Source organism: Scyliorhinus torazame, chromosome 2 (assembly GCF_047496885.1).
Source record: "Scyliorhinus torazame isolate Kashiwa2021f chromosome 2, sScyTor2.1, whole genome shotgun sequence".
Lineage (NCBI taxonomy): Eukaryota > Metazoa > Chordata > Chondrichthyes > Carcharhiniformes > Scyliorhinidae > Scyliorhinus > Scyliorhinus torazame.
The window spans coordinates 167,906,624-167,978,712 of NC_092708.1; the positions used below are offsets into that span (position 1 = coordinate 167,906,624).

General features: G+C 44.1%; 1 protein-coding gene across 2 annotated transcripts; it reads right to left on the bottom strand.

Moving 5' to 3' along the window:
- Window positions 1–18,141: 18,141 nt before the first annotated feature.
- LOC140393272 (ETS translocation variant 5-like) lies at window positions 18,142–53,994 on the bottom strand. 2 transcript variants are annotated; one of them, XM_072479568.1, is made up of 13 exons: window positions 53,866–53,994; window positions 53,283–53,450; window positions 52,987–53,074; window positions 52,808–52,855; window positions 52,596–52,649; window positions 42,925–43,051; window positions 39,943–40,218; window positions 37,517–37,767; window positions 31,095–31,163; window positions 28,354–28,422; window positions 25,164–25,333; window positions 20,471–20,572; window positions 18,142–20,009 (listed from the first exon to the last, which is right to left on the bottom strand). In XM_072479568.1, the coding sequence occupies exons 2-13, from the start codon at window positions 53,331–53,333 to the stop codon at window positions 19,788–19,790; spliced, it is 1,527 nt and encodes a 508-aa protein (XP_072335669.1). In that variant the 5' UTR covers window positions 53,334–53,450; window positions 53,866–53,994; the 3' UTR covers window positions 18,142–19,787. The 2 variants fall into 2 exon arrangements, with proteins under 2 accessions (XP_072335669.1, XP_072335676.1); XM_072479575.1 differs by lacking the exon at window positions 53,866–53,994 and adding an exon at window positions 53,622–53,748.
- Window positions 53,995–72,089: the final 18,095 nt, after the last annotated feature.

A 72,089-nucleotide genomic window follows, 5' to 3' on the forward strand; every position in this document is an offset into this window, starting at 1 on the left:
ACCCCACAACCAACCCCAATCCCAGGAATCTGAAACCCTACCCCTCACACCATCTCTTCAGCCTTGTATTCATCTAATATATCCTGCTATTTGCACTCTGACTAGCAGATGGCACTGGTAGTAACCCTCAGCTCACTACCTTTGAGGTCCGACTTCTCAACTTTCTTCCTAACTCCCTATCTTCTGCTTTTAGGATATCATCCCTTTTTTGACTTATGTCATTTGTACCAATATGTACCACGGCTACTGGCCCCTTCTTGATCCTAGCACTGGGGAGGTGACATACCATTCTGGAGTCTCATTTACAGCCATAGAAATTCTTATCCTTTTTCCTTACAAGTGAATCCCATATAACTATTACAATCCCACACTTTTTGCTCCTCTCCTATACAGCAGAGACAACCATGGTGCAACAAATTTGGCTGTTGCTGCTTTCTCCTGAGAGGTCATTCCCCCCAACAATATAAAAAGTGGTGTATATAATGTGCAGGGGAAGGGCCACAGGAGATTCCTGCACTGCTTGCCTAGTCCCTTGCTCTGCCTGGTTGCTACCCATTCCCTTCCTGCAGTGTGACTACCTCTCTATATGTGCTATCCACAATGCTTTCCACCTCGCAGATGCTCCACTGTGTCCCCAACTGCTGTTTCAGCTCCAAAACCCAGGTTTCCACGAGTTGCAGCTGGAGGCACTTCCTGCACCCATGCTTTCCCTGGGCAGTGGAAATGTTTCAGGCTTCCCACATAGAGCAGAAGGAGCACACCAAGGCTTTGCGCTCTCCAGCCATGACTTACTCATTTAAATTAAACATTTTTAGAAGATCCTAAAACCAAATAATATCAAGTACTTTTGGACCCCTCATCCCTGCTCCTCGTTACTAGAGAATGTATCTTTGACAAACCATAGATTACAAAATATAAACTTTACAAACTGTGAGCGACAGAAGTTGTAAATACATACCAGACCGTACTTACCCAATCAGCTGCCTCCACTTGCCCTGAGTCACTTTTGAATCCTGACAACCTCAGGAGCTCCAAACTTCCACTCGGTTCTCAGTTTCGCTCTTTCTCGTGTTCCTTTATCCTCCCAGCTCTGTTCTCCAACTCGCCCTTTCTTGCGCTCTTTTTTCTCCCCTGCTCTGCTCTCTAAGCTTATCTTACTTTGTTTACTAAATTACCTTATTTAACTTTGACTTTCATTTAATTTCCCTATTGCTTGTCTTCCTTACTGATATTCAAGGAGCTACTTCTTAATAATATAATCTATTTCTAATGTTTGAGCCTATTTTAATGGATGAGATCATTTATTGTTCTCTAGTGCAGTGTCCAACACAATATTCCAACCATGACATAACCATTGTCTTGCATAAATTGAAGGACAACAATATTGTTCAGAGGTTTGCAGGGTGAACACCATGTATTAGAATGATGAGGCCTTAGGCTCCTTGGTTAATAAGTAGGTCTCATCACTCATTGCGATAGATTACAATGCAACAATCGTGTTCGGCCGTTGTGAGGACCAGGGATCATGATCATGCTGTTGGGGGGGTGCTAGGAGTTATGGAGGCAGAGTGTGGCTGATCAGGTGGTGAGGGTCAGAACGGCAACTGGGTATCAGGCCAGCAATGTGGGCAATTGGTAGTTCGGAGCCATCACGGCTCTCCACTTTAAGAAAATTAGCGAACGACTTAGATGTATAACATGGAAAATATACAGGAGAACATGGGACACAGTTGATTGTTTTGTAGGTCATTCATCTTTGGACTTCATAATTTCTCTTCAGACCAGTTTAGATTGCACATTTTATCCAGAATGCTCTTTGATCACAACAATGTACACACAATTGTTTTTCATCACCTGGGTAATTAGTGTGGATGACGAGAGTGATTCAGCGCATTGAAAATATATGGTCCCGCTCCTCTCCCCCCCACCCACCCCCAGCTCCTCTCCCCCCCACCCCCTCAGAAAGAAAATATATGGTCCCGCTCCTCCCCCTGCCCCAGAAACCCCAGGGAAAAAAAAGAAAATATATGGTCCCCAGAAAATAATTGTAAAGTAAAACTATATTTAATTCTTAAAGATAATTGATTTTAAAATAAAACAATACAACATAGCGCTGAAGAAATGTTTAGGTGTGCTCTGACACAATTTAAATCTATGTCAGTCTTACAGTGTAATCCAGGTCTATCATAGTAGATACACTATTGGTGGTATCTGTGAGCCAGAGTGATTGATATCAGGAAGCGTAGCATGGCACCCCCCCTCCCCCCGTCTGCATCAATGGCTCCAAAGTGGAGATGGTCGATAGCTTTAAGTTCCTGGGGGCCACCATCACCAACAGTTCGTCCTGGTCCACTCACGTTGATGCAACAGTCAAGAAAGCCCAACAATGTCTCTACTTCCTACGGAAGCTAAAGAAATTCGGCATGTCTGCATTGACTCTCACAAACTTCTACAGACGTGCCATACAGAGCATCCTATCCGACTGCATCACAGCTTGGTATGACATCTGCTCGGCCCAAGATCGCAATAAACTGCGGAGTGTGGTGAACTCAGCCCAACGCATCACACAAACTTGCCACCTCCCATTGATTCTCCATACACCTCCCACTGCCTCAGAAAGGCAGACAGCATTGTCAGAGACCCCTCACAGCCAGGCTTTGCCTCCTTCCAGACCCTTCCATCAGGCAGAAGATACTGAAGTCTGAAGACCCGCACATCCAGACATAGGAACAGCTTCTTTCCCACAGCTACTAGACTCCTCAACGAATCTCCCTCGGACTGATCTATTCCCTGTAAGAACACTATTCACAACACCCTATGCTGCTCTTGTTTGGCCTTGTCCGCGCTGTAACCAATTACTATTTGTTGATGAACCACTGTCAATGTACTCTGTCAATTATTCTTTTGTCCACTATATACGTACTGTCTCGGTTCCCTTGGCCGCAGAAAAATACTTTTCACTGTACTTCGGTACATGTGACAATAAATATCAATCAATCAATCAATGTTGTGGTTGGGAGACTGCAAGCACGGGCAAACATATACTGTGTGCAATGTTATGTCTTAGACATCTGCTTTGCGCTGGTGTCATGTGCCTGAAAGTGAGTATAATCATATCTTAACTATAATGCAAAAATGATCTTTGGACTTTACCAAGTGTTTTATTATTGTTGAAGATAGTTTACAGGTCATCCATAGAGAGGTCCTGAACCAAAAGATGTTAGCAAGACAAATCTGGCTCATAGGTCACCTGGGTTCTTTGAAATGCTCACTGTTCTAGATGGTTCAATGTACACCTAGCACAGTCTATTCCTGTCACTTGCTGTTAATAGGCAACAGGTTTAATCCTTTTTAAATCACATTTGGTTAGCATGGTCCTGCTTGACTTTAGAACAAATGAATCAAGGTTACAAGTAGAAGCCTGTTTTGAATTTAGTTAAAACCAGAGAAGTTTGCATCTGTAACAAAATGGAACAGGAGAGATATTCAGTGGAGATACCCATTAATAACTGCTCTGTTGATAAATCCATTTATGGACTCTGTATCCAGCCAGTACATCACTTGTAGCTTATTATGGCACCTGCATTACTGCAGCTAGGGAATGAAACAGATAGAAGCTTCTGACCTCCAAACATAAAGACAGGTGCACATCTTCAAATCTTCAAAACTTTATGACCTTATCCACTTTAATGAGTCATTGCTTCATTTTTTTAAATAATAAATTTAGAGGACCCAATTCTTTTTTTTCCAATTAAGGGGCAATTTAGTGTGACCAATCCACCTAACCTGCACATCTTTGGGTTGTGGGGGTGAAACCCACCCAGACATGGGGAAAATGTGCAATCTCCACACAGGCAGTGGCCCGGCACCAGGATTGAACCCGGGTCTTCAGCACCGTAGGCAGCAGTGCTAATCACTGCGCCACCATGCCGCCCCGAGTCATTGCTTCATTAGTGAATATTTTTGTTTTCCATGTTCATTGTCAGAATTCATGTAAATATGCAAATTGTTTTATGCTACTGGAGATAAATGGGAAGCGGTGGTGTAGTGATATTGTTGCTGGACTCATAATCCAGTGAGCCATGCTCTGGCTGAGCAGGAAGACAGTGCGACTTATCTGCCAGATCATGGCACAACTGACACCGCGGGAGTATGGGGGAGGACACCCGGTCACCGTCAATGTGAGGGGTTAGCTCCACATGCACCCCCATCCCATAGAGTAGCCCGGGGGCCATCGGGCAACCCCAGGGAGGAGGAGGTGATGCGGCCCATACCAGCGACTCCCGTAGGGAAGGTGCCGGAACACCACAGCACCTCGGATTCTCTCCCTCCTGTCGTTGGTGCATCTGGTGGGCAGTGGGCAGAACAGGGTGGCACCACCCCACCTGAGACACCGGAGCAGCAGGTCACCCCAGAAGACGGCTGCCGATGGGGACTCAGGTCCCAGGTCAGGAATCACAGCAGGCCTCCTTAACTCCTGCTGTAGGGTCTTACGTAGACATAGTGTTAGGGCACATAAGGCTAGAAACGTAGACACCAGTTCAGTTGGCACAGGTGCAGGGTGCAATTTAGTTATAAGGTCTAGGGCACATATCTGTATTTTTGTTCACATTAAAGACCTATTCACACTGTTATAACCTGTCTCGGTGCTCTGCCAGATGGGTGTGAAGGGTGGGCTGGCAAGGGAGGGGGTGCGGTGGGGAGGGGGGCGGTGGGGAGGGGGGGGGGGGATGGGCGGATTTTGTGGGTGGGCTGGGCTCCCCACCCTCTCCCCCCTCCATCTTCCGCAGGGATTCAATGGGACTGTGTGATGGAATGGCCAGCTCGCATGCAGGGATCACCCAGGTAGACGGTGGAAAGTGCTACCATGGGCAGGAGTCAGACATTGTCAAATGATGCGGAGCATCAGAGATCATTGCAGAGCGGGTTACCATCATCCTCCATCCCAGGGACCAGACCCAGTGCTACTGCCAACCCAGGGCCCACACCCCGTAGTGGACAGGTATGTATCACAGAGGGGTTTGCAGGCAAGGTTGGGGAGGTGGGGTGCAGTGCCCCTGGCTTGTCCCCCACCCCCCAGTCGGTGAACCTGGAGGCAGTCAGAACGCCCCGTGCGTGTTGGCCCAGGTGCACATGGCGTGCTGCCTCCGGAGCCTGCCTGGGCACCATGTCCTGCCCATCCTCGCCCTCCCCCACATCCTCCTCATCGAATGAGGCCTGGCAGTCCTCCTCCTCCTCCAACACATCGCCCCTCTGCTGCACGATGTTGTGGCGGACACAGCAGGCCTCCGCAATGTGGGCGCCCGCTCAGCCTCATTTTGGAGGGCCCCTCCAGAGCGGTCTTGGCACCTGAACTGCATCTTCAAGAGGCTGAAGTACCGCTCGATCACGCCCCTGATCTCTGCATTGACATTGTTGTAGCGGGTCTCCTTGTCGGTCTGTGGCCTTCGGATAGGTGTCAATAGCCATGACCGCAGTGGATAAAACCAGTCTCCCAAGAGCCAGCCCCCCAGCCGGGGGGCGGGAGTCTCAAACCTGTCAGAAATTGTCGAGTGTGCCAGGATGAAGGCATCGTGCACACTGCCCGGGTATCGGGTGTAGACGTGTATGACGCACAGCTGATGTTCACATATCAGCTGCATGTTCATCGAGGAAACTCTTTCTGTTTGGGGAGAGCGGCCTGTCATCTCCAGATGCTCATAGGGGGACATGCATCCCGTCGATCACCCCCTGGACTTGGGGCATGTCGGCAATGGCTGCGAAATCCACAGCCCGGGGTTCCTGGTGGGCCTCGTCCACATTGAAATTAATGTATTGTGCTGACTGGGCATATAGGGCCTCCGTGATGGCATGGATTCACCTGTGCACCAAGCTCTGTGAGATCCCGGACAGGTCCCCACTCAGAAGGAAGGACCCCATGGCATAAATGTTCAGGGCGGCCGTCATCTTGATGGTCACCGGGAGAGGATGCCCTCCCCCATTCTCCCACGGTGCCAGGTGCGCCATGATCCAGCAGATGTGCCGCAATGTCCCCCTGCTCAGCCGGAGTCTTCAACGGCATGCTCGGCCCAGCAGGTCCTCGAATGACAAGCACGGTCGGTACACACGAGGCTTCATGTAGCACCTCCTTTGCATCTCCTCCTCGGCCTTTTGGACGGCTGGGTCTCCATCCTCACTGGCTGCCTCCTGTCCCTCTGCGGCACACTCGACTCCTGCTCGCTCTACCGCTGCAGTTTCCTCCTCCTCGACCGCTCCAGCTCGTACAGCTGCAGGGCACCCCCAGGGCTGCGGTGACTGGGAGGAAGGCCACCATTGCTGGTTGTATTCCAAATCCATTGTCTGCAGGGGGTGAATGGCCAACATGTTAGCATGGTGCATACTCCCATACCCAACATGTTCTAAAGGGCTACGTAGTGCTCCCAGTTGGCACTGCTAGCTCTGCCCCCCATTTGTCCCCTCCCCCCTTTTCTCCGCACCCCTGGTTCCATCAGTGGCCGGAACCGTGGGGGCCTCTGGCCCTGGCTCCCGTCTCTACTGCCAGAGGTACCATCGGCGAGCACTGACCTTGCCAGGGGTACACTCCACAGCCCACATCTAGTGCCCCAACCCCTTACGGGCTACAGTGGGCTTTTCCCTGGGTGGGCTGCCTGATGCCCTGTCGGAGGGATTCCAGGCAGCTGGAATCAAGTGGATCCTTTGAAACGCAGAGCGGAGAATCGGTGCCATTGGCGCCGGCGTGGTTGGCATGGCGCCGGTCGCGGGCCACTCTACATGGCCGGCACACCGATTCGGATGGGCTGAGCAGCCGTAAGAAAAGAGCCGAGTCCCGCCGGCGCCGTTCTAACCTGTTCTGGGCCGGCGGGACCTCGGCGTGTAAGGGTCGGGTGGCGATCTTTGGCGGGGGGGGGAGGTCTGATCCTTGGGGGACCTACGATGTGGCCTGGCTCGCGATCGGGGCCCACCGACGGCGGGCCAGCCTCTTGGCTGGGGCCTCCTTTCCTTGGCGCCGGCCCCAGTAGTCCTGCGCCATGTTGCGTCGGGGCCGGCGCGTTGAAGGAGGCCACTGCACATGCGCGCGTTGGCGCCGGTGCCACTGCGCATGTCCTTGTTGGCGCTGGCGCAACTGCGCATGCGCGGATCTTGCAGCGCACAGTTCACGCCGGGATCTGCAGCTGGAGCGGCACGAACTGCTCCAGCGCCGTGCTGGCCCCCTGGAGGGGCCAGAATTAGTCGTGGGAGCGGCCCGACGGCGTGGACACTCTGCCGTGGGATTGGAGAATCCCGCCTCTTGTCTCACGAATTTGATTGAGTTTTTTGAAGGGGTAACCAAGAAGGTAATGAGGGCAGTGCAGTCGACGTTGTCTACATGGACTTTAGCAAGGCCTTTGACAAGGTACCGCATGGTAAGTTGTTGCATTAGGTTAAATCTCACGGGATCCAAGTTGAGGTAGCCAACTGGATACAAAATTGGCTGGACGACAGAAGACAAAGGGTGTTTGTAGAGGGTTGTTTTTCAAATTGGAGGCTTGTGACCAGTGGTGTGACTCAGGTATCAATGCTGGGTCCTCCATTATTTGTTCTTTATATTAATGATTTGGATGAGAATTTAGGAAGCATGTTTAGTATGTTTTCAGATGACACCAAGATTGGTGGCATAATGAACAGGGAAGGTTATCTAGGATTGCAACAAGATCTTGATCAATTTAGCCAGTGGGCCGATGAATGGCAGATGGAGTTTAATTTAGATAAATGTGAGGTGATGCATTTTGGAAGATAGAATCGGGCAGGACCTACTCAGTAAATGGCAGGGTGTTGGAGAGAGTTATAGAACAAAGAGATCTAGGAGTACAGGTTCATAGCGCCTTGAACGTGGAGTCACAGGTGGACATGATGGTGAAGAAGGCACTCGGCATGCTTGGTTTCATTGGTCAGAACATGGAATACAGGAGGCGGGATGTCTTGCTGAAGTTGTACAAGTTGTAAGGCCACACTTGGAATACTGTGTACATTTCTGGTCACCCTATTATAAAAGGATATTATTAAACTAGAAAGAGTGCAGAAAATATTTACTAGGATGCTACCGGGACTTGATGGTTTGAGTTATAAGGGGAGGCTGGATAGACTGGGACTTTTTCCCTGGAGCGTAGGAGGCTTGGGGGTGATCTTATTGAAGTCTATAAAATAATGAGGGGCATAGAGAAGGTAGATAGTCAACATCTTCTCCCAAATGTTGGGGAGTCTAAAACTAGAGGGCATAGGTTTACGGTAAGAGGGGAGAGACACAAAAGGGTCCCGAGGGGCAGTTTTGTCATACATAGAGTGGTGAGTATCTGGAATGAGCTGCCAGAGGTTGTGGTATATGGGTAAGATGGGTATAGAGGGATATGCGCCAAATGCGAGCAATTGGGACTAGCTTAGTGGTAAAAACTGGGCAGCATGGACAAGTTGGGCCGAAGGGCCTGTTTCCATGTTGTAATCCTCGATGACTCACACCAATTCTTTTCACTGTTTCCAAAGACTACCCCCCTACTAACTCAGGTTTGTTTAATTCATCACTGCTTTTAAGCAACTTAGACAATCACCTTCCTTTGCTTCAGGAGGCTTCACTCGACAGAACATTCTGAAGACTTATTGTGAACCATTGTAATCAAGACAGATTATTCCCAGTCAATTTGAGGAGACACCTTGAATCTGCCAGTAAAAAACACAGGAGCTTGAGGGTGAGGTAACAGGCGGCATGATAGCACAGCGGTTAGCATTGTCGCTTAACAGTGCCAGGATCCCAGGCTCGATTCCCGGCTTGGGTCACTGTCTGTGCAGAGTCTGCACGTTCTCCCCGTGTCTGTGTGGGTTTTTTCCGGGTGCTCCGGTTTCCTCGCACAAATCCCAAAAGACGTGGTTTTTTTCCCTAAATTTTAGAGTAGCCGATTTTTTTTTCCAATTAAGGGTCAATTTGGCGTAGCCAATCCACCTAGCCTGCACATCTTTGGGTTCTAGGGGTGAAACCCATGCAAACACGTGGAGAATGTGCAAACTCCACACAGACAGTGGCCCAGAGCTGGGATCGAACCTGGGACCTCAGCGCCATGAGGCAGCAGTGCTACCCACTGCGCCACCGTGCTGTCCCCTGAAAGACATGTTTGTTATATAACTTGGACATGCTGAATTCTCCCATGTGTACACAAACAGGTGCTCGAATGTGGCGACTCGAGGCTTTTCACAGTAACTTCATTGCAGTGTTAATGTACACGCACGTCTGACACTAATAAAAATTAGTATTATGGTAGCACAGTGGTTAGCACAGTTGCTTCACAGCTCCAGTGTCCCAGGTTCGATTCCCGGCTTGGCTTATTGTCTGTGCGGAGTCTGCACGTTCTCCTCGTGTCTCTGTGGGTTTCCTCTGGGTGCTCCGGTTTCCTCCCACAGTTCAAAGATGTGCAGGTTAGGTGGATTGGCCATGATAAATTATCCTCAGCGTCGAAAAAGGTTAGGTGGGGTTACTAGGTTACGGGGATGGGGTGGGCCTAAGTGGGCTGCTCTTTCCGAGGCCGGTGCAGACTCGATGGCTGAATGGCCTCCTTCTGCATTATAAATTCTATGATTCTATGATTATTAAGAGGATGAAGCTGGTCAAAAAGACAGTTTGACACTTACTTTAAAAGGTTCGAAGTATTGAGCAGTGCCCAAACTGCACATTCATCTTCAACAACAACATGTACTAAAGTCTTTTGGTGACTTGTCTGGTGACTTCAACCTGCTGATTTGCAGAGACAATACATCTCCTGAAAATCTTGAACAAGATGTCGACTCGGAAATGGGAATGGAACTACTACAAGGTACTGTTCAAGCTCATTGTTCTGCTGCTGCTGAAGTGAGGGAAAAATTTGAGGAAAGTTGTCGTCGCATTGGAGGCAGTTCAGAGGAGGTTCACTGGATTGATTCCAGAGATGAGGTGTTCGACTTCTGAAGTCAGGTTGAGCACTTTAGGCCTATACTCTCTAGAGTTTAGAAGAATGAAGGGAGATCAAATTGGGGTATATTGGATGATAAAAGGTATGGATAAAGCAGATGTGGAGTGGATGCTTCCTGTTGTGGGGCATTCTTGAATGAGAGGTCATAATCTCAGGATAAGAGGTGGCAAATTTAAAACAGAGATGAGGGGAAACTACTTCTCCCAAAGGGTCATGGATCTGTGCAATTCGCTACTCCAGAATATGGTGGATGCTGGGACATTGAGTAAATTGGAGTTAGACAGATTTTTAATGAGTAATGGGTTGAAGGATTACGAAGAACAGACAGGATGTTGGAGATGAGGTCATGATGAGATTAGCCATGATCGTATTGAAGGGTGGAGCAGGCTCGAGAGGCTAAATTGCTTACTCCTGCTCCTGGTTCTTATGTTCTAAGAAAGAACTATTCTCCTAATTCCACCTTCCAGCTCTTGATCTGTAGCCCTGTAGGTAACAGCACCTAAAGCAAAAATCTGGTTTCTTGATTAATAACGAGATTTGTTGATTAATATGGAGATCAGGGGTTATGGGGAGAAGGCAGGAGAATGGGAATGGGCTGAATGGCCTAATTCTGCTCCTATGTCTTATGGTCTTAATTGAATTTTATCAGGAGGGCATAGACATAAATCCTTTTGAAGATGAAGTGAAACAATTCATTCATTTCATCAACAATGAGCTCTGTGCTTCAAGATCACCAGCTAATTTGTACATGATAGTTTGCAAACAGCCTTTCCAAATGCAGAAGCCATTCTGAAAATCTTTTTAACAAGATCTATCACAAATGTTTCCAGTGAATGTTCTTTCTCTGTATTGAAAAGAGTGAATAATTATCTGTGAGTCAGGAACATTTGACAAGTTCAGCAATACTGACAATTACCTATGATATGGGCGGCACGGGAGCACAGTGATTAGCACTGATTCTTCAAAGCTCCAGGATCCCAGGTTCAATTCCCGGCTTGGGCCACTGCCTGTGTGGAGTCTGCACGTGCTCTCTGTGTCTGCGGGGTTTCCTCCGGGTGCTCCAGTTTCCTCCCACAAGTCCCGAAAGACTTGCTGTTAGGTAATTTGGACATTCTGAATTCTCCTTCTGTGTCCCTGATCAGACGCTGGAATGTGGCGTCTAGGGGCTTTTCACAGTAACTTCATTGGAGTGTTAATGTAAGCCTACTTGTGACAATAAAGATTATTCTTATTATTATGATATGATTGATGGTTTTGTGAACTTAAGAAAAAGTGCAGAAGAAAAGCCATCTAAGTTGCCATTGATCACAAACAACTGATGAAGCAAGAAAATCTAAAAAAATCTGTCCCTCAACCATGTTCTCCAGTCTAAATTCTGTTCTTCAAGCGAGAACATATGCTGGTCTGATATAACGGCTGGTGGCCACAAGCAGACAGTTATAACCGGTGAATAACCGCCAATCCCAGTCGTTCTTTACTGCTTTCAGAAAGTCTCTTCTTACTCTTCTGGACTTAAAGAATGATAGTTGCCAGCAAAGCCAATGATATTCGACTTTGACTAGACTCTCCAATTCATTGGAGTATTTGCTCCTGCACTGGCTCATTTTGTCATGCAGTAGTCTGCTGTGCTGCAGTCATACCATTGGCTGATTTCTCCCTCCCATTGCTCATCAGCCAGTTCATGTTTGCTCGCCTCAAGACAAGAGATCGCAATATTGACCATTTCCATCGTCATGCTGACAACAGGTAGGTTTGGATTTCGATTTATCAATTAGCACAGGCTTGTTGTTGACATAAGTTAAAGAGCACCGGAGCAGTCTTCAAGCAGTGATTTGGGGTTTCTGTGCCTTGCATTGTGTGAGCTGAGGGTGGGTGAGGTCAGGAGGGCATTCAAGGCAGGGCTCGACATAGAAACATAGAAGATAGGAGCAGGAGGAGGCCATTCGGCCCTTCGACATTGCTCCACCATTCATCACGATCATGGCTGATTGTCCAACTCAATAGCCTAATCCTGCTTTCTCCCCATAACCCTTGATCCCATTCGCCTCAAATGCCATATCTAGCCACCTCTTGAATGTATTCAATGTTTTAGCCTAAACTACTTCCTGTGGTAAATAGGCTCACAACGCTTTGGATGAAGAAATGTCTCCTCATCTCTGTCTGAAATGGTCTACCCCAAATCCTCAGACTGTGACCCCTGGTTCTGGACACACCCATCAATGGGAACATCCTCCCTGCATCCACCCTATCTAGTCCTGATAGAATTTCATACGTCTCTATGAGATCCCCCCCCCTCATTCTTCTGAACTCCAACGAGAACAATCCTAACCTGGACAATCTCTCCTCATACGTTAGTCCCGCCATCCCCGGAATCAGCCTGGTAAACCTGCGCTGCACTTCCTCGAGAGCAAGAACATCCTTCCTCAGAAAAGGAGACCAAAACTGCACACAATACTCCAGGTGTGTCCTCACCAAGGCACTGTACAATTGCAGCAACACATCCCTGCTTCTATACTCAAAACCTCTCGCAATGAAAGCCAACATACCATATATCATTGGGGTTAGACCACCACGTCACCAGGGGATGGAGTGTGATGTTGGGCCCCCGCAAAGAGGGAAAATGTGGGGGCTCCAAAAGTGTAAGCCTGCCTCTGGGTCTAGTCAAAGGATTTATTCAATTACATTAGAACATGTGATATAACCAGAGTCAAAAGACAGCAGTGAGTTGTCAGTCTGATCCCTGGGTTGGCTAGAATTGCTTACATATTGGAAGGTAAAAGTTGGTTCACAGCGAGTCATGGCCTGTTCATGTGGGTGATCTGAGCCCACGGAAAAAAAAAATAGAGCATATTTGGGGTTAAAACCCAAACATATAATATTATTACTCACTAAAAACATATCATCAGTGATACGATCATATTGGCTCCAGATAACCCCTGATGTCACTCATACAAAGCATGAAGATGATAAATGGACTGATATTTTTTCATCCCCTTTCCATGTTTTGAGCTGAGCCACTCAGGAATTTGAACATAAGAATAGAAGTCATAGGAGTAGAAGTAGAACATACGGCCCACTGAACCTGTTCGGTCATTCAGTATGATCATGACTGACCTTTGGCTTCAGCTCCACTTTCCCACTGATGCCCATATCCCTCGATTCCCTGAATGACCAAAAGTCTGACTATCTCAGCCTTCAATGTATTCTTTGATGAAACATCCACTACCACCTGGGGAAGAGAATTCCAAAGATTCACAACCCTTTGAGAAAATAAATTTCTCATCTCAGTCTTAAATGACTGGTTCCGAATCCTGAGACTGTGCTCTGTGATCGAGATTCCACAATCAGGGAAAACAATCTTTCAATATCTGCCCTGCCAAGCCCTTCAGAATTTGGAATGCTTCAATGTGAGCTCTTCTCATTAGACAACCACATGAGGAAAGTGAGAATCTTAATGATGATGCCATTGCGCCTGACCCTCCAACTCCAATGGCCTTGTGACATTTGCCATTATAAGCTAATCTAATGGTTGACTTGATTAAAACAATTAGCTAGTAAGGGTGGCACGTGGTGCAGTGGTGAGCACTGGGACTACGGCACTGAGGACCAGGTTCGATCCCAGCCCCGGGTCACTGTGTGTGTGGAGTTTGCACATTCTCCCCATGTCTGCGTGGGTTTCACCCCCACAACTCAAAGATGTGCAGGTTCGGTGGATCATCCATACTAAATTGCCCCTTAATTGGAAAAAAAATAATTGGGTACTCTAAATTTATTAACAAAAAACAATTAGCTAGTCCAGCAAAAAGTAAAAGAAGCAATCTCATGTGAGTATGTTTTAAAGACAAAACAGTTCAAAATAATTGTTTTTGTTTAAAAATCACTTGACAGCACTAATGGGCGGTATGCACCCCCAAAAAAACAGCGGCACGGTAGCACAGCACCAGGGTCCCAGGTTTGATTCCCGGCTTGGTCACGGTCTGTGCGGAGTCTGCATGTTCTCCCCTTGTCTGCGTGGGTTTCCTCAGGGTGCTCCAGTTTCCTCCCAGAAGTTCCGAAAGACATGCTTGTTAGGTGATTTGGACATTCTGAATTCTCCCTCGGTGTACCCGAACAGGCGCATTCACATTGAATGTGGCGACTAGGGACTTTTCACATTAACTTCATTGCAGTGTTAATGTAAGCCGACTTGTGACAATAATAAAGATTATATATTATGTCAGGTTCAGTTAGAAAACTGGCATGTTTCACCCCTGGTAAAGACAGGTTTCATGACAAGGTCCTCCCACGTTTCTCCATTTTTTGAAGGGGGTGGGGCATGTTTCGCACCAATATTGTGAGGGCCGGGGGCCTAAACACGTCCAGGTACAGCTTAAGAAAGATCGGGGTACCTTTTTTAAAGGGTGGTCCAATCTCAAAAAGAAGTTAAAGACCACCCTCCCACAAGGACCACCTGCACCAATCCCCTCGTAAAGGATTGCCAGTATCAACCTCCTCTCGAGACCCCCCAGTGTGGTCATCACGTCTGCTCTCGGTTTGTGTAGACTGCAGTGATATCATGTTTGTGTTGTAATTCACCGACTGACCACTAGGTCTTGTATCAGGCCATCCAACAAGAACATTACAGAGGTCATAAGAACATAAGAACTAGGAGCAGGAGTAGGCCATCTGGCCCCTCGAGCCTGCTCCGCCATTCAATGAAATCATGGCTGATCTTTTGTGGACTCAGCTCCACTTTCCGGCCCAAACACCATAACCCATAAGAACATAAGAACTAGGAGCAGGAGTAGGTCAGTAGGGATTCCACTGGCGCCATGACACACTAGTGGATGGGGGCATTGCATGTACCCAGAAGACTTGGCGTTGAGCTAATTTTTAATATGTAAAGCTATTTTAATAAATGATAATCAGATTCATGCCCTCTCTAGGCACGAACCTGACTACATCTGCAGGGAGGGCCTTGGAACATTGAAAACTGTTTTGACACCTGGAGCAAATCCCGTTTCAGACCTCTCCTGGAAATCTCCTGACATAGCGGAATTTGCAACGGGTACAACACGGCCAGAAAACCACCCCCAATATCTTCTTAATGCTTGAAATTTTCAATGTATTTGTGCTTACTACTTTATAACATGTAAAATGTTTGATGCTGCCCAGGTAGCACATATCTAAGATGTGTGATTCCAGAGTTCTGGATGGGGTAACACATTTATCAATTTGAGTCATTAAGACTGAACAAAACTATGCTATTGCTTCTGGTCAACAGCAGATTAAACACACCTAATTTGCTGTTTTCATTTAGCATTTTAATAATCTTTACATCAGGAAGATAGTTACAACAAAGTGACATCCATTTATAGCGGCTTTAGCTCTATAAAATCAATCAGATACATTGTGCATCAGTTATTAGTAAAAATTGGAAGGCAAATCTTAATGTTTCTGTTAGTGGGTTTAAGATATGTCCAGGGTCAAAGGTTAATCAATATTACTTCTAGTTCATTGAGACGTCTGCCAAAGGGATGTTGATAAATAAATGGAACAGGCACAGTGACTGGAGAGATTCTTCCAATCTTCCATTTTATCGCACGTTTGACTGGTGTCTCTCATTGCCATAGATAGCAGATTAATAATAAAAATCAGAAACTTTTCAATTAATTTTATTTGCAAAGGTGAGAGGACCGCTCCACAGGCGTGCGTTGATACCTGACCCATATAGTTATACATTTCGTAAGCTTTAGAGAGTGAATGAAAAGTCGGTTATTTTTTTTTGGGGGGGGGGGGGAAGGTGCTCAAAGCTGATCTCACCAAGATATCACACATTCTATTCTTCAAGGACATATTGGATAGCATACTTGGCTTAATTTTTCCCTTTCTAAGGCCAAGGACACGGAGGCCAATTATAATATCTCACTCACACCCAGAGTTGAATTCAGCTGATTTAGCAGATTGAATTTGCCATTTTTTAAATACCATTTTCTGCTCATCATCAATTGGAGAACCCACATGGAAATTTAAGACACTATTTACAGCTTACGCGATGTTATAAATAGGAACACTCAGGTGAATCATTTAATCCAGTCATTAGGAACAAGGAGAAAATCTTATGTTTATCAGTTGTTGAAGATTAAATAGTAGGAACCAACTAGAAGTGCCTGCAGGGATTTATTTTTGTCCTCCAGGTGACTGACACATGCAGTAAACCCATCAGACTTAACATCCTCCAAATCAAATGATACAGAAATCCATATTTTCATCTACTTACCAAGAAAAAGTAGATTCATTTCTGTATGAACACACCCTAGCTATCCAAGCCTGGTGTACAGGTTGTTGAGAGCCTAAGTTTGGGGATTGTTAATTTGCACAGGAGTACCACTGGGTTTTCGTGGCAAACCCCAGACTAGGTCAGTTGTTAGTACTCGGACTCAAAAGGTTGTACATTCTACTTGCCCAGCTAAATGTAAAAAAAACACAATCAAAGAGCAGCAAGTGTCCTAGCTAACATTTCTTTCTCAACTAACATCACAAAGTAGATCATATAGCGATTTCTTTGTGGGTTTTGGTTACTGCTTTTGCTTACTGCATTTCACAAGTTGGTTTCAAAATGCTTTAGAAGGGACTGTTTTGCATCAGTGTAGTTTCCCTCTTAGAATCATAGAATTCCTACAGTGCAGAACCATTGAGCCCATAGGGTCTGCACCGACCATCTGAAAGAGCACTTTACCTAGGCCCATCCCCCATATCCCCACCTAACTTCCATCTTATCATCTTTGGACACTAAGGGGCACGTTAGCATGGCCAATCCACATAACCAATCTTTGGGCTTCTCAGTGTACACTTCATGAGTATAGATCACAGGTGGGTCTTCTCATCCTCATGTTCAAATCCACACGACTGCCCAGGATCCTCTCTAATCTTCTCCAAATCTACATTCCTCCGAGAACTCTATTTCTGCAATCCTGGCTTCTTCAGTGACCCAAAGTCGCTTTGCCTCACCATTGGTGATAGTGCCTTCAGCTGTCAAGATCCTACACTCTAATTCCCTCACTAGATATCTCTATCTCCCATTCCTTCATTCAACAAGAATACAAACTACTGAACCCATGTCTGTCTGCAGCTGTGTGGTGCAGGACCCTTGAAGTCAGGACCAAGTCATTCTGCAACTGCTGCATGACCCCTGTAGAATTCAGAAACTTCAAATAATACAAATTGCCACATGCTTGTACATACTTGGGAAAAGCCATTTGAAAATAAATCAACTCATTTGAAAGTAGACAATGATCCTGTTAAATAGCACAGGTGGGAGGTCTTTCCATCTGGTGAATTCATATTCAACTTAAGTTTAAGAGTGAATTTGCAGAGCATGGAGTTCAAATATGGCAACCCTGGTATCAAAACATTACTGACTAATTGACAGTAATCAAAATCATGGTCTGCCTAATCTGCATATTTTCTGCACATGCTCCCTCCACCCAGGCTAACACGCCACCTAAGATGGTGGCCAGTACAACCCTCAGCAGAAGTGTGTATGCTGTGGGTGTCAATTTGAAATCAAAATGGGGCTCAGTGGCAACAAAAAAAAAAAAAGGCACAATACAACTGTATTTTACAGTTGTTACCCATCCTCCCCTTTGAGCCAGGTCTCAGATGCTACCAGTATATAATGCAAATGGCAATTTGTGGCAGGCAGCTTATCAACGTTATTTGGCATTTATGCAAAACCAATCCAAACCCATCTTATCTGTCGTGCATTCCTAAAATGGTTTCCTTGAAAATTTGCAGCACCGCTGCATGTACCCAAGGACTTGTGGGTAAACCTATACTGGGTGGAGTTGAGGGGAACTCCAGCATACTACTGTGACACTGGTTAACACATGTCTCTAGAAAGCACTGATCAAAAATCAACCTTCTTCCTCCTTAAATTTAGTGGTTAGCACTGCTGCCTCACGGCTCCGAGGACCCGGGTTCAGCCCCGGGTCACTGTCCGTGTGGAGTTTGCACATTCTCCTCGTGTCTGTGTGGGTTTCACCCCCACAACCCAAAGAGGTGCAGGGTAGGTGGATTGGCCACATTAAATTGCCCCTTAATTGGGGAAAAAAAATAATCTGAAACAGAACGTAAACACCACCCCCTCATCCCAACATTTGACAAAGTACAATCGAGTGCGAGGCAAAAAGAACAAAAAAAAAAACTTTATTGTACACATTAGAGATGAAACATTTATTTGGTGTACAGGTATCCCTTAAATGCACAACACGTTTTGAAAAGTAAAGTTGTGAATTCTCAATGAATGCGTCTAATAGTCATTAAAATGGACTTTTGCAGCACTTGATTTAAAAGTAGAAGCAAAAACAAAATTGAATTGCTAAAATAAAATACAATTGAGATCTGGTGTAAAAATAATTTTGTTTCCAATAATATAAACCCTGGGGACTTCATACATAAAATATAAAGAACTGAAAAGAGTGTGAATATGTTGTAATTATACAATTGCAATGTGTCATTGCAAGATACAATGTGCAGAAACAGTCATACCTATATTTAGTTTTCCAAACATTAAATTGTAAAAGGTGTTCGGTGCAAAGCTTGAAGCAGGCATGTAAAACCTGCAGCAGAATTAACTGTGTTACACAGTAAAGGCCCTAACCCCCTGATTAAAGCTGTAACATTACCACCAAAATATTGGAACTTTATACTCTCGAGTGCAGTGCCATTAACAAAAGGATTTTGCCTTAAATATAAAGACAAAAAAACCAGTACAAATTTAATACACTTTATTGAAATTATTTTGAAAAATACCTGTCGACTGCTTCCCTTTCCTGAACTCCCATCCTCCCCTTCCAAAGATAGTGTTACAAGTATTACCTCATTAGAGCTACTTATGGGAACGACTATACAAATGGTACTGAATAGAACTACCTTCCCTAAAGCGAGATTGAGTTATCAAAGAATTGATTCCAGCCTTTTCTTTTGTAGAAAGATTAAGTAACAAAATAGGAAGGGTGGGGCGGAAGAGAAGGGGAAAAAGTAACTGAATGGCAGTGGTAAACCTGAATAAAGCTCTTCATCCATTTAAGAAAGAATGGAAATAAAATATTTTAAAACTGCTACATATACAAGTGTTGTTTAGAAAAGGAGTCAGGAAAAATAATGGTGCCAGATGTCAAAGAACTTCAGTTTAAAGGGTTAAAACAGTTAAGCTTTTTTAAAAAAAACCACACAAAATAAACAACAAGCTGCACTGTATTGAAGTCTCGGGTAGATAGGATTTTTATCTTTAGCTACTTTAATACAGCACCAGTTTGTATCCAATCCAGGGGGCTGATCTACATGCTATAGTGCATACTGTTTTCTTTTTGAGTCTGATCCATTATACAACTGTGGGATTGTGCAAGTTGAAGCCCTTTAACATCAGAAAGGCAGCTGAAATAACTGTGTTCAATGCAAAGCAGATTGTCATTACAAACGCTACAGTCACACGGTCTATCCAAGCTCTGTGAATGCCACACTGAACAATCACAAATGCCACACCTGAACGCATTTCTGATAATAACACAGCCTAGTAGTTGGGCTTTCCCCCCTACCCCACAACTATCAAAGTGGAGGACTTAGCCATATTAAGTCACACTTGTTAGTGCATCGTCAGTGAGGCACATGGCAGCTTCTTCAGTAGTGTGACACTACTGTACAACTTTTAGGCTCCTGAATGTTCTGAAGAGCAGGATTCTTAACAGCTGAGTGCAACAGTACCACAAAAGATGCTTTTTTTCCCCAGCTGGACAGTGATGCATTCGGTCAGTCACATGGGCTGCTGTGATTAAGTCAATATGCAAAGCCCTCTGGATACTGGAGGTTGTTGCACTGATCCATCTCCAACAAGTAGGCCGCGTTATCATCAAAATGCGTGAGAGGGACAGTGTCCTCCTTGTTAATGTGACAGTCGATTTCAGTTTTCAGGAAGGGGCGTTGATTGTCTGGGAAGGCCATGGAGAAAAGTGCCTCAGGGTCACACACAAACTTGTAGACGTACCTTTCTCCTGCAACCTAGTTAGAGCAGAAAAACCAGTTTACATTTCTCAATCGACTGTAGTATTTCAGACTAAAGAACTGGTTTTAAGTTATAATTATATGTTGAAATAGAAAACAAAATGCAGGGTAAGAGTTAAGACTCAATGCAAGTGTTCAAACGGGTAACCAAAGGGCAGGACACATTAGATGGACATCATTTACATTAACACAACTGCAAATCAATGTGTGAACCCTTGCAATTTCGAAGGATTGACACATCCCAACATTTTATACTTAGAAGACAAAATTCCACTTTAATACATTAAATTATAGTAGGATTAAAATATGTAGAGTTGGATATTTAGGACTGGGCTGCTTGGATAGTAAATGAGCAGATATCACATATGCTACTACTTTAACAAAGGCATTATAGGATGGAAGGTTTTGATACTGTGGGGGTGCTATGAATTTTGAAAAAAATTTGATCTCTTTCTCACCTTTTGCATGATCCCCTTTTCATAGTAATAGCGAAGTGAGCGGCTCAATTTGTCGTAGTTCATCGCAGGCCGGTTTTTCTGGATGCCCCAGCGCCGAGCAACCTGCAGCAGAAGAGGACAAAGAGAGAGAAATGAAATCTGGGTTGATATATTCATAGATATGGAGGCTGCACAAAGGAGCTCTTAAATGGATGCAAAGATAAAATGACCGTAGACTGTGTTTGCATGCTATTGATCTATATCCCATTAGCAGCATTTCAGTATAAATGTAGAATACTGAATTTAGAAATCGATAGAAGGTAATAGAAAGGCCCATAGGTCACCACTGTAACAATATAGTGCATTAGCTGCTTGCTAATGGGGCAGCTGATGTGGCAAACATGATTTTAATGACATTTTTGAATATGTTTCGTCCTTATTGCAAGTGCATCTTTAAAACAAAACACAGCTACCAAGCTTCTCCCAAGGGCTCCAAAAATTTAACACAAAATACTGGAAATTGCAAATATTAATTTGTAGTACTTGGTGGAACAGAGACAAAAGAATATAATGTTCATTCAATGAGAAGTAAATGTTCTCTACATCCAAGGTGGCTGGTGCATGTCTACAAGTCTTCCTAAAATTAGCTTGCTAATGTTGCAACATAGACATCCATCCTTCAAATCCCATGGAGATCTCAAAGTGATCAAATGAACAAGGTACCATACATGAGTCATAAATGAATTGAACGGGCAGCACGGTGGCCCAGTGGGTTAGCCCTGTTGCCTCACGGAGCCAAGGTCCCAGGTTCGATCCCGGCTCTGGGTCGCTGTCAGTGTGGAGTTTGCACATTCTTCCCGTGTTTGCGTGGGTTTCGCCCCCACAACCAAAAAGATGTGCGGGGTAGGTGGATTAGCCATGCTAAATTGCCCCTTAATTGGACAAAATGAATTGGGTACTCTAAATTTAAAAATAAATAAATAAATGAATTGAACAACCAAGGTTACTCCCAATAGGCACCCAACAAAGATCCTTATAATTAAGGCTGGAAAAAATGGTTTGCACTTTGAAAACGCTGTATTGTAATGTTCACCAGTCATTCAAATCAAGAGGAAACTTTTGATTCAAATCAAACTTCATTCAGTTGATCAGTAATTAAAAATCTTCAATTTTATGCATCTGCCACAAGCAGACTTCTCAATTCTGCAAAGCCGCTGCGATTTCAGCTACAATCCATTAAAACATGCAACTCAAATATGCATAACCTCACATCAAACGCACTGCCCAAATTCACTTAATTCTCATAGTTGCCATAGTAGCATAATCCAGTTCTTGAGGTAGAGTATTTCTACCTTGCTATTCCAACCATAACAAAGGCCACTTTTACAGGTCACGTCCTCCTCTTACTTTCCTAAACGTTCTTGCTGATGTAGCAAGTCCCAGTGCACTGACATAACATACTAATGTTGGATTTTGCAGTGTTCATTTTAAAAACATTTAGAGTACCCAATTCTTTTTTCCCCAATTAAGGGGCAATTTCACGTAGCGAATTCACCTACCCTGCACACATTTGGGTTATGGGTGAGACCCATGCAGACACGGGGAGAATGCGGAAGCTCCACACGGACAGTGACCTGGGGCCAGGATCGAACCTGGGTCCTCAGCGCCGTGAGGCAGCAGTGCTAACCACTGCGCCACCGTGCCGCCCCACAGTGTTCATTTTTTCCATAGGGAAATACACTATCTAAAGTGTTAAGCAAAGAAATGGAACGTGGGCATGCAAAGTTTTTAGAGTACCCAATTCATTTTTTACAATTAAGTGCCAATTTAGCGTGGTCAATCCACCTACCCTGCACATCTTTGGGTTGTGGGGGCAAAGCCCACGCAAACATGGGACCTCGGTGCCGTGAGGCAGCAATGCTAACCACTGTGCCGCCCCTTAGGCAATGCAAAGTTAACACAACCAACTTTAAAAAAAAAAAAAATTTAGAGTACCCAATTATATATTTTTTTCCAATTAAGGGGCAATCTAGCATGGCCAATCCATCTAACATGCACATCTTTGGGTTGTGGGAGAGAAACCCACGCAGACATGGGGAGAATGTGCAAACTCCACACGGACAGTGACCCAGGGCCGGGATTCAAACCTGGGTCCTCAGCATCGCAGTCCCAGTACTAACCACTAACACAATCAACTTTGATGAATAGCAAACATTTGTGCAATTTCCATACATCAGTCTTTGTTGGGAAGCAAGGTTTAGATCCCCATGTCTCCATGAATCAGGACAGCCTCAGTTATGACCTGCAAGACTGGAGGGTCTTTCTGCGACTGGCTGAGTAGTAAATTATTCCTCAGAAGCATCAAGATCTGACAGTAGCAACATGGAGATATGCACAGTTAATTGGGAAAACTACATTATTTTTTGCTGAAATCTGTCTCCTACTCATTGGGCACAAAGAAACAGCTTTGACACCGTGGCCCAAATCTTCATCCAATAGCATTCATGTAAAAAGCAGGTTTGGTGCATGACAGTCTGCTGTTGTATTTGGAGTTCCTTTTCCAAACAGATTTGATATGAATCTATGCTCTAGAATAGATTTGTAGCAGTCTATGTTAAACAGGGCGATCCTGCCTACCTCCAAGTTTCACTCCGATCTGGATCTGTTTTCTGGCAGCACCAGCTTTCAGTAATTCCATCCTGTGCACAGCTGTCTATACAAGTCTGAAAAATACTGTGCGGTTTCAACTACAACCTTCCCTGGACCCAGTGGGAGCCTGTATCTGGCTCATCCCTCATCTGCTTTTCAGTTATCTCAGCAAACCCTAGGCAGCCCGTGTATCTGTACCCTTGGGCTGTACAATACTCTTCAGAGCAAATATTTTCTGAATGGGGCAAGATCACACTGGCATTTCTTCTTTATAAATAATTTGTGGAGAACATAATCTTTTTGGACTGAGTAGCTGTGGGATACTAGCAAATTAAGATGCCTTCATCTCATCCCACACACATACACAATTTTAAAACACAGACATTAGCTCCAGGCAAGCAAAAGATGTAAGAGGTTATTGGAGACATAGCTACACATTTTGACTGCTCCTTTTAAATGAAGGCTTGTGACCACACCCTAGCAGTACAGATGAATGGCTGTATTAAAACCCTGGGGCACAGCGGAAATCCTAATACACAAAAACAAGAAAATGGCCCGGTCTCTATGGAAATGGGGCTTCAGTTAATACTTTTCAAACTTGTTTGAACTCCAGGAATAAACTCGGTGTTCCAGACCACCACTGAACCAGAGTCCCAGCTATTATGTACCATTTCTAGGTAAATCCGAAATAAATGTGGGACAATTGCAGTTTATCTTCCTGCAACACCACAATGGTAAGTTAAATCTGATGCAAGGTTATAAAGCACACATTGTTGTTTTTTAAAAAAAGGTTCTGTTCCTTCAATGGTTACTTTGTCTTGTAACATTCAGCAGTACGCTATACCATGATAAAGCCACTAAATTATTAGTAACAGAAAAAAAATTCAGTTCACCTTATTCAAATAACTGCAGAACTGAACAAAGGCAAAGTTCATTAAGTCATTCTAATTTCCATTTAAAAAAATATAGATCTGACTTAGTTCTTTCACCCTTTGCTTTGTCATAATATCTCTTCAATAGGAAATCTAACAACATTCTGTCGGGTGATCGGTTTATGCAGGTTTTCACTGATGGAAGTCGGTTGGGGGGCGGGGGGGGGGGGGGGGAAGACCACAACTACCTGCTTTTGGCCTAGGCAACTGAAGGCATAGCCATGTGGAGGGATGAAAACCAGGGGCGAGATTCTCCGACCCCCTGCCGGGTCGGAGAATCGCCGGGGGCTGGCTTGAATCCCGACCCCGCCGGTTGCCGAAGTCTCCGGCACCGGATATTCGGCGGGGGCGGGAATCGCGGCACGCCGGGCCCCCCCCCCGCTCAATTCTCCGGCCCGGATGGGCCGAAGTCCCGCCGCTAAAATGCCTGTCCCGCCGGCATAGATTAAACCACCTACCTTACCGGCGGGACAAGGCAGCGCGGGCGGGCTCCGGGGTCCTTGGGGGGACGCGGGGCGATCTGGCCCCGGGGGTGCCCCCACGGTGGCCTGGCCCGCGATCAGGGCCCACCGATCCGCGGGCGGGCCTGTGCAGTGGGGGCACTCTTTCCCTTCCGCCACGGGCTCCACCATGGCGGAGGCAGAAGAGACTCCCTCCAATGCGCATGCGCGGGAATGCCGTCAGCGGCCGATGACGCTCCCGCGCATGCGCCGCCCGGAGATGTCATTTCTGCGCCAGCTGGCGGGGCACCAAAGGCCTTTCCCGCCAGCTGGCGGGGCGGAAATTCATCCGGCGCCGACCTAGCCCCTCAAGGTTGGGGCTCGGCCCCCAAAGATGCGGAGGATTCCGCACCTTTGGGGCGGCGCGATGCCCGTCTGCCAGCTGGCGGGGCGGAAATTCATCCGGCGCCGACCTAGCCCCTCAAGGTTGGGGCTCGGCCCCCAAAGATGCGGAGGATTCCGCACCTTTGGGGCGGCGCGATGCCCGTCTGATTTGCGCCATTTTGGGCGCCAGTCGGTGGACATCGTGCCGTTTCCGGAGAATTTCGCCCCAGATGTGCAACAGACCAGACTTGGAAGATCACAAAGATCAATTCAAATAAATATGAAGAAAGGTCCTAATGTAGCACCTACCTCTTCGGGTTCAATCAACTTGAACTCCATGCCTCGGCCTGTCCATGCGATAAAATGGGAATTTGATGGATCATCCAAGAGGGTTACCAGGAATTGCCACAGCTGTAAAGAACCACGACGCTGGTATGGCAGATTTTCCCTGTATACAGGTGATTCCTGCTTGACTTTATCTATTAAAAAAGATTAAGTCAAGAATGAAAAGCTGGCTTCATTTTCCTTACCAACTGCTTTCCATCTCAACAAACACCAATTTTCAGAGAATTAAACCCCACACTACTTAAACCAGAAAAGCATATTGCTGAGTGTTCCTCTGCTCGACAGTGGAGACATGACAAGTTTTGTATGTTTTATATTGACGTGAAGAATTAATGCAGAGGCTCCCCCACCCCCCCAAAATCGCCAGTTCCTTCAGGAACCAACAAAAATTCCATTGATGAGCGGGAGTGACTTGAACAAACATGAGGGGGGAAAAAGGCTTGCATTGGACATTATTGGCTCACGCTCTCACTCAGCAGCTGGCACAGATTAGGCAATAGTGAATACTTCAATTTTATCCCTTTCAAGAAAAACACTCAAGACACACACCAACCTTGTTCCTCAATCACCATAAAGGATCATAATAAAAGGTCCCGATTCTTCAATCAAATATTTTGTTTAAATGGAAAATTAGTGTTTGAATCATTATATATCAATCCTGTTGGCCCGAAAGTGAATCATCAAACCAACTGACTCACCCCATTCTGATGATCTCATCCTTGGAAACAGTTCCAAGTCTTAGCAATGAATATTTTAAAATTCAAAAAGCATCTTCATTATTAACAATAGACTTCTGTTTGGAATAGGTTATTGCCTCAACCCCATCTGAATATTTCCCTTCTAGAAAAATCATGCTTTTATTGGAGTATATGATCCTCACTGATAACAGGCCTTACATAATAGCCATTTTTTCAGGTCTTAAAACTAGGAAAAAAGCCTGCAGTCTGGTGGCGGTTTGGTGAGGCAGGAGTGCTCCCAATCCAATTCTTACGATATAATTACATGTGCACTTTCCAGTAAGGGTCAGTTTGGTGACAAGAAGCATGAAGAGTAAGGTAGACTACGAAAGTAAACTTGCTCAGAACATAAAAGCAGATAGTAAAAGCTTCTACAAATATACAAGACAAAAAAGAGTGGCAAAGGTAAATTTAATAATAGGAGACGGGGAAATGGCTGAGGAGCTGAACAGGTTTTTTGGGTCAGTCTTCACAGTGGAAGACACAAATAACATGCCAGTGACTGATGGAAATAAAGATATGATAGGCGAGGACCTTGAGATGATTGTAATCACTAAGGAGGCAGTATTGGGCAAGCTAATGGGGCTAAAGGTAGACAAGTCTCCTGGCCCTGATGGGATGCATCCCAGAGAGTGTTAAAAGAGATGGCTAAGGAAATTGTAAACGCACTAGTGATAATTTATCAAAATTCACTAGACTCTGGGGTGGTCCCAGAGGATTGGAAAGTAGCAAACGTGACACCACTGTTTAAAAAAGGAGGTCGGCAGAAAGCGGGTAATTATAGGCCGGTAAGCTTAACTTCGGTTGTAGGGAAAATGCTGGAATCTATCATTAAGGAGGAAATAGCGGGGCACCTGGAGGGAAATTGTCCCATTGGGCAGACGCAGCATGGGTTCATAAAGGGTAGGTCGTGTCTGACTAATTTTGTAGAATTGTTTGAGGACGTTACCAGTGCAGTAGATAACGGGGAGCCAATGGATGTGGTATATCTGGATTTCCAGAAAGCTTTTGACAAGGTGCCACACAAAAGGTTGCTGCATAAACTAAAGATGCATGGTATTGAGGGTAAAGTGGTAGCATGGGTAGAGGATTGGTTAACTAACAGAAAGCAGAGAGTGGGGATAAATGGGTGTTTCTCTGGTTGGCAACCTGTAACTAGTGGGGTCCCTCAAGGATCAGTGTTGGGCCCGCAGTCGTTCACAATTTACATAGATGATTTGGAGTTGGGGACCAAGTGCAATGTGGCAAAGTTTGCAGACGACACTAAGATGAGTGGTAAAGCAAAAAGTGCAGAGGATACCGGAAGTCTGCAGAAGGATTTGGATAGGTTAGGTGAATGGGCTAGGGTCTGGCAGATGGAATTCAATGTTGCCAAGTGTGAGGCTATCCATTTTGGGAGGAACAACAGCAGAATGGATTATTATTTAAACGGTAAGATGTTAAAACATGCTGCTGTGCAGAGGGACCTGGGTGTGCTGGTGCACGAGTCGCAAAAAGTTGGTGTGCAGGTGCAACAGGTGATTAAGAAGGCTAATCGAATTTTGTCTTTCATTGCTAGAGGGATGGAGTTCAAGACTAGGGAGGTTATGCTGCAATTGTATAAGGTGTTGGTGAGGCCATATCTGGAGTAGTGTGTTCAGTTTTGGTCTCCTTACCTGAGAAAGGACATATTGGCACTGGAGGGAGTGCAGAGGAGATTCACTAGGTTGATCCCAGAGTTGAGCGGATTAGATTATGACGAGAGGTTGAGTAGACTGGGACTGTACTCATTGGAGTTTAGAAGGATGCGGGGCGGATCTTATTGAAACATATAAAATTATGAAGGGAATAGATAGGATAGATGCGGGCAGGTTGTTTCCACTGGTCGGGGAAAGCAGAACTAGGGGGCATAGCCTCAAAATAAGGGGAAGAAGATTTAGGACCAAGTTTAGGAGGAACTTCTTCACCCAAAGGGTTGTGAATCTCTGGAATTCCTTGCCCAGTGAAGCAGTTGAGGCTCCTTCTTTAAACGTTTTTAAGAAAAAGATAGATACCTTTCTAAAGAATAAAGGGATTCGGGGATATGGTGTACGGGCCGGAGAGTGGAGCTGAGTCCACAAAGATCAGCCATGATCTCATTGAATGGCGGAGCAGACACGAGGGGCCAAATGGCCTACTCCTGTTCCTAGTTCTTATGTTCTTATGACATGGCTGATAACATTTAACCACAAATGGGTGGCATGGTGGCGCAGTGGTTAGCACTGCTGCCTACGGCACTGAAGACCCGGGTTCAATCCCGGCCCTGGGTCACTGTCAGCGTGGCGTTTGCACATTCTCCCCGTGACTGCGTGGATTTCACCCCCACGACCACTGAACCAGAATTCTATTTGGAACCAAAGTTAAACAGCATTACAATAGTAAGCAAGCCCATTACTTACGATCAATCCTATCTGGTACCACACATGTATCATCATAGTACAGTCGTGGATCCTTCTCATAAGGGAAACCTGAGAAAAGGTTAAAAACGGGACATTTTCAATTAGCAACAGACTTCCATTGCCAACATATTTCTCAGTCAGAAGGCACTTTTAAGTAAAATATGAGCTTGCTTTTCAAAACAATTCTCAATGTGACACTGACACAATACAAAGCCAATAATTCTGTGTGTGCTACAGAGATAAGACTTCTTGAATTACAGACAACTATAGGTTATATATCAGCCCTGGAGCATTTGATGAGTTTGCAGAATGGGCAACGGGTGGTAAATGCAGTGCGATGTAGAAGAGTACAAAATGCTAGATTTTGTCAAAGGACTTACAAGTGGCAAGGTGGAGGAACAAAAAAGATCTGGAAGCACAGATATAGAGATTTTTTGTTTCCTATGCTAGTGCTGCAGGTAGAAAAGGCCATTAAAAGGCAACTTTCTTGTGGGTTTTGCGCTTGGGGTAATTTGACTTTCTGCTACTCTGGAACATGAGTGCTAGTAAACTGATCGCCATTTTAAAACTCCGCTGATCCAAGTTCCATTATCTGAGTGAACAACTCGCACCAGCTCCGAGATTACGATCGAACAGGCCTACTGTTGTGCTGCAGCCTTGAATAAATCTTCAATGGTGCTTAGCATTCTAAATTGGAGTCTAAAGATAAATCCTAGCGAAATGGCTACATTTTGTAACCTTCACTTTTGTAACCAAAGGCGATCCCAAACCTCAGTTTCCAAATGGAAGAATTTCATTGATTAGCTATTTGCCTTCTGACAAGATGGGGATGGAAGTTAAAAAAAAAGAAAGCAATCAATCGGGGGGGGGTAGTGATTTCAATTGAAAAATAAAGTAATTTTTAAAAAGTACATTTTCTGATCTTAAAATTTAGAGTGTGCTTATATACGCCAGAAAAGCTGGTTGTTTGTAGTAGGACAACACCGGATTAAGAAAAGACACTTATCAAGTTGCAGCATCTGCATTTTGGGGTTGAGATTTTGAGTAACCTAGTTTTTTCCTAATTACATTACCATGCAATGCTTCTTCTGAAGCTTTGAGGTACAATTTCAGCTGAAGCATTAACCACCAGCGCGTAAGAAACTTATAAAAAGCAACACGAACAAGCAACTAAAATCCACAGCTGCCAGAGACCCCAGTAGGTGAGAATGGTAATGGTTCCGTTAAACCCTCAAAAGAGTTCCAAAATAGATTACACCTGCACTTTTCAATCAGCTATGTAGATATCGTAGAAAATTAAATAGAACATTGTCATGCTTGATAGTGAATGTCTGAATCCATCGTTCACTCATTATTTGACTTCTTTGTTAAAAGATAAATTGCCATAATATTTAAACACCATCGCAGAGGAACATGTCAAATTTAGGGTTGGCAATTGCCTGCGAGCTGCTGTTGCGCTGCTTTGAGAAGTGTGCAAAAATGTCGTGAACAAGGGTTTCCACTGCACACCCAGCAGAGTGGGAATAGTGACACGGAAATGACCGGCTTGTGCACAAATGTGCAATTATCGACTTCAGTTCTGGAGTGCGGAACCTTTTCAAAAAAATAGTTGCTCAAATGTAACAGATCTACAGCACAGAAAAGGCCTTTTAGCCCATTGAGTCTGCATCGGTCAAAATCAACCACCTACTTAATCCCACTTGGCCCATAGCCTTGTATGCCTCGGCATCACGAGTGCATGTCTAAATACTTAAATGTTATGAGGTCTCTGCTTCCATCACCCTCTCAGGCAATGAGTTCCAGTCTCCCACCACTGTCTGCGTGAATAAGTTCTTCCTCAATCCCCTCTAAACCTCCGACCCCTTACCGTAAATTATGCCCCTTGGTCAATGATCCCTCCACCAAGGGGAAACGTTTCTACCCATTTACTCTATCTAGGCTCCTTATAATTTTGTACATCTCGTGTACCCTTCAGTCACTTCTGCTCCAAGGAAAACAACCCCAGTCTATCCAAACGCTCTTCACAGCTAAAACTCTCCAGCCCAGGCAACATCCCGGTAAATCTCCTCTGCATCTTTTCCAGTGCTAGCACATCCTTCCTATAATGTGCATTCCAGAACTGCACACAATACTCTAGCTATGGCATAACCAATGTTTTATACAGTTCCAGCATAGTCCCCCTGCTCTTAAAACTCTAAGCCTCAGCTAATGATGATAAGAATACCATATGCCTTCTTAACCACGGTATCCACCTGCCCAGCTACCTTAAGGGATCGATGTACATGCATATTAAGATCCCTCTGCTCCTTGGTGCTTCCCAGAGTCCTGCCGTTCATCCATTGTCTTGTTTGTCCTGCCCAAGTGCATTACCTCACACTTGCATCTCGTCTCCTCTGAAGGAATCATTGCTTGCTGAAATAGTTCTATAAATGCAGGCAGTCAAGCCAGCCCCTGGTCCAAATGGCCATTCTCCATGCCAAAACCTCAGTGCCTTTCCTCAAGAAGAATATATTATAATCCAATTATCTGCTGGGTTCATGTTGTATCTAAACCAATAGTCTTAATAATCTGCTGCCTGTAGCTGCCTTACGCAAAATACTGACTTTGAAATTCTGCTGCGTACCTTAACATTAAAATCAGACTATTGTAGGACACAGCACTCCAGAGTTATCAGAATAGCTGTGGCTGGATAGGATTCCATGCTCAAAATAAACAATGAAAAACAAAATGGTGTGACTTACCTTCCGAGTTGTTGGGACTCGTGTAATAGCTTCCTCCCGAAATGTAAGAGGATTGGCAATTAGGCACTTCTGTACAAAAAGATTTAGAGAGAGAAAAGAAGGAATTAAACAGGTGGGACTAGAACATTTACTGTAACAGTTTATTTAAGCAAGTGAAAACAATATGGGAATTGCAACCCACTGAAACATCTCAGGAACATCTCTGGGCAACTCAGGAAGCAAAGCAAGACAAACAGGTGTGCATTAATAATTCACACACCAAGACAAGTGAAAATGTAAGCCTTAAAACAAGCTGTCGCCACTTCTAACATGAAAGCATCATCAAGTGCCTGGTGTCTTTACAGGAAGAGAATGCAATTTTAAAATAAAACCCATGGTTAAGCGCTGAAATTGTGCGTGTCTGTCCCTGGTTATTGCCTTGCTTAACTGGAAATAGATGGGAAAATTGGACGCTGCAGTTTCTGATCCACGATCCTAAGGCTATTGTTACTTGCTTCTTCAACAATAAAACCGTCAAATTGTAAGTTTCTGCACCGGGGGCAAAGAATATTGGGGCCTTACTGCAGACAGACACCGACTAAATAAATTTACTAAAAAAATAAGACTCACATTGTGTCTAGAGCACAGAGAGAAGTTATTCAGTAACATCTACATTGATGTTCCACACAAGTCTCCTCCCACCCTTGATTAAAGACTCCATTTGCACCACATAAGAGTTCTTCATTAATATTTAAGTGTTAAAATCTGACCACTAAATAGGGCATTGTTCAATCGAAATAAAATGTATGCAACTTCACTTTGTGCAAAGCTTTTGAGGCAGTTTTACACTCAAAGGTGTTGATGAAACAGGTATGTGGTACTCTGTGCTGTCAACATTCTGCAATAGAAAGAACCGGACCGCCAGAGAACTACATTTTCTCTGGTCTTTGAACTACATCCGCAGAGTTGGGTTTAGGTTGCCAGGTTATTTGGATCAGGGACATCAAACCAACTAGAGTAAATTGGACTGAGGGAGAGCAATCACCGGGTCTTGGACTCTCACCTTCCTCCACCCTCCGAGGCCTAGCAAGAATATAGAAGCCACTCTACTACACTTCTAATCTACTCCCAATACTCTGAATTTGGGATGCACTGAGGTCTTGTTTAAAGTTCTCCAGTGATCAATTCAAAATTACATTTGTCAAGTGTGGGATGCGTAGGTCTTCTGGACACAGTCAAAACCTGACCTAGGACAGTATGGGGAGGAAGGAGGAAGGTAGGAACAGAGAGCAGGAGGGACAGTTGCAAGACCTGAGCATTTTGTTATATTGCCCTCCTGGTGGGGAGAATCCTAGAATTCCTACAGTGCAGAACGAGGCCATTTGACCCATCGAAAGAGCACCCCTACCTAGGCCCACTCCCCCGGTCTATCCCCATAATCTCAGCTAACCGTCGGACCCTAAGGGAAAATTTAGCACGGCCAATCCACCTAACCCGCACATCTTTGGACTGTGGGAGGAAACCAGAGGACCCAGAGGAAACCCACGCAGACACTGGGAGTACATGCAAACTCCAGTCACCCAAGGCTAGAATTGAACCCGGGTCCCTGCCGCTGTGAGGCAGCAGTGGTAACCACTGTGCCAACGTCAATAATAGCTGCTTGTTGTGAATCCACATGTTAATCTGTTCACAGTAAGGATAGGATAAAATTCTTCCTTTACACTTCATTTGAGAAGAACATTGTGATACGCTTGTTGAAACTCAGCGTTGATCTGGAGGCCGTTTGAGCGATCTGAAAGATTCTTCCTCGTGTGTCTATCATATTCAGGTACACCGAGTGGTCACGGAACACAAGAAAAATGGTACTGAAGATTGGGGACAAGGGGAAATTCAACCTTCACAAAGAGGACAGGTTTAATTACAAATGAAGGCTTTGCATTTGGTTGAAAAAGAAAACAAAATAGGACACTAGGATAAAGTCAATGTTTTCCTCAACATGATGGGGCAAGACACATTTGCAATGGATTCTAACTCAACATTGACTGCGAAATCCCAGTATTATGGATTATTCAGAAATAAATGAGTCTCAGGACTCTATTATGACTTGACTAAGAATGAGATTCTGCTGTGTTGCATTTCATGAAGGAAGAAGTTGTCACGTTAGATTGTTGCAGATTGGGGCCGCACAGTGGCTAGCACTGCTGCCTACGGCACGGAGTTCAATCCTGGCCAGAAATCACTGTCCATGTGGAGTGTGCACATTCTCCCCATGTCTGTGTGGGTTTCACCTCCACAACCCAAAGATTTGCAAGTTAGGTGGATTGGCCACACTAAATTGTCCCTTAATTGGAAAAAGAAATTAATTGGGTACTCTAAATTTAAAAAAATAATTGTTGTAATTACATTCTTGAATTAAAGAAAACTCTCTGTTCACTGTGGGTATGGCCCAAATTTAGAAAAGCAACCTTTGAGACATGTTTGTACGAGGCCTAAAGAACAATAAAATCCAGGCCAAGCTTTTGAACAAAGGTAATGAGCTGATGTGGAAAGAGGTCTTCAATGAAGCCACAGCCATGGAATGACAGAAAGAACTAACTCCAAATTGCAAGGGAGGGAGTTCTTATCTGGACCTGGTCAGGCAGATTCACCAGGTTTCAATGGGATCCAGGTCACCGCAGCCAAATTCACAGTCTCCAAGTCAGAAATTTAGATACTACGGTTGCAGTGGTAAGCATTTCCAGTCAAAGATGTTATGCAGGGGGCAGCACGGTGGCGCAGTGGGTTAGCCCTGTTGCCTCATGGCTCCGAGGTCCCAGGTTCGATCCCGGCTCTGGGTCACTGTCCGTGTGGAGTTTGCACATTCTCCCCGTGTTTGCGTGGGTTTAGCCCCCACAACCCAAAGATGTACAGGCTAGGTGGATTGGCCATGCTAAATTGCCTCTTAATTGGAAAAAGTGAATTAGGTATCTAAATTTATTTTTTAAATGATGTTATGCAGAAGTCGAGGAAACAGCTCATGGTCAAGCACCAGGTCAAGATTGTGGTAGGTCTAAAGCTACTTCAGGAACCTTAAAATCCTCAAATATTCTCATGAAGTCGATATTATCAAGCAGGAAGATCGAGAGTTGTACTCGGAGACCATGGAAGGAGAGAGCAATAGGGCTGAAAATATACTTCCAGCACCCACAGTAGAAATGAAAGTTGAGAACACAACTTACTTTCATCTCTCTGATACAACTGCAGCCAAGTTGATTATCTCAGAAGGAGAGTACCAGAAGTCTCCAAGTCACATTCCCTTATACAAAACTGACTAGTTACTCCAATAACAGTATTCCAGTGTTAGGTCAAGCTAATGTTAAAGTGAAATACAATGCTGCAGCCTATTAATTGCCATGGTGGGGTGGGTGGGAAGAGGAGTCTCCCTGATGGGAAGAACTTGGTTTAAGAAGATACGGTTAAACTGGGCGGAGTTATTTACAGTGGTGCGACTTGTTGTGAATCGACATGTTCATCTTTTTTCAGTGCAATACACATCGATATGTTTGACCATTTGAGAAAAGTACCATTCGGGAAAACTAGGCAATTGCTGTAGAATCTGTAACAGCCATTTTAGTGAACTGGCATCATTTTGTACCTTCCTGCATTGTGCTATCTCAAGTGGAATAGGGGATTTCTTTTTGGGATGGGTTCTTTTTTTTTTTTAATAAATTTTTTTTATTCTCCTCCATTTTCACATTTTCTCCCACATTTACATCCATCAACAATAAACAATAATCAGCAAGACATGTCAGTCCCCATAATATCAACAATCCCATCTACCCACCAACCCCCGAACCTCAACCCGCATGTTTACATAAACAAATGACAAAAAGGAATCAGGGATTACCCGTAGTCACCCTTAATCTTACACAGCTTCCCACCCCCCACCCCCGCCCCAGGTCTCCAGCTCCTCCCATCCACTGCCTCTTGTAAAACTCCTCCCGCCAACCTCGGTTCCTTCCCCCCCAACTTTCCACCCCAGCTAGATCACTCGGACCCTGTTCTGCCAGGCTCCGATGGCCGCAGCCCCTCCCCCCACCTCACTCCCATTCACTGGCCAGCACAAACCGGCCAGCGTGGAGGCCCCCGCCCGGGTCCCTTTCCCACTTGCCCGGCCCCAGGAAAGCCCAAAGATCCCCTTTTAGCACACAAACCCCGCATATCCACCTACACCCCAAAGAACTCTCATTTCGAGTGAAAGTCCCATCCCTTCCCTTGTCCAAATATATACCACACTGGCTCCTTTAATCTCTACACCCACGCACAGTGATACAAAAAATACAGTCATGAGGTTACATCGGCACATGGCCATTCCTCAATTTGTCAGTTCTGCCAGTCCTTCTGCTTTCGCAAACTCCTCCGCTGCTTCCGCCGTTCCAAAATAAAAGTCCCTGAGCTTGTAAGTCACCCTCAGCTTCGCTGGATATACAATGCCGCACCGCACCTTGCTAATGTACAGTGCCCTCTTCAACAGTGCCCTCTTCACCCGGTTGAAGGCAGCCCGCCTCCTTGCCAACTCTACACGTATACCAGCTCCAGCCCACTGCACCACCCGCTTCTGCTTGGCCCAGCTCAGGACCTTCTCCTTCACCCTGTACCTACGGAAGCACAGAGTCACTGCCCTTGGCGGCTCACTTGCCTTTGGTACAGGCCTCCACGACTGACGAGCCCGATCCAGTTCATATCGGGAGGGATCCTCCCCCTCTCCCAATAGTTTTGCCAGCATCGCGGCAAAATACTCAGTCGGCTTCGGTCCTTCAACTCCTTCGGGCAGCCCCACAATCCTCAAGTTCTGTTGCCTGGATCTATTTTCCAGGTCTTCCATTTTTCCTCGCAGATCCTTGTTAGTATCCATCACCTACCGCATCTCTTTCCCCATCGAGGCAAGTTGATCACCGTGCTGTAATAACGTCTCCTTCCCTTCCTTCAGCGCCTCCCCTTGCTCTCGCACCTCCGCCACTGCGCTCGCCACCTCCGTCCTCACCGGGGAAACCGCCTCCTCCACCAGCACACTCAAAGCCTCCCTCATCTCCTTCCTCACCGTCGCCATGCATTTCGCAATCTGCGCCAACTGCTTTTCAAATTCCGCAGCCATCACCTTGGTTATTTCTTCAGCCGTAAGCAGTGCGGCCTTCCCTGGTGCTCCAGCCTCCATTTTTCCTGGTGACCTTTTCACTCCCCGACAGACCTCCAGCTGGGTTTTTTTCGGCCGTTTTTTTGCTCACCCTCGACATTTTTCTTTGGGTTTTTTTCCCTCCTGTGTCTTCACTGTGCCTCCTCAGTGTCTTCTCCCTGCTTCTGCCGCCTCCGTGGACCTTGGGACCGGGCTTAAAGCCCCGGAAATGCCGTTCCCGAGCAGGAGCTCTCCATTGTGCGGCCGCCTCCCGTCCGCCGTCACCGGAAACTCTTTGGGAGGGGTTCTTAACAGGAGTCCAGCTATTACAAATAATTTTTTCACTCCGCCCCACCTTCAACCAGCATGAAAAGCTAGGTCAGCCAGTCCCAGTGGACAGACAGGTGACACCAATATAGACAAAGAAAGCAGATGCTTCTTGGCTGCTGTCCAACAAAATCAGATTTCTCGGCTTGTAAACCAGCATCTACTAGATTTTTGCATCTGACGGGTGGACCAATAAACAAGTTTCAGCAGTCAATGTGAATCAGGGAATGGAATTTTTTCTTTTAAAAAAGCACATGAAACCCTGACCTACATTTAAAAATCTGTTCTCCCAAATCCTTGGATGCTATTAGACATTGTCCTTTAGCTTTAAATCTTTACCATCTGTTTAGCTTTATTGCAGATCACCACTCAGCCTCTTATAGGTGATGGTATTTTTAGCCTAAGCTGATTAAAAGCATTTCCAGTCACATAACAGAGCGTCAAATTAAAAACACACTTCAAGAAAAAGTTTTGCAAACTGCATGAAACAATTTGACTCTTAAATGTCAAACAGTTAAAGGTTCTTTTTTGTTTTTAAGCACATGGAAGATGTGCGAAGGACAATCCACAGGCATTAGAAGTTAATACCAGAAGTGAGTTGCTCCAAAAACTGGGTTTTGTGACTTCCTCCCTCCCCTATCATGAAAGATTGGCCTAAAACAAAAGGTCACTTTGTAGAATGTTCTCAGCCACGTCTGTCAAACAACCTCCGTGAAGTAAACGTGTGAAATGCCAACCAAGGCCTATCGCCGTGGTAACAAATCTCCCAGCTTGCTGATGACGAAGATAATTTTAAAAAATGATGCGGAATGCCCAAGGGCGGGAAGACAGCCCAGACTCATTCCTTCAAACCATCAACAACTCATCATTTGACAAGGTAGGAAAGACTGCATTTTACACCGACTGAAATAACAGGTCATTGCGATCTGTATGCCTCAACACCAGGCCAGTGTAGGGGACCAACCTGAATCATAGCAGTAGTCTCTTGGCTCCTGCTTAATCCCGAGAGAGGGCTGGAAATTCTGTCTGCTGGGACCCCGGACGCCTGTAGTAATATGATCATAACGCGAGTCATGATACTCCTGCTTAAAGCCCTGAGGAGACGGTGAAGGCATTGGTTCCGACATCTGGCGCTGGTAAACTTGCCGACTGTCGCTGGAGACTCCTGACTGGGGTGGGTATGGGTGGCATGGCTCAGACATCTGCCGGTGGAACCTTTGATGATAAAACAAAGTCAATGTCAGTCACTTCTCAAAACACAGCACACAGGATAAAATGGCTCTTTTTATTAGGCAGGCATTAAAAAGGTTGAATCGGAGTAGTCTGCTCTTCTCTTGTCAGTTTCCACATTCTCCATAATACTATTGATGGTTGCTCAAATTGGCTGCAATTCTTTTTAAAATAAATTTAGAGTACCCAATTATTTTTTTCCAATTAAGGGACAATTTAGCGTGGCCAATCCACCTAGCCTGCACATCTTTGGGTTATGGGGGTGAACCCACGCAGACATGGGGAGAATGTACAAACCCCACACGGACAGTGACCCAGAGCCGGGATTCGAACCCGGGTCCTCAGCGCCGCAGTCCCAGTGCTGACCACTGCTCCACATGCCGCCCAGCTGCAATTCTTGTAACCTGGCACAAATGCATGCTGGTTGAACACCAGACACAGATTGTAAAGCACCAGGAATAACTAAAAAAAAAAAAATCTTGTACGTCAGGTGTAGAGACATACAAACATAAGGCTATTATTTGAAAAGCCAGCCATACAAACTCTTTAATCGACATTGTGTATGTGACTGGTGAGACACACTGCACAACACATGTGGCACAAAACAGGTGATGGGGGGGAGGGGGGGGGGGGGGGAGAAAAGCGAATGATTTTCCAACCATTGATTTGCTAAAAGGCGATGAACATCTGGACTCCTCAGAACCGACATACAGATTATAGATTTACCATAGAATAGCACTTTCACATTAAAAGAATGTGGTTTTGGTCCCATAACTACTTTCCCTTCAGAGGGCAAGTCCGTATATATCCAAAAGATACCACTTGAGAATCTTTTAGCACCTTGAAAGATGATCCCACACAAATGAGCTCTTTGCAAATCATCTAGGTCTCCAGCACCACTTTCCATGTAAAATGATACTTCACAGCTGACTGCGGTCAGATTAGTCCCATTTCCACTTCGTATCAAACTGCCTGCCAAGCTGAAATCCAAAGCACCGCTGGTATGTCTCCATCGGAACAAACACTTCCAGATGGTCCTGAGCCAGCATCCCGGGCATACCACTTGGCAGAAGTGAAAGCCAAGAATTGTGGGAAGCAAAAGCTGCCATGGAAGCAGGTGCCATCCCGGGAGCTGCCGTTGCCCAAAATACCGTGCCCTTTTAACATATCTTCCTGCACTCCTTTAAGAGCACATCAACTCCTAATGGGTCTTTGATTCCAATGTGCCCAAAATAACTCCAGTAAAACTCCACTTGCACATAGCAATAGGGAGATAAAGGATTTGACTGTAGGAATAAAATTCCTTCCCTCCTGTGCAGGGGAAAGCAAGCCAGAGAGACCATTCCGTTCCACTGTATTCTATTTCTGCCGATAGCTCATCCAATTAGTGGCGTTGGTATTTTAAAGACAAAAGTTAAGCTTGTCCTTTGGAAGTGCAGCATGTAATAAATGAACAAGAGGCATCTTGGGGTAAATACTTCCTCCTTCCTTCATAATGCAAATTCAAGTGGAATGAAGTGCACCAAGACCAGTTTTTCCAGTAAATGCCCCCCCCCCCCCCTCCATCCCATTGTTTGTCCTTTTGCCTCTGTTCAAAGCATTTGTGCACACTGGGATACAATTCCCCAGCCACTGCTGGCCTCTTCACCCAAGCTGCCAAGTTTCACAAACCGAGAAAGTAAGTTTGGTCAGGCTACTCCAAGACAGGAGTTTGCTGGGCAATGATTTATTTGGTTCCTATTACAGGGGCGCCATTATCAACCATGGCATGCCTCCTGCAGCCCTGATGTGGAGATGCCGGCGTTGGACTGGGGTGAGCACAGTAAGAAGTCTTACAAACACCACTTCCTCAGGTGAATGAGGAAGGAGCAGTGCTCCGAAAGCTAGTATTTGAAACAAACCTGGTGGACTTTAACCTGGCATGGTAAGACTTCTTACTGTCCTGCAGCCCTGGCAGAGATTGTGGAATGAAGCAGACTAGGGATTAAAACCTGCCCAGTGAGACAAAATGACTGGGAAGGGTTTCACAACATGCACAGAGCCAGAAAACCATTAGGAACTGGGGCCATAATGTGCATTTTCTTGCATCATTCATAGAGCACTTTTGAACACTAGATTGGGACCATGATCAGCCATCAGCACAATTTATCGAATTCTTACCTGTGCTCTGATGTGTACTGGGACTCACTCAAGGTCTGCGACATCTGAAGCGGGGGCTGAGGAGGTCGAGGTACTGCGAAGGTTTGTTGCTGCTGCTGTTGTGGAATTGATGCAGGAACTGCAGCCTGCACTGGGGATGATATAGGGCTGTGCGCTGAAGCTGGCACGGCTGCCGGTGGAAGGTGAGAAAGAGGGGAATTATGATGGACTGGAGACACTGGGGTGGCTGGTGGAGTCAATGGCTTGAACCCAGTGGGGGGCTTCCTATCATAGGCACTGCAAATAGAAAAAACACAAAGATTACATACATTGCTGGTGTTTCACTTAGCACGTCATTCACTTTACATTTGTGAGTAGTTAAGGTGTAAACACAACACTTTGCACCATAAACCTGTTCCAATTAACAGCTCTTTAGGTAAGACTATGTGCCCAGAGGGGATTTCTGCATCACCTCTGACGATAGCCCTTATGCTACAAAGTCTATTCAAAAGATCATAGCAGTTTCTCCAGCAGGCCACATTCCTCAGGCCAGAACTTCCATATCACCTCTCCCCTTGACTCACTATCTTCACTAAAGTGAAGCCTTAATCTATAAACTGAGGGGTAGGATTGTGAAAGGCCTTGTGTTTGAAACTACTTTAAGGCTTATTAGGTACTTTCTTTCCAACAGTAACTGGAGTGATATCGCTCTTCCCTGACCCAAAGTCTTTGAGGGACATTATAGTACCCTCGCAGACAGTGCGGGTAAAAATCAACAACAGGCGCAAACCAGATTAAACCAGAGACCTATCTGGTTCTTAAACAGCTCGGTACGTCACCAATCTATAAGAGTCCCATAGCATTTGGCAAGGTGGGATGGTCTCCCTCTCGTCACTGGCGGGTCGGGTACAGGTGGTTAAAATGAACGTGTTGCCGCGATTTCTCTTTATTTTCCAATGCTTGCCAATTTTCCTGCCAAAGGCACTTTTTAGGGAGATTAAAGGAAGGATTACTTCGTTCATATGGGGAGTGAAGGTGGCCAGAGTTAGAAAGGTGCTGCTACAGAGGGGAAGGCAGGCAGGAGGTTTGGGTCTTCCGAACCTGATGTATTATTACAGGACGACGAATGTGGAGAAGGTGCGGAGCTGTGTCAGAGGGGTTGATTCCCAGTGGGTCAGAACGGAGGAGTTTGTGTAGGGGGTCGGGATTGAAGGCACTAGCAACAGCGCTGCTCCCGATGGTCGCACGGAAATACTCAGGGAGTCTGGTAATAATAGCTTCATTGGAGGCGGTTTCGCCAACACTTCGGGTTGGGGGCAGGGTCAAGGGAAATGCCATTTCGGGGAACCAACAGGTCCACCTTGTGCCCTGGCGTGGAGGGGGGACCTGTTGGAATTCTTGACTGTTGAGAAGGTTAAGTTTGAACTGAGGGGAAGGATGGAGGGGTTCTACAATTCATGGACGTTATTCATTTATGCACTTAAGAATTGGGATAACATTGAATATTAGTGTGTGCGGGGGGTGGAAACTGTATGTGCTAATAGTGACTATGGGTGATTCCTGATTCCTTTTTATTTGTTTATGTCAACATGCGGGCAGTTGTTTGGGGGTTGGTGGGAGGATGGGATTGTTGTTGTTGATATGGGGATTGACATGATATTCGTTACTGCTTATTGTTTATTGTTGGTGGGCACAAATTTGGAAGAAAATGTGAAAAAGGAGAATAAAAATATTTTTGTTTTAAGATCCCATAGCAAACTCTATAGCTTTTAACCAGTTCCCCAACCCTTAATTATTTTTCCAAGCAGAACACAAGAGCTGCTTCAAAAAAATTGGTCTACATATGAAATTAGGCTGGACTAATTTATGTAATTTAAGAATTATAACAATCAGCCATCATCTCTTTGTAATGTTTTTCTCACCATGCCCAAATGCACTCTTCAGTTGGATTTTCCAAGCAGACCTGTAATCCATGCACTGTATGGAGCAATAGATTACTCCCAGTCTGCCTGAGCATTTGCAGTTTACAAACATATATATGAACCGGGAGCAAGAGGCCATTTGGCTCCTTGAGCCCACTCCACCATTCAATAAACTCACGGCTGATTGGATGGTAGCCTCCACATTCCACCTACCCCAAACCATCTTTGGAACTGCAAGCCTTCAGGTACAATAATGTGCACCCTGTGCTATAGGTTATGTGACTATCAGTAAGAATATGCAAATACAGTAAGAAATAAAGTTGCAAGAGCACACACATGTACCAGGGTAGACGGTGGGGAATGTTCACTTGACTGTTGAACATTTGCCTCAAAAATCAGAATGTCGGAGCAGGAATTATGTGAAATAAGTACGATGTAACATCAGTTGCTCGTAAAAGTGTCATCACTGGAAGAACACAAAGGCAAACTTGGCAGAGGAAGAATGGTGCTGGGAGGGCAGGCCCAGTCAGAGTTACAGCAGAACCAAGGGCACGGCAGCACAGTGGTTAGCACAGTTATTCCACAGCGCCAGGGACTCGGGTTTGATTCATGGCTTGGGTCACTCGGTGCAGTCTGCACATTCTCCCCTTGTCTGCGTGGGTTTCCTCCCACAAACGTGCAGGTTAGGTGGATTGCTCACGATAAATTGCACCGTAGTGTCCAAAGGTTAAGTGGTGTCACAGGGGGTGGAGGTGTGGGCTTGGGTAGGGTGCTCTTTCAGGGGCCGGTGTAGACTCAATGGGCCGAATGGCCTCCTTCTGCACTGTAAATTCTATGATTCCAGTGAGCCAAGTAACAGGATGAGGAACGGGGAGGGTAGCAAAGACTGAGCGAAGTAAAGCAGAAAAAAACCCCAGGCAATTTAAAAAAAAGAGAACTTGTACTTATGTAACACATCATTGACGCCCTCATATGTCCTAAAGCACTTCACAACCAATGAAATGACAGTAGATGTGGAAGCAAAAAAAGGAAGCACAAAGAGTTGAGGATTACCCAAGTCTAAGAATAACTCATTGCATACCTATAACTGTAGAGGCAGTTTTCACCATAGGTAGAACTGAGACTCTGCTTGTGACGGCAGGACACATCCGTATTAGGGCCGTCAGATTCCCGCTTGATCTTTGCCGGAGGCGGTCCATGAAATACCACTGAAAGAAAATAAGTTCACGTTGTAACTCGAGCTGCAGGAACTGACAGATGCGGTACCAAGATAGATAAATGATGAACATGCACCAACTAGAACGTGATTGGATGTTAAAGGACATCTATAAGAAGATAATTAGGTGGTGGGGGTGTTGTTGGCTGTAAAAGGAACTGTGTTATTTATACACAATAAAGGTTGAGATTTTTGCGGGAGAGCAGAAAGAAATGCAAAACAAAAGCAGCCCCATAAATCATATGCATTTATTTAACTTCAAACAAAGATGATGGCGCTGAGGACCCAGGTTCGATCCCGGCCCCGGGTCACTGTCTGTGTGGAGTTTGCATATTCTCCATGTGTTTGCGTGGATCTCAACCCCACAACCAAAAGATGTGCAAGGTAGGTGGATTGGCCATGGTAAATTGCCCCTTAATTGGAAAAACAATAATTGGGTACTCTAAATTTATTTTAAAAAACAAGGATGGAGTCTGCAATGGTCAGATTTCTTGCAATTTACAACATTCCACAAAAGTTTATGAATTAAGCATACATCCTTAATGTCAGTCTAATTAAGTATTCTCAATGAACATTAATGGTCATATTTCACTTTGATTTCAGACACATTAAATGACTAACCACAAAACTCAGAGGCTAGCAGATATCAATTCTCTTATTGTAGAACATCAGTATTACGAGACAAGGCAGAGTTAACTGTTGTGCTCCAAAGCTCAACGTTTACTGTGAAGAAGCATTTTCACAGGGAGAGTGAATGGTTCACAGATGGAGGGCGTTCAACAAACGCCAAACAGACATTGACCCTTACACCTTGTGGGAAAGTTAATGATCTTTCCAAGTTTGAATTTCACTCCCCAGGGAGAGATTCCAACCCTTCCCAGGGAATGTGAGTTTTTAAAAAAATTACCTGTAACTCCCACTCAAGCCTCTGAAGACCAGGTCATACAATTTATTTCCTGATTTAGGCACCAGGCGGCATGGTGGCACACTGGTTAGCACAGCTGCCTCACAGCCCCAGAGACCCGGGTACGAGTCTGACATATGGAGTTTGCATAGTCTCCTAGAGTCTGCATGGGTTTTCTCCCACAGTTTAAAGATGTGCAGGTTAGGTGAACTGGCACGTTAATATTGCCCAACGGCTAGGTATGTATGGTGCGCTATCGGAGCAGGGGCTGGTGCGGACTCGATGGGCCGAACGTTCTCCTTCCGCACTGTAAGGATTCTATGATTTCTATAACTTCATTGCCAAATGCACAAGGAAATTTAACACTGCCCAAGAATAGAAATGCGGGCATTAAAACGTCGGTGTTTCATGAAGATGGAACTATAAGCACTGTATTCAGCAGATACCCATGTGTCACACTCTGGTATGCATACATACATAACTATGTATTGTATAAACTATTGCTGTACAAATATAGAAGTATAACATAAATATAATAATCTATGTTATACACACATCTATTTCCCAAAAAATATTTCTCTTTTTATTGTTAAAAATCCTATTATTTGCTAAGTTAACAGAAGTCAATTATTCCCATTGTTTTACCAGCTTCACACAACGTCACAAAATTCCTGGATGCGAATAGTGCACAGCTGCAGCTCACTAGAACGGGCCATCAACAATTCCACATTTTATACACAAGTGGTACTGTATTTCAAATATATGCAAAATGGAGGCCAGTATTTTCACGATTACACCCCATGGACTTCCACTGGTTTAAAACAAAACGTGGATTATCACCACAACAATTAAATTTATCCACAAAGAAGTGCGACCTGGGACTGCATGATCACTTGAATAGACGGAACGGGGGGGGGAAGAGATCTATTACTATTGCTGGACATCAGCTAGTCATGTTACCTTTGGCAGCTTGGTATTTGGAGATGCCTATCTGCAAAAGATTACGGTCATCTTTTTCAAAATTTGTGGCACAAAATAAAATGGCCTCCACAGTCAAGCCTTTCCCAAAGGTACCTACCAAACTCCATCACATGTTAGCACAGGCTAAATTGTCAGGCAAATCAATCCTAAACTCTAATCAAGCACAGGATCACCGTAGCCAGACCCAGAGAACAAACTACACTATAGGTGACGGCCCTGGCCTAATTGCTTCCATCAATCTTTTCTAAACAGTTGATGCAACAGTTCACTAAGGGATGACTTCCCCACAGACGAATAAGCCGATAAGCTTCACAAACACAGCTGGTGGCTGACTGCAGGAATTCAACTGTGCGAATAAAATGTACTTACAATTATCGGAGGGAAAATGATAATCTGCCTTGTAATTATATACAACTGTGGCTGTTAAAATACAAAATTCTTGGGGCAGCATGGTGACGCAGTGGTTAGCACTGCAGTCTCACAGCGCCGAGGTTCCAGGTTTGATCCCGGCTCTGGGTCACCGTCCGTGTGGCATTTGCACATTCTCCCCATGTTTGCCTAGGTTTCGCCCCCACAACACAAAAGATGTGCAGGGTAGATGGATTGGGCATGCTAAATTGCCCCTTAATTGGAAAAAAATGAATTGAGTACTCTAAATTTATTTTAAAAATACAAAATCCTTTTTAATTCTGCTAGTTGAGGAAAATTGCAACATGCATTTTTAACCAACTGGACTCCAAGCATATGGTGGAGCTTAAACCAAGTCGCTTCAAGTTACCTCCATTTCCAACCATTTTACTATTCGAAATACATCATTTTCTCTCTGAGCAAGGCCATGAGATGAATAAGCCAAGTCATGGGGTCATTTAATGTGTTTGGTGTACCCTGGAAGAACTGAGCTATTGTTGTATATTCTCAAATGCCTTATGCTTTGCTGCCTTTTAGTCATTGTGGTAGGTTGCAGCAACTATGGACCTTGATTTTGCAGCATGGGTAGAATAGGATAAAATAATACGTTCTGCCTTTAGGTACATTTCACCACCACAGACATTGTCAGCAGCAAAGAAAAGCAAAAAGATTGCTCATCAATTATTGTGCTCTGTATTTGTCCAAGACCTGCTAAAGCATCACACCTCAGAAAATTAAAGAGCACTAGCATCCACTTCACAAGCCAGGTTTTCATGTCCAGCTTAATACTTGCGATTAATTAGCACTGACTTGAGGTGAGGGGCAGACTTAGCATGAATGGGTGTTTAAGCTAATAACTGAAACATTCAAATTCACTAGTCCCAAACCACAATCTTCGAGTCAGGAAAGTCTTAATTTCTTCTATATTGCATGCCATAAATTTAACAGGGGCTAGCTATTTAGCACATTTCAGCTTGCATTTACAATGGCTTCACTGTGGTTAAACATTTCACACGAGGGTAGCCAGACAAGACAACTGACATCAAGAGGCACTGGGTCAGGTAACCAAACACTTGGTGAAAAAGGTGGGTTTTAACAGTGGGGAGGAGAGGAATGCGCTCAAAGGAGGAGAGAGAAAGAGAGAGAGAGAGAGAGAGAGATTCAGGGAGGGAATGCAGAGTTTTGGGCATTGGCAACTGAAGACATAGTAATCAACGCTGATGTTATGGAAAGAGGCAGATGGAAAGCAAGCCAGACTTAAGAGTTCATGAAGGGGTTGGAGGAGATGAAGGGTTGGAGGAGATTACAGAATTAATGGAAGGGTGAGGTCATGGAGGATTTTGAATCCAAGGATGAAAGTTTTAAAATGGAGGCATTTGGGGACTGGCAGCAATTGTAAGTCAGCAAGCACAGGGTTGATGAGTGGGTGGGACTTGGGATAAAGTTATAAAAGGTTCCGTTTATTGGAAGACAGGACACTGGCTATTAGAGTATCGGAATAGTTGAGTCCTGAAGTACAAAAGAGTTTCACAGTAGCTTATCGGTAGGGGCAGACAGATGAGGTAGAACTAGAGGATCAATAGCAAGCCAGAGAGGAATCCCTATTCCCTTCATAAGACATCAATTTCAAATCATTCTTTTGAATTTAGTTCTGCATTCAGTTTTGTATACATATGCTTTCATTATGCAAATAGTACTTTTTTTAATTTTAAAAGTAGCCAATTCTTTTTTTCCAATTAAGGGGCAATTTAGCATGGCCAATCAAGCTACCCTGCACATCTTTGGGTTGTGGAGCTGAGACCTACGCAGACACGGGAAGAATGTGCAAACTCCACACAGACAGTGACCTGGGGCCAGGATCGAACCCAGGTCCTTTGCACCGTGAGGCAGCAGTGATAACCAGTGTGCCACCCTATTATGCAAACAGTATTACTAAATCAGCATAGCTTCCTAATTGCCTATGTTAGAGACCAGCTCAGGCTAGAAATTCCCTGTAGTTTCCAGGTGAATATAGGCTTTAAAGGGGACTCTGAACATGTATTCCCGTTTTGAACCCAATATGCTCATAGGCAATTGAGTCACTGAAATTTTCACTGTATAACCAGAGTTTCTATTGATTTCTGAACCAATTGTTCCTAGCCAAGAATGATCAATATAAAAAAAAACTTTACTTATTTTATTCACCAAAATCCCACATTTACACCATATTAAGCATGGAGGTTTGTAAAGCCCTGACCTTGGTGTAATTTCATTTTTCGCCAGTTAATGCACACACTTTTATATTCTAATATCTTGCAAGGCAGTACTTTTAGGACAGGGCTCTTCAGGAGGTTACAAGTGTCATGTAGATAGTGAGCTGAAGTGGCAATTTAAAAAAAAATATTCAAAAGGCAAATCATTGAAAAAATATTCACTAGTTGACAAAAAACAAAAATGCCCCTACTTCAGAATGCTTAACACACCATGAATATACTACGAGTGCATGATTTTGGAGTTGCACAGCATGAAAAATTAAATAGTTTTGACATAAATGGTATTTTTCCAAGATTAATATATATCTTATTACTATCATTTTCTTATTGTGTATTACATTGTTTTCACATAATATACAATTGCTCTGTTGGGGAACTGCGGGGTCAGAATTAGAACATGCTAATCATATGGCTTTAGAACATTTATATCTCCCCTCCAACTTATTCTGTGCTTCCAGCCATAGCAAATTATCAATAAAGAAGTACTGAATCAGATTGAGATGGCTATCGCCCAAACCGCAACAATGCTTTATCGGAAAGTTACAGAGCGGAACTTTTCGGCTCCTGCTTAAATATTGGCACAGTTGCAAGGCAAAACCTTAACTCTTCACCTACATAATGATTAGCACAAACATCAAGTGAACAGACACCACATACGCGCGTGCAAACTGAAGGCAGCTTTGAAGGACGCATTGTGTCAGTTTTTTGTGTGCACTGTTTAAACTAATGTGATGTGGAACCTAAATTCTTCCATAAGAATTGAAATTCATTAAACATAATACCCTTCCCGTGCCAATGTAAAGCATGCCCATTCATCACACTACCCCACAAACCCCTCAGCACCATCATTTGAGTATAATCTCCGCCTGGAATCACGCACTGGAGCCCATTTACAGGCAGACGGTTACTGCAGCAGGGACATGAGGTTTGCAGAAAGGTGGATAGGTTTTTATGAACAAGGAGTACATGCCAAGCATCAATTTATAGAGCACTGTGCCAGCTCACATCATAAATGGAGCTGGTATTCCACCACCACACTCCCATGAGCGAATTAAAGTATGGCACAGATCACCAAAGCCACTGTAAAAAGATGTTCCAAGTGAATCTCTCAGCTCCCGAGGGATTGAAGAACTGTAACAGCAAAGAGCAGTCTGACCTGCCTCGTAAATACTACAATAGGGCACAACTTCCGAAATCGGACTTAATAGGCTACATTTTTAGCGAACAACACAGTGCTGTCTGCTTAGTTACATGCTGCACACAGGCATATTTGGATAATATCCAATAAAATATATTTTAGCAATGATGATTTCATAGAACAGAATTCAGCCTATGCAAGGATGTAGCCTTCTCCTGCATTCTTTCGATGTAAAGTTTTCTGATAAACCTTTGCAAAACCTACTGCACCTAATATAAACAAAATAAAATCGAGCTAGTGTGGCTGCTAAGCATCAGCTTCCAGGGTGCCAATCATCTAGACTGATCAAAAGGCCCTGTGTACAATGCAATTGCAAGGCTTCCCTTCCTATCAGAATCAGTTATCAAGGTTGGCTTTTAATGTTTCATTCAAACTAATTAAACTGGAGTGGCATATGATGAATCAAAGCCAGGCTCTCCAGGCTACCAACTCGGGTTCAAATTGATTATCACCTGACTTCCAAGTAATCCACAAATTATGGGAATGAAATATTGAGGGTGCGGGGAGTCGCTTTTTCCACAGAGAGCATTCTAGACAAAATAAGCTTCAACTTAGTTAAAACACCAATGTTCTCCTCATAGATTAAGATAGCATTGTTACTTAGGTACAATGTGCTGCAACAGCATATTATTTTGGAAGAATGCCATTTTCTATCAAGTAGCATTATCTATTGTTTGACAGTATTTTGAGACTTGGACTGGCAGTCTTACTTTCTTGCCAAAGCAGGTTTAAGAAAAAAAAAAAGGAAGTGAACAGACAAGATATATGTGCATGGTGGCACAGTGGTTAGCATTGCTGCCTCACAACACCAGGGACCTGGGTTAGATTCCAGCCTTGGCGACTGTCTTGCGTGGAGTTTGCACGTTCTACCCGTGTTGGTGTGAGTTTACTCCAGGTGCTCCGGTTTCCTCCCACAGCCCAAACTTGTGCGGGTTAGGTGGATTGGCCATTCCAAATTGTCCCTCGAGTGTCCAAGATGTGCAGGTTAGGTCACGGGGGATAGGGAGGGGGTCAATGGGTGAGTGAACCTGGTAGCGTGTTCCTTCAGAGGGTCAATGCAGACCTGATGTGCTGATGTACTGTAGGGATTCTAATCTATATCTCACCTATTAGTGACTGGAGGGGAGGGGAGGGGTGGGTGGAAAAATGATAAGCTGTTTACATCCTTGTTATTTTTAACAGCAGCGCATAAACATGCATATCCTCTACCATTGCTTCACTTGACAACTTAAAAATAGACTGAAAAGAACAAATGTTCTCTGTGAAAGTCTCTATTTATAAGCAAACAGGGCTATTCTTGCACTATACACTGTCGCTGGGCTTTCTGCAAAGGAACATTGTTACTTACTTCAGTTTTGGGTTCTGCCTTTGGACAAGAAACACAGAGTACCCAATTCATTTTTTCCAATTTAGGGGAAATTAGGCCAATCCACCTAACCTGCGCATCTTTGAGTTGTGGGGGCGAAACCCACACAATCACGGGGAGAACGTGCAAACTCCACACGGACAGTGACCCAGAGCCAGGATCGAACCTGGGACCTCTGCGCCGTGATGCAGCAGTGCTAACCACTGTGCCGCCCTACACATTGCCCATATTGACCAGCACCACTTTCTGATCCTCCCTTCCCACCAAGCTGCTCTCGCTTCACTCTCTTTAAGAGCTCCCTTTAAGAGCAGTCAGGCCACCTGTTCCCACATCTTCCCTTATGGCTTTGTAACCGGCTATTAGGAATTATACAGGATGTCATGGTCAATACGTAACAGCACAGCCGAGATCAGAAATTCTAACAGGGATCACATCCACGGTGTAGTGTCAGAGCCAGAGCTCCAATCTACAATGGGATTCCAAAAAACAGCATGCTTACAAAACTCAGTTCGCCAGATTCACCAAATGGTTACAATACTACACAAGGATAAAGGCACCCGAGTGAAACAGGTTCACTGCAGTAATTCCTCCAGCAGTGACACAAATTTAGAAGGCAAGAAAAACACACTTTCGGGACTTAAATCTTCAAAGTTTATCTCTTGGGTTTAAAAACTCAAAGGGTGAGGCCCAGTTAGTGGAGCGTTATACTTCAACTGTTGTTAATCAGGGCAGGACAAAGTCAACAAGAAGACACCACAGTACCATCACAAAGATAGCAGACAGGAAGCTCAATATTGCTGCATAAAGCAGAAACTGTATTCCTCGCATTACAACAGTGATGATACCTTGTGAAGTACTTCACTGGCTGTAAAGTTGGGATGTCCTATGGTTTGGAGAGGCACAAGTCAAATGCAAGTCTTCTATCTTTTCAGTACTACTGTTACTGTCCGATTGTGGTAAACCTCACCACATTAAAAGGAAACAAAACATCACATAGGCAGCTTTCCAAAGCCAGAGACAATCAGAATGACTAATATAATTTAAAGCTGTTATCAGACCGTCAGGTTTCAGTAATGATTCTTAATCAGCCAGATATATAAGAATATAAAATATTAGAGAACCATTCCTGTTAGAGAAATGGTGATGATCTTTAGGGTTTAGATAAAATGAAGGCAAATTTAAATTGTGGTCAGTTCACGTCAATAAGCCGACAAAGAGTTAAACACAACACTCACAGGGCCATTAGAAATCTGAACAGACATGACTGTAGGCCCCTGGCTTTTTGCCAAGCCCTCCTCCCAGCATCTGAAATATCAAGCTGGGCACAAGACTGTTACAAGAGTCTACAATTTTCCAGGAGTCAGAAATGAATGGATGAAAAGGAAAGCAGTAAATCTCATCCTCATTTTCCATTGAATCTATTTATGCAAACTCAGCCCATAGAAAAGAGTTCATAGGATGTGGATCCCAGCTAAATCTACGGTTACTTGTTGACAGTGTTCGTCAACTGCCATATAAATGGAAGGCCGTTAAATGTTCATAAACTGCTATATGCCAGGATAGCAAGACAAGAGGAGAAAGTAAAATGGTCAGTTTATAAAACACAACAGCTAAAAGCAAAGCAATTCAAGTTTCCATCTTTAATATATACACCCCAAAAAAAAAAATTGTCCCTTGTTCCAAACCCAAGAATTTTGATTACCGACTTGGGAGTCGGGTGGCCATCTCGAGAGGATAAATTCCAATTCTCACTGGTCTAGAAAGTCATGAACCTGCATCTCTCCTTTCTACAAATAGCTGCTGAGACCATTTCTTCACCACATACTTCCCTCTGCAATATTTCAAAATAGAACTCGACAAAAAAAGGACCCAAAACAGGCTCTTGCAGATTAATAAGTCCACAAGGGATCAAATTGGAAATGGAAACTTAATGTTTCAATGGCCTGTAAATTATTTTACCAAAAGCTTCTAAACGTGTAAAGGTGGGCCAAGATTATCCCCAACTCCTCCAAATAATGTGCACCTCAACAGAATCCCCAGCACAGCAAGAAATGGAACTGGCGTTTTTAATATTCCGATAAAAACTAAAATAATAATTCAGTGACTGATTATAACCGGCGTTTATAAGATTTCAATATTCAGAAACGAAAAAGAATCTCTTATGTTAAGAGTCGCATACTGTCATTTCAAATACAGCGCTGCCTGACATGCTTTCCATGCCTGGGTTATATCTATTTACATCTTCCCCGGCTATTTAGTTAACACTCGTGGCGAAATCTATGCGAAATCATGGGTTAAATCTTAAAACTTGCAAATGTTTCTAAGCAGCAACGAAACGGTTACCCCAGCACAGTATTTGCACTAAGATAGCCACTACATGAAATAAAATCACTAATATCCCCACCAGCCCTGTATAAAAACACTTACAGTTAACAGACTGAAAATCTGGTACAAACTGTTCATCTTCTTCGGGAACTTGGGCTGCGGAAGAGAAAGGAAATCGTTTCTAATATTTTTTGTAAAAATCCCGATCGTGCACATTTCATGTCTGCTGCTAGGTACAAATATGCAATCGCGGTTAAGGCTTCATAGCTTAAAATATGTTTCTGTTATATTAAAAAAAAACAAGCTTAACTTACCCTCTGCAAGCCACGTTTCTTGCAACAAGCTCAAATCTTGAAACAATTCTGGAAAAGTGAAACAGATCAGAAATCTGAACGAGACAAAGTCACTGCAAAGTGGGGGGGGGGGGGGGGGGGGGGGTGTGGAAATAGTGAATATGAAAAGGAACCACCGAATCCACACTCAAGCCACTTACCTTCCGAATCGTGAGCGAGGTCGGTCTCCACAAATTTCCTTTTTCTGTCGTTCAGTTGCCGGCCCCGAACTTCATCACCGCGTGTCTTCTGCTCCCAAAAAAACACACCAAATAAATCCACGCAGAAAAACGGAGTGGGAATTTACACACACTAAAAACTCCACACTAAAACCAATCTCCTCCATCCAATATAAAACAACAAAAAAACACAGATCGGTGCAACTTTCACAATACTGGAGGACGAATTCCAAAAGCCACATTAAAAAGGGAAGAAAGTGAATGTTTGTTTTGCTCACCGGTACATTCTGCACCATAAAAGGAACTTGCTGGTCGTAAAATCCGTCCATTTTGTAGCTGGTCTTCTATTAAAAGTCCTGCTACAAACCATTAACATGGACTCGCAGAGCGCGGCTGAGGTTTTTTTTGCTGCCTTGTTTTGTTTCCCTTTGGCTCTGCAGCTCCTCCTGAGAGAGACGAGAGAAAATTATGAATGGGAGAGGCTGACGACAGGTAGGAGCGTAACGGGATCCGAGCTCCCCATTCACAAAAAAACACACACACGCACACACACAGCTGAGCCCCGCCGCCTCCCACACAGCAAACAAACAACTCAATCCAACCGCCCCTGTGCTCACCCTGGCAGTGAAACAAACAGGACCACCAAAAACAAACCCTCCACAAAAATCACATCGACTGGCGGGACTTCATTTCTCCCCAGAGCACGGACGTGTTGGGAGAAAATGGCGAACATTTGCAACACCAGCTCCTCGTTAGCATCTATGTTTAGCTTTTAGACGCAACACTTTAACCACTCTCCTTAAATAAAAATAACAACTTTATTCCAGGCAACCCTGCACCATCAAATATATTTCTGCTCACCTGTGAAATGTCTTGTGTTGCGTTTATTAAAGATTTTTTTTTTTAAATAATAAACGAGACTATCTAGCAATTAAAGAAAGGCAGGGCACTTGCGCTCACGAATCGCAGCTCTGTAAAAAGTTGAATGGGTTTTTTTCACTCAGTTGAAGTGAACGCACGCGACCCCCCCCCCCCGGGGAGACAAACACGGGCTCGCGCACATCGGATTGGTCAGCCCGCCCCGTCAATCACCGGGCGAGCCGTTCCATTCGTCAGTATCCGGCCATTTGGCTGAAGGCGTCAGAGAATCCGTGCACCCGATTGGTCAGAGGCCAGATTGTGCGGAGCTCGAGACCCGCGTGCGGCCAATGGGAAAGCCGGGCGTGCCCCTCGATTGATAACTTGGCCCTGACTCCGAGAGTTTTCATTCACTAAAAATCTGCCCAGGGGCTGAGGGAGTGCGCCGTAGAGAGAGCCAGGGCGCCTAGGCGGAGCTGGTCCGGTATAAGGTCACAAAACAGCCTTTTAAACACACGAGCGAGAGGATGGCCAATATCCTCCCCCCCCCCCCCGATCAATTGCAAACTCCTTTCTCATGTTGCAATGTGTCCTTTGAAAAATGCGCAGCTGGGAGTCAACTCAGCGGCCTCAAGAAATATTCACCGCATTTTGCTAAAACGCCAGCACGATCCTTTAAAAAGTGAAATTTAGCAGATGAACATAAATAATATGCTAATCCTATCTGCCTTTGTTGACGATGAAAACGTTTCCTTTAATGTTAGGATGTGGTGTAGGTTTTTTTCGGCTTGCCGATTTAACAGTTGCATAATTTCCGCCGTACATAATAAAGGAAAATGTACACTTGGTGCATTTACAACACGAGACAAGCCGTTTGGAAGCATTTCCACACCGTCGCCACAAACTTTGCATTTTCAGGAAGCTTTTATTTTTATTTTTCAAATGAAAACAGAAAATGCTGGACAATCTCAGCAGTTCTGACAGCGTCTGTGGAGAGAAATGGCAAAATCTCAAGACAGATATTATCCAGCGCCTGGAGGAAAGATGGCTCTCAAATCCCTCGTTAATTAATTCAGCAATTCACCACAATTAAAAAAAAACCTTCTCATTTCCACTCTCCCCGCCCATTGTGCTGTGTTCCCTTGTGGAGTGATCGTCAACAAGAAACACAGACACATAACACCCTTAATCCGCCAGCTCTCAGTTTATCTCTGTATCGCGGCTCTGTTACATTGCATCGATATAAATACAGTTCTGTGCCTAATTTAATCCCACTGGAAACCGGGTTTCTGCCTTCTGTATAGCTGGACCTTCCTAACATGGAGGTTTTATTGTTTCCATTCCACTGTAACAGCTGGAGCCCATACAGTATAAACAAGAAGGGGTGAAAATCCTGAGAACTGAAAGAAAGACAGAAAATACTGGAAACAATCTGTAAATCAGCCCGCATTGCCGTTTTAGGTGCCCCTTCATTGCTGCTCGGGTCAACTTGTCTGTCCTCCGCACAGATGTTGGCCTGTTGAGCGTTTGCAGTTTTATTTTCTGTATTTCTTCCACGCCCGACAGATCTTCTTTGGGGGAGGAGGGGAATTTACATTTATATAGAGCGATATGTTGATAGAGCGATACAAAGCGCGTGGCAACCAAGACAGCTTTTAAATATATACATATATATCCTGTTGCAAATGTAGGGAACATGATAGCCAATTTCGCACACGCAAGTCCCACTTGCAGCAATGACCAGATAAACTATTATGGCAATATTGGTTGAGGGATAAATGTTGCGTCAAGACTCCTTGCTCTTCTTCAAAAGTCTTCATCAATGGGCAGTCCCTGGTGTTGAAAACTATCGTTTCTTGCAGATGGTTCATAGAATCATAGAGTCCCTACAGTGTAGAAGGAGGCCATTTGGCCCATTGAGTCTGCCCCGACCTTCTGAAAGAGTACCCTACCCAGGCCCAATCCCTCGCCCTATACCTGTAACCCCATTAACCTTTGGACTGTGGGATGAAACCAGAGAACCGGGAGGAAACCCAAGTAGACACGGGCCGAATGTGCAAACTCCACACAGTCACCCGAGGTTGGAACCGAACCGGGTCCCTGGTGCTGTGAGGCAGCAGTGCTAACCACTGTGCCACCGTGCCACCCTGGTTAGGTGGAAGTGAGATGTCAAAGTTGACTGTAGGTTCACAGGTGTCATGTGAGAGTACCTTTAAGAAATGGGTGTTTATAAATGGGTATGTATATAAATATTTGTAGTGAGAGTACCTTTAAGAAATGGATGTTTATTACTGCAGTGATGTCAGAGTGTGGGTGGAACTGGGCTGTCTGTCAGCTTTTTACTTTCGTTTTTGAACAGGCTGGAGGGTGTGTTTTAGTTTTGTTTTCAGTGTTGGAGCTGAAGCCAGACCAAGCAGGTGTACTGCTGTTCTCTCTGCCATCAAAAGACTATCTCTTGATCATTTGGTGAAATCAGAATTACAAATGTTCTCAGTAGCGAATGTAAACCTAATGTGCTTCTGTTGAAAGGTGTTTCTTCTGTCTTCTGGATGTTGTTGAGAAGTTATTAAGCATTACTTAATGTTGTATTCTTTGGGGGTTGCATTTGAATTAATGGTTGCTAAGATGTTCACTGTATGTTTTTAAAAGGTTAACTTGAGTTCATAGAATAAACATTGTTTTGCTTTAAAAAATACTTTTCCATTTCTGCTGTACCACACCTGTAGAGTGGGCCGTGTGCTCCCCATACCACAATCTATTAAAAGTTGTGGGTCAGGTGAACTCCATGATACACTTTGGGCTTCTCTAAACACCGGCCCATAACAAATTGGGGGCTCGTCCAGGATAAATGTCTATCTTTTGGATTGGCTTAGTGAACTAAAGACAGTGAGGGGTGAGCATATTGTGGTTGCTTTTCAGATGTGGTATTCTAGTTTAAGTAGGGAGTGTGTTGTGGACAATGGCTCTTTCAGAGGCTCAGAAGCTTTTCAGGGTGGAGACGGTCACATGCAGTGCCTTATGGACAGAGACTAAAAGCAGACTGTTAGATTTGGCAAAAACATTGCAGTTAACATTACCTGACAAAATGCGAAAAGATGAGGTAATTATGGCGGTGGCTAAGCATTTAAAGTTGCCTCAGATACAGTTTGACTCAATGGAAATGGCCAAAATTCAGTTGCAAATTAAACAAATGGAACATGAGAAAGAATTAAAGCAGCTTGAATACAAAAGAGAAAGAGCGGAAAAAGAAAGAGAAAGAGATAGAGAGGAAAAAGAAAGAGAGAAAATGGAAAAAGGAAAGGAGAGAGAAGAAAGGAGAAAAGAAAGAATAGCCCTAGCAGAACAAAAAGAAAGAGAAAGGGAGATACAGATCAGGGAAAAAGATAAAGAGAGAGAGTTTGGACTTCAGAAAATGGCCATGAAACATGACAGTCAGTTAAAATTGGCAAACGTAAAGGGAAACGTACAGTTGGATGATAGTGATGAGGATAGTGAGAAAGAACGTCAAAGTCGAAGACTTGGTGGGAATCTATTTAAATATGTCCAAACATTGCCAAGATTTGACGAGAAGGAGGTAGAAGCCTTTTTCATTTCATTTGAGAAGGTAGCTAAACAAATGAAATGGCCACAGGACATGTGGGTATTACTGATTCAAACAAAGCTGATAGGTAGGGCTAGTAAAGTGTTTGCATCACTACCGGAGGAGGTATCTGAGATGTATGAGGAGTTGAAAACATCGATCTTAGGTGTATATGAACTAGTGCCTGAAGCTTACAGACAAAGGTTTAGAAATTTAAGGAAAGAATTTGGTCAAACATACATGGAGTTTGAAAGGCTCAAACAGAGTAATTTTGATAGGTGGATAAGGGCTTTGAAAATAGACCAAATGTATGAAGCACTCGGAGAAATTATACTTTTGGAGTTTTAGAGGAGTTTAAAAGCTCAATTTCTGATGTAGTGAGAACTCATGTGGAAGAGCAGAGGATTAAAACTGCGAGATTATCAGCAGAAATGGCAGATGATTATGAATTAGTTCATAAATCAAAGCTTGGTTTCCGACATCAGTTTCAGCCAGTGAGGGATAGAAACTGGGGTCATGAGAAATACTCAAGTGGTATAAGTAAAGATGATCTGATGGGAGATAATAAGGAGAGTGTACCTCAGATTAAAAAAGAAATCCAAGAGGGTGAAAAGGAAATGAAAAGTTTCAAATGTTTTACTGTAATAAACTAGGCCATGTAAAGTCACAGTGTTGGTGGTTGAAGAAACACACTGGGAAGGCTGATGTGGTAAAACAGGATAAGACAGTGGGGTTTGTGAATGTGGTAAAGGAAAGCCCAAGTGAAGCAAAGGAGGTGAAAAAGATTGTACAGCCTGACCAAGAGGTGATTGATAAGAAGGTGGCTAAAGTTTATTCATGTGTCTCAGGAGGAGCAGGTAAAGAAGTCACAATTTTAACAGACACGGGAGCTAGTCAATCTTTAATGGTAAGAGATGAGGAGTTATGTAGTTTGGGAACAATGTTGCCAGAAAAGTTGGTAATATGTGGAATTCAGGGCGAGAGGAGTAGTGTTCAATTATATAAGGTAAGGTTGGAAAGTCCAGTGAAGAGTGGTGAAGTGGTAGTAGGAGTAATAGAGAAGAGGAGAAATCAAAGAGTGAAGATGAAGTTGAAGTGCAATTATCAGAAACGATTTTTGATCAGATGGTTGAAAAAGAACAAGAACAGGTGGAGGATGAGGCGGATATTTTTAGTTCAGGAATATTGGCAGAGTTACAACAGAAAGATGTAGAAATAAAACGGATGTATCAGAAAGCATACACGGAAGAGGAATCTGAGTGGATACCAGAGTGTTATTACCGTAAAAGTGATGTCTTGATGAGAAAATGGAGACCTTTACATTTGCAGGCGGATGAAAACTGGGCAGAAGTTCATCAAGTAGTATTGCCGGTAGGGTATAGAAAGGAGGTGTTGCGAGTTACACATGAGGTACCAGTGGGAAGTCATTTGGGAAAAAGGAAAACTCAAGCTAAAATACAAAAACATTTTTATTGGCCTGGACTACATAAAGATGTAGTTAAATTTTGTCAATCATGTCACACATGTCAAGTGATAGGGAAAACTCAAGCAGTGATAAAACCAGTGCCCTTAATACCCATTCCAGCATTTGAGGAACCTTTTACAAGGGTCCTATTTTGTTGCGTAGGACTGCTTCCTAAAACAAAAAGTGGGAATCAATGTCTTTTGATGATAATGGATGTGTCTACTAGGTTTCCAGAGGCCATTCCAGTACGTAATATTACAGCTAAAAAGATTGTGGAGGAGTTACTTAAATTCTTTACAGATATGGACTACCCACAGAAATACAATCGGGGGGCAGCACGGTGGCACAGTGGGTTAGCCCTGCTGCCTCACGGCACCGAGGTCCCAGGTTCGATCCTGGCTCTGGGTCACTGTCCCTGTGGAGTTTGCACATTCTCCCCATGTCTGCATGGGTTTCACCCCCACAACCCAAAAGATGTGCAGGGTAGGTAGATTGGCCCTGCTGAATTGCCCCTTAATTGGAAAAATTAATTGGGTACTCTAATTTATTTTAAAAAAGAAATACAATCAGATCAAGGGGCAAATTTTACCTCAAGGTTATTCAAAGAAGTTATGGATATCTTAGGAATAAAACAATTTAAATCAACTGCATACCATTCAGAATTGCAGGGGGCATTAGAAAGGTGGCATCAGACATTAAAGACAATGTTGACGGCTTATTGTCAAGATTATCCAGAGGATTGGGATAGAGGAATTCCATTCGTACTGTTCGCAATTAGGACTGCACCTCATGAGTCAACCAAATTCAGTCCTTTTTAACTAATTTTTTGTCATGAGGTAAGAGGACCACGTAAATTGATTAAGGAAAAATTGGAGAGTGAGGAATCGGAAATTACATTATTGGATTACGTGTCAAATTTTAGGGAATGGTTAAATAGAGCAGGTGAATGGCTAGACAACCTTTAAAAGTTGCACAAAATGTGATGAAACGGGTAGCGGCCAAGAAATCCAAAGTTCGTAGTTTTGCCTGTGGAGATAAAATTTTAGTATTGTTACCAGTGGTAGGTGAACCTTTAAAAGCAAGGTTTTGTGGACCTTATCAGATTGAAAGGAAATTAAGTGAGGTGAATTATGTGGTAAAAACACCAGATAGAAGAAAAACTCACCGAGTGTGTCATGTGAATATGCTTAAAAGGTACTTTGAAAGGGAAGGAGAGAAAAAGGAAGAGGTTTTAATGATTCTAACTGAAAGTGACGAACCAAATCCAGATGACTGTGAATTTGACATACCTCAAATTGAATGGGAAAACAAGGATGTTCTTAAAAATTGGGATAAATTGTTGAGTTACCTTCTAGAGGAAAAACAAACTGACCTGAAAGAGTTATTGATATCACATGGGCAAGTTTGTGGAGATAAATTGGGAAGTACTAAAATGGCTATACATCATGTAGATGTGGGAAAGGCAGTTCCAATCAAACAACATCCATACAGACTTAACCCTTTAAAATTGGCACAGGTTCATAAAGAGATTGAGAGTATGCTTAAAAATGGCATAATTGAAGTGGGTTGCAGCCAATGGAGCTCGCCCATAGTGATGGTACCAAAACCAGACGGTACCCAACGGTTCTGTGTGGACTACAGAAAGGTTAATGCAGTTACAAAAATGGACTCTTATCCTATCCCATGTTTGGAGGATTGCATTGAGAAAGTGGGACAATCAGCTTTTATTTCCAAACTGCATTTACTTTAAGGTTACTGGTAACTTTTTCCGAAAGGGCGAAGGAGATTTCGGCTTTTGTGACTCCAGATGGTATATACCAATTCAAAGGTCTGCCATTTGGCATGAAAAACGCACCAGCCACATTTCAATGGTTAACTAACAAAGTTATTTCAGGATTATCCAATTGTGCAGTATACATCGACGATCTGGTAATTTTCAGCCAGACATGGACAGAACATTTGAAACATCTGATGGAGTTATTCGATCGACTTCAGGAGGCGGGTCTGGTGATAAACCACGCCAAAAGTGAATTTGGAAAAGCCCAAGTCACGTTCCTTGGCCATATAATCGGACAGGGTCGAATTGTCACACGGGATGTGAAACCAACAGTTATTGAGGTGTTTCCGATACCCTCGAGACGAAGGGAAATAATACGAGTTCTTGGCATGAGTGGCTTTGATCGAACATTTGTGCAAAGGTTTTGTACCGTGATTGCCCCACTGATGGACTTGCTGAAGAAACGCCGAAAATTTCAATGGACAGCGGACTTTCAACAGGCATTTGACTGCCTGAAAGCTGTGATAACCAATGCTCATGTTTTGGAGAATTGCAAGAGACTCTGTGATCAGATTGAACTAAAGTATCTGACTTTAAAGAGAAATGCTGAGGCATAGAGCAATGGATGGATCGTGCAGAGACATTCTTGTTCAAAGAGACTGCAATCAGGAAGGATTTCAGTTGGAGGAAGAAGAACACAAATGGACTACATTATTGTACCTGTTTGCGTGTCTTGTTTTTTTTTAAACAAAAAGTATATTTATTGTGTGCGTTTCTTAAAGGATCATGAAAAGGTGAAAAATGAAACCATCTTGAAGTTGATGGTTTATTGTTTTTTCTTGGGGGGAGGTGTCATGTGAGAGTACCTTTAAGAAATGGGTGTTTACAGGAGGGTATGTATATAAATATCTGTAGAGAGAGTACCTTTAAGAAATGGATGTTTATTACTGCAGTGATGTCAGAGTGTGGGTGGAGCTGGGCTGTCTGTCAGCTTTTTATTTTCATTTCTGAGCAGGCTGCAGGGTGTGTTTTGGTTTTGTTTTCAGTGTTGGAGCTGAAGCAAGACCAAGCAGGTGTACTGCTGTTCTCTCTGCCATCAAAAGACTATCTCTTGATCATTTGGTGAATTCAGAATTATAAATGTTCTCAGTAGTGAATGCTAATGTGCTTCTGTTGAAAGGTGTTTCTTCTGTCTTCTGGATGTTGTTTGGGAAGTTATTAAGGATTACTTAATGTTGTATTCTTTGGGGTTGTATTTGAATTAATGGGTTGCTAAGGTATTCACTGTATGTTTTTAAAAGGTTAACTTGAGTTCATAGAATAAACATTGTTTTGCTTTAAAAAATACTTTTCCATTTCTGCTATACCACACCTGTAGAATGGGCCGTGTGCTCCCCATACCATAATCTATTAAAAGTTGTGGGTCAGGTGAACTCCATTTTGAGGTTCTCTAATCCCTGGCCCATAACACAGGTGGGCCTTGCACAATGAGGACAATTATTTAGCCTTGCACATTGGTTATCGCCAGGTAGAGATTGTACCAGATTGTTGGCTGGAGCAGCTGCCCTGTCTGTCTCTCTCATCATTTTCTCCCATGTTGCTTAAAAGTTCTTGACACCATTATGATGATGGGTTGCTATTGTGGTTGTGATTAGTCACCTGTTTTCCATGTGTTTGTGTTAATGGAACAGACCTTCGTTGAAGATTTGAGGTTTTTGAAACGTGTCTTTAGGCTCCCTGAGTAAAGCACCTGATTGGGAAATTTCGAGTTGACTATTGTGAATATGTTTCATTCACTTCGGTTTATGTGAGATTATCATGGCCGCTACTCTTGGATTATCTGTGTCTTGGAGGAAGCTCATGCTTGTTCTTCTGTCCTCCAACTGGATTCATAAAGTCCTTTTAAGAGAGTGTTGAAGATGTTATTCCAGAACCTTGATACCTGCTTCCCATCCATTGACTCTTTCTACATCTACCGCTGCATGGGGAAAGAGGGCAGCATAATCAAAGGCCCTCCCACCCGGCCTATTCACTCTTCCAACTTCTTCCATCGGGCAGGAGATACAAAAGTTTGAGAACATGCACGAACAGACTCAAAAACAGCTTCTTCCCCACTGTTACCAGACTCCTAAATGACCCTCTTATGGACTGACCTCATTAACACTACACCCTTGTATGCTTCACCCGATGCCAGTGTTATGTAGTTACATTGTGTACCTTTTGTTAACCTATTATGTATTTTCTTTGATTTCCTTTTCTTTTCATGTACTTAATGATCTGTTGAGCTGCTCACAGAAAAATACTTTTCACTGTGCTTGGTACACGTGACAATAAACAAATCCAATAAACAAATCCACATTTGTGTGCAGTTCTGGTCACCTCATTATAGGAAGGATGTGGAAGCATTGGAAAGGGTGCAAAGGAGATTTACCAGGATGCTGCCTGGTTTGCAAGATAGGTCTTATGAGGAAAGGTTGAGGGAGCTAGGGCTTTTCTCTTTGGAGCAGAGGAGGATGAAAGGCGACTTAATAGAGGTTTATAAGATAATGAGGGGGATAGATAGAGTGGACGTTCAGAGACTATTTCCTCGGGTGGATGTAGCTGTTACAAGGGGGCATAACTATAAGATTCAGGGTGAGAGATATAGGAGGGATGTCCAAGGTATGTTCTTTACTCAAAGAGTGGTTAGGGTGTGGAATGGATTGCCTGCTGTGATAGTGGAGTCGGACACTTTAGGGACTTTCAAGCGGTTATTGGATAGGCACATGGAGCACACCAGAATGACAGGGAGTGGGATAGCTTGATCTTGGTTTCGGACAATGCTCGGCACAACATCGAGGGCCGAAGGGCCTGTTCTGTGCTGTACGGTTCTATATATGGTGTTTCGAGGGATATTTTTCCAGCACTTCATGCATCGCAACCGAAGGTTTGGCATTTGATGCATTTGGTGTAGGTTGGTGGAGGATTTTTGTCTTCCTGTTCAGGGCAAGTCCGATGCTCTGATAGGCTTTGGTGAAGGTATCAACTATTTGTTGATCTCTTCTTCAGAATGAACACTAACTTGTGCATTGTCACCATACTGGAGTTTTACTACATAAATAGTTCTCGCCTTGGTTTTGGCCTTCATCCGGTTAAAGTTGGAGAGTTATCACCAGTGCAATAAATTTGTAGCATGCCTGGGTGTGGGATGGGACGTGGCAGTAGGAAGTTACAGCATTGCTGCAGGAAATATTGAGAATAGTGGTGGTGTAATGACACATCCCTGTTTAGCACCTATTTTGACAGGCAAGGGGTCAGTGGTGGAGTCATTTTATGTTGTCACAGAGGAGATGGGTGATGTTTGTAACTTAGCTGGGCATCAATATCGTTGCAGGACTTTCCAAAGGTCAGTTTGATTCACCGAGTCAAAGGTTTTTGTGCAATTGAAAAAATCCACTTACAAAAGGATATTCTGCTGTCGGCATTTCTTCTGAAGAGGATTATGTCAGCTATTCATCTGGCAGGTCGGAAGCCACACTGGGACTTTGAAAGCACGTTGTCTGCAATTGGCGAAGGACAATTAAGAAGTAACCTAGTGAACAGTTGTGATCAATGCTATGCCACTACAGTTGTTACATCTTCAAATAGTGCCATGTGATCTGAGACCTCTCAGTTCAATATGCAGTACTGCAACAAAATGTTAACCGAGATCATGAGCTTAATTCTCTATGGTGGGATTTGAACTCTTCTCACTCATGATAACAGTGCGACCACTGAGCTGAGGCACACATACATGCTAAATTAGAGTGGAACAGAGACTCTGTCACACATTTGATGGCAGAATGAAATGAAATGAAAATCGCTTATTGTCACAAGTAGGCTTCAAATGAAGTTACTGTGAAAAGCCCCTAGTCGCCACATTCCGGCGCCTGTTTAGGGAGGCTGGTACGGGAATTGAACCGTGCTGCTGGCCTGCCTTGGTCTGCTTTCAAAGCCAGCGATTTAGCCCTGTGCTAAACCAGCCCCTAATGTCACTCAGGTTTGTTGATATTAGACTGTAAATAACCCTTCATACATAATTCACCCCTCGGATTGTAGGTTCACTACCAGTAATAATGTAATGTCTTTTTTAAAATAAACTTAGAGTACTCGATTCTTTTTTTCCAATTAAGGGGCAATTTAGCATGGCCAGTCCACCTACCCTGCACATCTTTGGGTTGTGGGGGTGAGACCCACACAGACACAGGGAGAATGTGTAAACACCACACGGACAGTGACCCGGGGCCGGGATCCAACCCTGGTCCTCGCGTCGTGAGGCAGCAGTGCTAACAACTACGCCACCATGCTCCAGTAATAAATAATGTAATGTTCCGTGTTTGCGGGGGTTTCGCCCACACAACCCAAAGATATACAGGGTAGGTGGATTGGTCACGCTAAATTGTCCCTTAATTGGAAAAAATGAATTTGGTACTCTAAATTTATATTAAAAAATAGTGTAATGTTAATGGCAAGGATGATACTTTGATCTTTCTGTGTAACTCCAAGTAGCAAGAAATGTCATTGTGATGGCTTGTGGTTAACCAATTGTCAAGGCTGACACCTCAAGTGAAACCCCCTTCAAATTTTGCCAGTCCTTTGTTTCCAAGCAATCAGCAACAACCATGAACAAATTCTCCACTGGCCCTCGCTGTCAATTCTATTACTTTTGTGCAATTCCACAGCAGGCGCTGGAAGACTATGCCACCATGAGGGTATCACAATTGAGACCAATGCTGAAATAATGTGAAAATGCTGCTGATGATCTGGTAGTCTTGTCCATAGCTACAATTATAAATGTAGGATAATATGGTGCAAGGGTCAAGGAAATCACTGAGTGACTGCGGGGGACTCTAAGGGGCGAGGGTGAACAGCCCAGTCGGTGGTTGTGGTCTATATGCAGGAGAGGAGGGTGGTCACTGCTGATGCATGTAGGGAACCTGGAGGCTACATGAGAAAACTTCCAAGAGAGGTTGTTGGGGTGGCGGGTGATGCCTTTCCAGCCTGTGGTACCGTCTTGGCCCATGGAGCTTTGCCCTGTGGACTGTGGCAGGGAAACTGACTCCACTTAGCTGTCAGCACCCCCCCAAACAGTGGGGGGTGGCGGTGGGGGTGGGCAGGGGGGCTCCGTGTTTGTAAATCAGCTGCCCCACCTCCTTGGAGTGGGCAGCCTCTCCACGTCCGGTCCCACCACCAGTAAAATGCCTAATGGCTCCCTGCAGTGGCAGCAACCCTCCCTGAACTTACCACTTTGTCTCTTGGAGCTGGCAAAAACCTGGCCTACGAAGCAGGATCTCAAAGACAGTAATCTCTGGATGTGCTGGAGAGTATAGAAATTGGATGATAGAGCAGACTAATATGTGACTGGAGGGATAATGCTGGGAGTGGGGGAGAGAAGGGCGCAGATTTAGGTTCCTGGGACATTGCAACTAGTTCTGGGGGAGGTGGAACTGAAACAGGCTGAATATATTGTAGCTCAACTGAACTGGAGCCAATATTCTGTCAGGGTGGTTTGATAATGCTGTTGGGAAGATTTAAGCTACTTGGCAGCGTGCTGGGAACTAGGATGTAGCAATAGAAAAGAGGCAGAAGGAGCACCAAGGACTTGGAGAGACAGATGGCACTAGGCTAAAAGATAACATTGGGGTCATAGTAAGAGGGAATGCAATAAGGTCTACCATGCAAGTACAAAAATGGAAATAAGGTTGGTTAATACAGGCACAGATAGCCATAGCCACATAAGAATGCAAGGTTTTGGTAATAAAGAAAACCCTGCTCAAAAAAGGTAGGACTGGATATTAAATATTCCTAGATGCAAGATGTTCAAGAAAGATTGAGAAAGAAAGTAAAGAGGAGGGGTGGCAGTTTGATTAAGGGAAATATTGCAATGCTGGAGTGAATGAATGCCCCAGAGGGGTGAAAAACAAAATCTATTTGTTTGGTGTTGTCATGTCAGAGTACCTTTAAGAAATGGATGTTTAAGCAATGTACTGATCATATTACTGAAGTGATGTCAGAGGTTGGGAGGAGCTGAGCTCACTTCTGCTTTTTGAGTTTCAGTTTGAGAAGGCAGCTGGGAGTGTCTGTGTGTTTTGCTGTGAGCTGCATGAAGAAACACAGAGCTGGTCTGTTGATTTCTGCAATCCAAAGACTATAAATATATTGAATGTAACCTAATTTGCTCCTATTTTTGAAGGTTTGAAGTCTCTTGGATGTTTAAAGGAACAGTTTGAAGGATTATTTAGTGTTGTAGTCTTTTGGGGTTATCTTTGAAGTAATGGGTGTTAAGATATTCAATGTCTGTTTTAAAAGGGTTAACCTGAGTTCATTGAATAAACATTGTTTTGTTTTAAAAACCACTTGTCCATTTCTGCCGTATCGCACCTGGAGAGTACGCCGTGTGCTTCCCACACCACAATCTATTAAAAGTTGTGGGTTGGTTGAATTCCATGAAACATTTTGGGGTTCTGTAAACTCGGACCCATAACAGTGTTAAGAAGCACTAGAGTGTATTCTATAGGGCCACCAACTGTTGGGAAAGATACAGAGGAGCACATTTGCATGGTCATAACAGAGAGGTGCATATAGTATAAAGAAGTGATAATAGGGGATTTTAATTTTCCTAATATAGACTTGGATAGTAATATTGTAAAGGGCAGAGAGCAGTTGAGTTTCTGAATTATATTCAGGAAATTTTCTTGATCAGTATATTTCCAGTCCAACGAGGAAGGAGGCATTGCTCGGTCTGGTTCTGGAGAATAAATGGCTCAAATGGATCAAGTGTTAGTCAGGGACTATCTAGGAAACAGTGCTCACAGTATCAAAAGTATTAGGTTAGCAATGGAAAAGGACAAGGATCAATCCAGGCAAAAAATACTTTATTGGAGGAGGACCAATTTTGTGGTGTGAGAATGGATCTGGCCCCAAGTAAATGGGAATCAAAGAATGGTAGGCAAAACTATAATTAAACAATGGGCTGTATCTAAAGAGGAGATGACTCAAGTACAATCAAGGTACATTCCCATATATGGATAAGGTAGAACAACCAAAGCCAGAGCTTCCTGGTTGAAAGGGTAGATAGAGAGTGCGGTAGAGCAGAAAAAGAGTGGATGTGACCAATGTCAGTTTGATAATACAAGTGAGAACTAGGCTGAAAAAAGAAAGTTCAGAGGGAAAAGGGAAAATGGAAATAAGAGAGGCAAAGAGAGAATATGAGAAGAGATTGGCAGCCAGCAGAAATCTAAAAGTCTTCTATGGGCACATAATGAATAACAGGGTAGTTAAAGGAGGGCGAGGGTGATCTAAAGACCAAAAAGGAGTTCTACACATTGAATCAGATGGCATAATGAGGACTAAATGAGCACTTTGCATCTGTCTTTACCAAGAAAAAAGATATGTCCAAAATCATAGAGAAAGAGAAGGCAGTTGATGCACTGGATTGGTCTAAAAATAGATGATAAGGGGGAGGTATTAGAAAGGCGGTCTGTACCTATAGTTGATAGGTCACCTTCTTCAAGAAGACCACCACAATACCAGTACCAAAGAAGAACAAGGCAGCCTGCCTTAACGACTACCGACCGGTGGCCCTGACGTCTGTTATCATGAAATGCATTGAGCGGCTAGTCATGAGACAGATCAACGGCAGCCTCCCAGACGGTCTTGATCCATTGCAGTTCGCCTACCGCGGCAACCGATCCACAGCAGATGCTATCTCTCTGGCCCGACAATCAACACTCGAAAATCTCGATACGAAGGACACATATGTCAGACTGCTGTTCATAGACTACAGCTCCGCCTTCACCACCATTATCCCAAAAAGACTAATAACCAAATTCTGCAACCTTGGACTTGACCCCTCCCTGTGCAGCTGGATCCTTGACTTCCTCACCAACAGACCACAATCTGTCAGGTTAGGTAACAGTACCTCCTCCACAATAGCACTCAACACCGGGGCCCGGCAAGGATGTGCGCTCAGTCCTCTACTGTACTTCCTCTACACACACGACAAGATTCAACTCCAATTCGATCTATAAGTTTGCAGATGATTCGACTGTGGTGGGTCGTATCTCAAACAATGACGAATCAGACTACAGATGGGAGATAGATCACTTGGTTGCATGGTGTACCAAACACAACCTCTCTCTAAATGTTGGAAAGACCAAGGAATTGATCATCGACTTCAGGAAGTGCAGCACGGCACACCCCTCCATCTACATCAATGGCTCCGAAGTGGAGATGGTCGATACCTTTAAGTTCCTGGGGGTCACCATCACCAACAGTCTGTCCTGGTCCACTCACGTTGATGTAACAGTCAAGAAAGTCCAACAACGTCTCTACTTTCCACGGAAGCTAAAGAAATTCAGCATGTCTGCATCGACTCTCACAAACCTCTACAGATGTGTGATAGAGAGCATCCTGTCCAACTGCATCACAGCCTGGTATGGCAACTGCTCGGCCCAAAATCGCAAGAAACTGCAGAGTGTGGTGAACTCAGCCCAATGCATCCCACAAGCTTGCCATCTTCCCATTGTCTCTGTATGCACCTCCCGCTGCCTCAGAAAGGCAGACAGCATTGTCAGAGACCCTTACACCCAGACCTTTCCATCAAGCAGAAGATACAGAAGTCTGAAGACCCGCACATCCAGACATAGGAACAGCTTCTTCCCCCCAGCTACTGGACTCCTCAACGACTCTCCCTCGGACTGATCTGTTCCCTGTAAGAACACTATTCGCGAGGCCCTATGCTGCTCTTGCTCATGTATTGCTAGTTTGGCCCTTGTTCCGCACTGTAACCAACCACTATTTGTTGATGTACCATTTGTCAATGTACCCTGTCGATTGTTCTTTTGTCTACTATGTACGTACTGTGTACATTCCCTTGGCCGCAGAAAAATACTTTTCACTGTACTCCGGTACATGTGACAATAAATATCAACAATCAATCAAATATCAATCAATAGGTCACCAGGAACAGAAGCAATGCAGCCAATGATACTGCGGGTGTAAAGTTGGATATTGTGGAGGCACTGACCATAATCTTCAATCCTCCTTAGATACGGGGTGGTACCAATGGACTGGAAAATTGCAAATATTACACCCTTCAATTTACCTTGTCAATTTAGCCATGTTGGTGGGAAAGCTTTTAAGAAACAATCACCCGGAACATAATTTAAAAAAAAATAAACTCAGAGTACCCAATTCATTTTTTCCAATTAAGGGGCAATTTAACATGGCCAATCGACCTACCCTGCACGACTTTGGGTGTGGGGGTGAAATCCATGCAAACGCGGGGAGAATGTGTAAACTCCACACGGACAACGACCCAGAGCCGGGATCGAACCTGGGGCCTCGTCGCCGTGAGGCAGCAATGCTAACCACTGTGTCACCGTGCTGCCTCACCCGGAACATAATTAATAGACAGTTGGACAAGCGTGGAATGCGAGCACAAATTTAATAAAAGCAAATTGTTTTTAACTTGATTGAGTTTATTCATGGATAAGCATCTGAAAATAAAATAAATTGTCTGTAAACAGGAAAGGGTGGGGAAATTAGGACTAATTGATTTTTCGTGCAGTGAGCTGGCATCAACATGAAAATGAAATGAAAATCGCTTATTGTCACAAGTAGGCTTCAATGAAGTTACTGTGAAAAGCCCCTAGTCGCCACATTCCGGCGCCTGTTCGGGGAGGCTGTTACGGGAATGGGTTGATGAGTTGATTGGCCTTCGGCTGACTGTAATCATTCTATGATTCTATAAGAGGTTGTCAACCTGACATATTAACCTTACCCGTATGAACCTGCCTGAATAGCTGAGTGTTTTCTCCATTTTTTATTTTTATTTCAAACTTCCAGCATCTACTGTACTTTAAAAAAAAATTTTTTTTAGAGTACCCAATTAATGTTTTTCCAATTAAGGGGCAATTTAGCGTGGCCAATCCACCTAGCATGCACATCTTTTGGGTTGTGGAGGCGAAACCCACGCAAACACGGGGAGAATGTGCAAACTCCACACGGACAGTTACCCAGAGCTGGGATCGAACCTGGGACCTCGGCGCCGTGAGGCTGCAGTGCTAACCCACTGCACCACCGTGCTGCCCTCTCTACTGTACTTTTAAGCGCAGTACTATACTCACTAACAGTCACACATTCACGCTTTCCAGGGGCTATCATAACTATTTATGGTTTCATTGGACATTGCTTTTACTGAGATATTGGGAACATGAAACTGTTTTCATCTAAGACTAATAGATTTCCCATTGGATTGTTCCGGGATAATAAAGGATCTGTACTGCAGGCCTTTTATGATTATTGTGGGTGGACTGCATCTTAAAAGCAATAGCTGTTTTCCCATTACTATAATTACAGCATAATTTAAAAATAAATACAGCAATGATTGTAAAAAATATTACATGGCTTCAAGATATGGAAAGACATGGGACTCCTGACTCTCAGTTTGTTATAATATTTGTCTACCACGTAACAAAACCTGCTTAAGATAAAATAAAAATCATCCTCCTTCCTTCTGAATTCATTTTCATTCTCTATTGTTTGCGCTATAATTATATTATTGTATTTCTCACAACCGATTTACAGGGCAGCACAGTAGTACAGTGGTTAGCACTGTTGCTTCACAGCGCTAGGGACCCAGGTTTGACTCCTGGCTTGGATCACTATCTGTGTCGAGTCTACACGCCCTCCCCGTGTCTGCGTGGGTTTCCTCCGGGTGCTCTGGTTTCCTCCCACAAGTGTTGAAAGACGTGCTTGTTAGGTGAATTGGACATTTTGAATTCTCCCTCAGTGTACCCAAACACGTGCCGGAGTGTGGCGACTAGGGGATTTTCACAGTAACTTAATTGTGGTGTTAATGTAAGTCTGCTTATGACAATAATAAAGACTATTATTATAAGATTTGATGGGTGGCACGTGGCGCAGTGGTTAGCACTGGGACTACGCGCTGACGACCCGGGTTCGAATCCCAGCCCTGGGTCACTGTCCGTGTGGAGTTTGCACATTCTCCCCGTGTGTGCGTGGGTTTCACCCCCACAACCTAAAGATGTGCAGGTTAGATGGATTGGCCCTTAATTGGAAAAAAAATAATTGGGTACTCTAAATTTATTTTTTAAATTATAAGATTTGGAAATCGAAGCAGGTTAAAACTCCCAAACCGACTTCCGGGTGCGGCTATGCAGAGCTAGGTCGCATGTTCGGTAGCTCCCGCTTGGAACGGACTTTTGGGCTCTTTTACAGGGCCCCCACGGCATTTGTTCGACATTTCTCGGTGTGGGAAGAAGACTGCAACATCCCCCCGACAGTATCCCCCAGGAATGGTATGTCTCTTGGTTACCAGACCCGGCAGAAACAGTAAAAGATTTGTCTGTAACTGCAGGATA

Excerpts from the sequence above, each read along its gene's own strand:
- LOC140393272 (XM_072479568.1), bottom strand. The coding sequence starts at position 53,333 with ATGGACGGATTTTACGACCAGCAAGTTCCTTTTATGGTGCAGAATGTA. Across the intron at positions 52,650-52,807 it reads AGAAACGTGGCTTGCAGAGG|CCCAAGTTCCCGAAGAAGAT; the intron begins GTAAGTTAAGCT and ends TCTCTTCCGCAG. Across the intron at positions 31,164-37,516 it reads AGACTACTGCTATGATTCAG|AAGTGCCTAATTGCCAATCC; the intron begins GTTGGTCCCCTA and ends CTTTTTGTACAG.